A 71585-nucleotide genomic window follows, 5' to 3' on the forward strand; every position below is an offset into this window, starting at 1 on the left:
TTTGGCAGCCATAGTGCCTGGAATACCCAGAATGTGGCCAAAACCATCCGAGCTTTGGGGAAAGAAGGCAATAGCCGTAATGCATGCTGCATGCTGGGGCATGGGGCGGGGCCTCTAGCGTACGGTGGGGCACATAGTAGCTGGTAACCTGCACGATCGAGACCTGAGTCAGAGGCTTAACTGACAGAATCGCAGGAAATTAGGGACATAAGGTAGAAGTGGCCGTCCATGTACTTTAAAAATAAACTGACTCTAGGTCATCTCAGAGGTGAGGTCGATTTTTTTTTTTTTTTTTTTTTTTTTTTTTTTAGAAAACATGCAAGAAAGCAAAGGCTGACCCAAGTGGGCAGTCAGATATGCCTGACATTGACCGGGGAGGGGGGGGGAAGGGGGGGGAAGGACAGTGGTTGGCCTCTCCAGCTCAGGTCCTGTTGGGGGGCGGAGAGTGACAGGGGTCCACCTGTCTGCAGTCCCCCACAGACACACACTCCCTTCCCAACCCATCCCGCAAAGATGGACCCCTCTTGCTTGGACCCCACTAACGTGAGTCACTGGGTGGGACCGGGGTTAATAGCAGGGGCGCACAGAGGAATGAGCCCCTCCCAGAGAAGAGTCAGTAGGACCGAACAAAACCTGAAGTGATCAATTGTTGCGTAGGAGGGGGAGGGAACTCTCATGGGGATGTTCTCCTGACCCCCGGGGGAATCGTTCCGTTTAATCCTCGAAAGCATTTGAAGGAGATCCTTGTAATCTCCACGTAAGAAAGAAAACGAGCGGAAGTTTTAGGTGGAATTTCCCAAGCCCGCACAAATCAATACGTAATCAGAAAACAATAATAATCAATACTAGAGAACGGTGATAATCCGATATCAAGAACTCATCTCCTGGGGGCGCCCGGGTGGCTCAGTCGGTTAAGCGTCCGACTTCGGCTCAGGTCATGACCTCACGGTTCCTGAGTTCGAGCCCCGCGTCGGGCTCCGTGCTGACAGCTCGAAGCCTGGAGCCTGCTTTGAGTTCTGTGTCTCCTTCTCTCTGCCCCTCCCCAACTCATGCTCTCTCTCTCTCTCTCTCTCTCTCTCAGAAATAAATAGACATTAAAAAAAAAAAAGAACTCATCTTTTTGGAGCCCTTATATGTCTCAGGAAGTATTTCTCACAAGGGTGATCGCGTGGCTATCACTGCCTGCGCTGTGCAGATATGAAAAGTGAGGCCGTTTCCAAGGGTGTAAATGAGACAAGCAGGGGGTGCGGTACCTGGGGGGGAGGGAGGGGCGGGGTGCGGATGGCACTAATGGGTATAGTGCAGCGAGCGTGTCCCCAAGGAGACACGAGCCGAAGCAGCGACTCTGTGGATGGCGGGGCCCGGGGATTCACAGCGTAATGAACTAGATCATGAAATATCATTTGCCTGTTCCATAGCTTCCCCGATGCGTTCAGGTTCACTCAGGACAACAAGAAAAGGGGGGCGGAGAAGGGCTCATTTTTTGCACTTCCGAAGGGTGGGAAGATGGATGGGGAGAGGGGTCCCAAGGGGCCCTGGGGAGGCAGGGGTGGCCGGACATTCGGCGCCAGCAGCCCTATGGATGTCCTGCGCAAGCTGTCCCCGACGCCGGGCGGGGCTCTGTGCCATAATGCGTGATCTCCTTTCCTGGGAAAGCTGCCATCTACATCTTCCTCCCACCGTCCAGCGGTGTTTCTCAAACCCTCTGTGGTGACGGACCAGTTCTCTTTCACTTAATTATTTGTTTTCCCAGTCCGTCCCAGACAGGTCTTTGGTGAAAGACAGTGAAAACGAATCACTGAGGGGAAACGTGAAATTTTCAAAGTCCCAGAGTTACAGCATTTGGATTTGACCGACGTGAAATTACTGTGATGTGAAGTTTCTGAGGGCTTCCTCCGTTTCCGGACGTAACCTGTCGCTGAGGGGCGACAGATTCTTCCCGAGTCTTGGACGGTCTGTGGAGCACTGTTTGGGTAGCACTGGTGCAGAGGTGTCTGGGATGGTTGGCGGTAAGACTTTCTCGAAGAAGAGATCTACGGGCAGTGGGTGTGGCAGGACAGAAACACATGATAGACTTCAGTTGAGTGTAAACTTCGACAGACATCGAAGCTTATCACGCTTTTACTCGGGACACATCCCCGAGGGAAGGAACTGAGACAGGCATTACGTTTTGTTTTCCCCAAAGGGCGAAACCAAAGCTCGGCCCATCTGAAAGGTATTCGAGGGGTTTGTGAAGCCCAGGTCTTCCTCCTCATCTCCAGTAACGTCTTAGACCAACTTCCTCATTCCCATGAGGGGACACCGTTGTCTAACGGGGACACCCTCCCGGAAAAAAACAACAACAACAACAACCAAAAACCCTTCTCTGCGGGGGCCCCTCGTGTCTGTGGTTGTTGATGGCTTCAGTGGGAGTCTCTCAGATTCTTCCTAACCCTCTTACCCGTTTTCCTCACCGCCTCTCCCATAAAGAATGGGAATCCCAGCCTCTCCCAAAATAAGACAGCAAAACGGGGCACCCCAACCAGAAAACCTCATCTCCTGGAAAACGGGCCCCAGGAGACCCACCTCAGAAGTTTGCCCTCACTCGTTGGCAAACTGCACCTCCTGGAACTGAGAGGGTAGCGGCGGGAACCACCCGGAGTCTGGTTTCCCCAGCTGGGCAATCCCATGTTCCCAAGCACGCCGTCCGCAAGTCCTGACCATAGACGGACCACCGTCTCCGGGCCCGGCAGCTGCCAGCAACAGAAAAACCTGCCTTGGCAGAGCGAACTGCTTCTCCTCCCCGCTTCGAACCTCAGTTATTTCCTCAAACAGAGGATAAAGTCGGAGCACCCAGGGGTGACTGATGTACCTTGTATTTGCCTTAACGGGTATCCCGGAACCCCCTCCACCTTCCTCCCGTTTCCATAGTAACGGAAGGGTCCAAAAAAAAAAAAAAAAAAAAAAAAAAACTCTGACAAAATAAGACACCTAAGAGGCATAAACAAAATATGTGATGGTGTGGGAGGCTGTAAAGTTTTTATTGCCACCTGTTTGGGAAGACCTGCATAATTCAATCGTGCTCCTGGCATTTGCGAGAGAAGCAATCACCCCAAAGTTGTGGCAATAAAGCCTTTATAGCGCCCCCCCCCCCATGCTGGCACGCCCGCTTTCTAGGTACAAAGCCCCAGTTTGATAAACTTCCGTTTCTCACATTTGCATAATGGAAACGGACGAGATTTTAAACCCAGGCTGTTGGGAGGCATAACTCGAAGCTCGGCTGGAAGTGAATCATGAGCCTGTCTGGGTGGAGGTGGCGGGGAGGGGCAGCAAACCCGGAGGACGGGACCGCAGGGCCCGGGGAAGGGGTGCCGGGCAAAAGCCTCCCCGCTCCCTCAGACCCGGCCCCGGGCCGGGTTCTGGTTGAAGGTCACATCTCCCCGCGTCAGAGAACCGTACAATCAAAGTGCCTTCGTGGCGAGCCCACTGGCCGAGAGTCTGCCCGGTGCCACGTTGGGGCAGAAAGGACGGTTGCGACCCAAGCACGCCTCTGATGTTCCTTCCCATCGGCCCCCCGCCCTGCTCTCTCAGAAGCCCTCACATCCTCTGGCACCCTCCTCCCTCAACCCATCCATCACCCACCACTCCTACAATTTTGCCGAGTGTCCCCGTTGGGGGCGGGGGAGGGGTGAGTGCCTCCCCCTCTCGGGAGATTACCGCAGCCCTGCCGGCGCTCAGTGGTAAAAGTTTGAACGTGTCTGCAGAGCTTAATCAAATGCTAATTCCGTGTGGTGAAAGAATTTGCTGGAATCTGCAAGGGAGCTCCTGGCAGCAAGAAAATGCGTTGATTCACTCCCAAATCTGCTTTGCCCAAGCCGGGTGCGATTTAGACTGTAAAGCTGCATTAAATCACAAAGTGCTGTGTGGATCACACAGCCATCCTTTGTGTCGTTAATGAAGGGAAAAACAGGGCTTTATTCTGAAGCTTTGTGTATAATCAGATGCCATGTTGTAAAGCTCTGGAAAACACACCAGAAATCATAATTGGGAGGAAATAAAAGGGTTAGTCCCAAACAGCATATGATTTAAATAAGAAGGAAAAAGAAACTGCCCCCAAGATTTGTGCGTTTCAAGAATCAACTTTTAATTCATTCGCAGGGAGATTACAGAAGGGGAGGAGCAGCCTTTAAAATAGTATGAAAAGCTAGTTTAGATGTAAATGAGAGATAATGGGCTTTCACCGGGAAATAAGCAAGGGGGCCAAGTTTGTGCCCGGGGCGGGGGGAGGTGGGGGGGGGGGGCGCGACATCTTGGCGAGCCCGGCTCCAAAGGCCCCTGCACCCAGATCCGGCAGAAAACACAGGGTGAGCAGCCTGGTGGGAGAGGGGAGCTTTTGTGGCACCGGGTCCGGTAACTGGCGTTCGGGCGGTGGAAAAAGGTGCTCTAACACAGAAAATCTCCTCGGTGTGAGCGTTTCGAGGTCGCTAAGGAAGGGGGTTGGGGCTTTTATGCTTGTCTTACAGCTGGAGTTAAGGAGCGCTGTGTCGAGCCCTCCCCAGCCCTAATTCACTAATGATTTGCTTATTAGTTCGGATCAGGGAGCCAGCTTCTGGAGAGATGTGAATTGGCATTGATTTAATCCTCTTCCCAGCACGCGCTCCCAGCCCAGGGTGAGGCTGGGGAGGGGAGAGGGGGGCTGCCAGCCCCGTTCAAGAGCAAGTTGCCGCTTCTCCGGCTTCGCTTTGTCTGCTCTCCTTACCATCTGCTCTCAGGCAGAGAGGAGCGGGGGAGGGGGGCGAAGCCCGGGGGTCCAGCCGGGGCTCGCTCGGTGGAGGCTGCAGCTCCGACGCCTCCTAGGGAAACACGGGGTGCGGGTGGGATGCCGTGCAAGAGATGGGCCGGGGCCTCTGCAAAGTTTGGGGGAGAGTAATCGTGCCCAGCATTTCGGCACTATTCCGGGACCTTGCAATACCCCCGGGGCTTAATTTAATCTACCTGGTCCCACTCTGACCTCTCCTGTGAAGAGTGTCCTTTCCCGCACTCTCAGGGGACACGCTACCTGCTTGCTTCTCTTGTCTCCCCTGTCGGACTAAGCTTTTGAGAGGTGGACGGGAGTCCCGTGCTCCTCTACGTTTCAAATTCTAGGGTCGCGAGCATAGTAGGCCCTCAGAAAATAGTTGCCAGGTGACTGACTAAAAGAACGTGGGACTGGACTTGCGGTTCCTTTGAAAATCTTTGCTGGACGTCTTCACTCCCCGTACGACCTGCTAACTCGTCCAAAGAGATTCACGTCAGATTTCACCCGCCGAAGACTCGGTCTGAGAATGCTGTTGAGGATCGAAATAAAGTAAGAGCCTCCAAGGAATCCCTGAACTTGGCCGCTCCTCAAATCAGTTCCAAAAGTGTGCCCAGACACGGGACAGACCTCGAAGATAGCGAACTGAACAAGATGGAGGGTCTGCCTTTCCATCTGCAGGATTACAACCTGAACGAGACCGCCCTTGTGCGGGCGCCCCCCCCCCCACCCCCCCACTAAAATGGTAAGCTTTGTAAGTATCGGGAACGCAAGGCTAGTTCTGTGCACTGTTAGATCTCCAGCATGCAGTGCAGCGGAAGGCGGGCTGACTATGTGAAATAAACGAACATGCGAGGCGCTTGGCCTTGTTACCTTGTTGAATCTTAAACCCCCACGCGGTGAAATTTCGTACAATGATTTGTCGTTCTAATGATGGGAAAACAGGCTTGGCGACTTTATATAAGTTTCTGGACATCCTCTTTGCCAGGGGGAGGGGGGAGTCGGACCCGTGTCTGCCTGACTCCAAAGTCACCGAGCACGCCCTTCCCCAGGGACTCCCAGGATGCCCCCCTGAGTTGGTAGAAAATGGGGCAGAGGGGCGCCTGGGTGGCACAGTCGGTTAAGCGTCCGACTTCAGCCAGGTCACGATCTCGCGGTCCGTGAGTTCAAGCCCCGCGTCAGGCTCTGGGCTGATGGCTCGGAGCCTGGAGCCTGTTTCTGATTCTGTGTCTCCCTCTCTCTCTGCCCCTCCCCCGTTCATGCTCTGTCTCTCTCTGTCCCCCCAAAAAATAAATAAACGTTGAAAAAAAATTAAAAAAAAAAAAAAAAGAAAATGGGGCAGAACGCTGGGGGCCAATTCTGATGGACTGTTGGGCTGCCACCGTCTCTTCAACAGCCAAGTTCACACCCCAGCTTAAAAGGATTCGCTCAGAATGAGCCCACCTAGCTCTTGGTTTCTAAATACCATTTCCCATCAAAAGGAACCAGCCTCCTTGGAGAAGCAGATTAAAAGAGGCTAAAAAGGCATGACAACTAAATGCAATATTGATCCTAGATTGGATTCTGGATCAGGAAAAGAACATGCTACAAAGTACAGTAGAGGCACTATTGACAGAATTTGAATATGGACATATATTGAATAATATTTTTGTGTCTCTATAAATTCCTCGGATGTGAAAATGGTCTTGTGCTCTTGTAGGGGAATGTCCTTGTTTCCAGGAAATACACGCTGAAATAGTTAGAGGTGAAGCGTCCCGTTGCATGCAAATTACTTTTGAAGGGTTGGGGGATAAGACAGAAAAGCAAACGTGACAAAACATAATAGTGACTCACGAGGTAGGGTGTGTGGGTGTTCATCGTACTATTCTTTCTATTTTCCTGAAGATTTGAAAAATTTCAAAATAAAAATTGGAAGGGGAGAGGATTCCGCAGAAATGGCCCTGAAATTTTTGCCCGCACCCACCAGGAAGGTCTGGGCCGGAGGCGGGGGGGCCATAAATGCAGACACGTTGGTCACGGTAAGTAGACAGCAGCCATGGGAATAGCTGCGTGAGCCGAAGTCCACGCTCAAGAAGCTTCTGTAAAAACCGATCGTTTTTACAGGCGTTTGCAAACGCGAAGCCAAATTAACTACTGCGTGCCATTAAATACAGAGCCATACACATGAAAACCCTTGAGTGGTAACCCAGGATGAGGTGGAAAGCAGGTTGGAGGTATCCCGTCTCTACTTCAGAGACTAAAATCTGGGCCACTTATTACCTCGGGTAACACCTAAATGTCAAAAGGCTAGGTTGGGGCCAGAGAGCAAAGCTCGCCTGTGAATACAAATGGGAGCAGGCTTTAAAAATAAAGCCGGGGTTCAGGTTCCAATACTCCAAATGCCAATCAAAAGACTCATTTAGTTTTTAAATATGTGGGTGAGGGTTGAGAATTATGTCTGAAAGGCTGCTCTCCGGGAGGAAGTACAGAAATCATCCTGTAGATTTCTGAAGTTCTGTTTGTCTGCCTCGGCTTCACTTCCTTCCTTCCTTTCTTTCTCTTTCTTTCTTTCTTTCTTTCTTTCTTTCTTTCTTTCTTTCCTTCTTTCGAATAAAGGTGCATGGGTGGGGAGGGGGTACTCTATTTGAAGTTTTTAAAACGAGCATGTGTATTTTTTCCCAAATAAACATTTGGGTGAAAGAAAAAGGACTGCTCAGCCCTGGCCCTGAAAATTTCCAGCCAAGTAGGTCTGGGCCGTGGGGATGGAGAGAATCTTGTAATTAAAGAAAGTGGGGGCACCACAGGGCCTGTGATTAGCAATACTGTGCTGTATACTTAAAAACGTGCTGAGAGAGGGGTGCCTGGGTGGCTCGGTTGGTTAAGCATCCGACTTGGGCTCAGGTCATGATCTCACGGCTCATGAGTTCGAGCCCCGCGTCCGGCTCTGTGCTGACGGCTCAGAGCCTGGAGCCCGCTTCGGATTCTGTATCTCCCTCTCTCTCTGTCCCTCCCCTGTACTCTCTCTCTCTCTCTCTCTCAAAAATAAACATTAAAAAAACATTTTTTTTAAAATGTGCTGAGAGAGTAGATCTTCCGTTAAGGGCTCTTACCACAAAGGAAAAGAACACAAAAGGAGTGGAAGGAAACTTTCAGAAGTGATGGATACATTTATGGCATCGGCGGTGGTGACGGTTTCACGGGTGTGCACTTATCTCCCAAACACGTCCAGCTGCGTACATGAAATATCTACAGCTTTTGGTGTGTCTGGCACGCCTCAATAAAGCAATTTTTCCAAGAAGAATGAAAGAAAGGGGGGATAGATTTTAGGTCTACAATCTTGCCCTAAGTGGGAAAATACTTGATGACTTTGATGTCAACACTTTGAGGCAGGCACTGAACCCAAGAGGGCTTTCCGAAGACAGCCTCCCTGCCAATGAAAGTTGAGAGGCCTTGGCTCGGTGGCTTTGAATTTCTGCTGGTGAAGTTCTGGTGACACCTTTAGTAGCTGATGGTAGAATTGCCTCCTAAAGCCTGGCAGTTGAGAGGTGGTCTCTGATGGGGGCGGGGGGGGGGGTGCGGTTCGCAAATTCCACGACCTTGTTCTCGAGTGGGAGGGTCTAGCTTGGCGTGAAGGAAAATCCTCACCGCCACCAAGACCGCTCCTGCCACCACCCCAGGCATCCACTCTGAAGGCCAGTAGGGGTGGAAGTTCCGCTCGGGGTTCAGGAGAACAAGCTCTCGCTTTCCTGGCCTGGCACCATTTTGTTTCTCTCGAGAGGAAACCCAAAACGAGAGCAAGAACAGAGCTGAAGAACAGAGGGACGGTCCATGCCAACCGAAGTTACTCCCATTTGGAAAAATGGAGTCCAGTTCATTGCTGCAGGACACGGTTATTGCTGTTTTGGTTTTAGTCTGTTCGGGGAAGGCAGAGTATTGCAGGGAATAGAGCCAAAAAGTCGTTCAGACTCCTGCTTTGCCTTCCAAAAGTTCTCACCGAGAAGTCTTTGGGCTGAAAGGAAAAGGGAGCGAGCCCTGTCTGATGCTGAGGTTTTGGAATTCACGTAGGTTGCCTTTTCAGTAGGTTACATTCTCTCTTTTCGTAAATGTGCCATGTGCGTTCCAAAAGGGTGGGTAGGCCGTTTGTTGAGTCCCCAACTCTGTTGACATCCACCAGTTGGAGTTCATTAATTGTGCGGTTCAAATCTTTGATAGCTTGTTTTTCGTCTTGATTCCTCTGTTTTCGGAGTCAGAAATCTTAAAATCTCCAGCTACACTTCCTGGCTTAGCTATTTCATTTTCTAGTCCTGTTGTTCTAAACACTTGAGGTTATGTTAATAATTGCAAGGAATGTATCATTCAAACCTAAATTAAGGCCTAGAATATTGTAGGCATTTCATACATTCTGCTGTGTGAATAAATGTGTGTGGTCATCATTGTCAAATACCCTGGAACTATTATTCCTTTTCCCAGTATTTCTTTTCAACTTTAGTGCCTGTCACCTTGAATTCTGTATTGTCTGATGGCAAAATTGCTACCCCGGCTTTAATTGATTTCTTTTTCCTGGCGCATCTTTTTTCCACTCATTTGCTTACAAATATTCTGCATTCTTTAACTGTAGGAATACAAAATAGCTGAGAGCAAACACTAGCAGGCGGGGTCCTGATCTGTGAGTTTGGCCCACTTATATTTATTGTAATTACCTTTAGGGATTCGTTTTACCACCTCATTTCCCATTTCCGATCAACCATAATTTCTTTTTGCGTCTGTCTTCTTTTGCGCCCTGACTTTCATTGAGTATTCCACATGTTTCTCTGCTTGTTTACAAGCAACACATTTTAGGTTTATTCCTCTGGTGATATCACCAGCTGATTTATCCTCATTTCTTTCATCAATTTGTTAAATTAATCAACACCTATACTGTGGCAAATTGTGTTTTCCAAAGATGGTCGCAACAACGTCTCCCATTCCGTAACCCTATTCTACATCCCACGATCGTAGCGCATAATGGGACCTTAACACTCCTCCCATCATGAAGGAGTCATGTCGCCTCCCCTTGGATCTGGGTGCACTTGTAACTTGAATGTGGTGAAGGTGACACTGTGACTTCCAAGGCTAGGTCAAAAATGTGATGCTACATCTACTGTGTATTAGATCACTTGTGCCACCATTTAAATGGTCCAGCTCCTCCCAAGGCTGCCATGCTATAAGCCCAAATAGCCCCCATGGACAGACATGGAGAGGCCCTGAGACCATGAGAAGAGGGAAAGAAGCCTGACCAGCCCCCAGTTGCCTCGGCCCCCTGCCGCTCCATCACCAGCCACAGGCTGGCTGTAACCACACGAGAGTCTCCAAGCCAGAACCACTCAGCCAAGCCCTTCCAGAACTCCCCACCCACAGAAATCATGAGCGATAATAAAAGGATTACAGTTATTTTAAGTCACTGAGCTTTGGAGCATTTTTTTATGTGCGTGTACAACTGGAATAGATACATTTCCCCTGAAACAAGAGAAGCACTGTAGCATTCTCTTAGATCCTTTTCGTTTCCCCACCCACCCCATCATGATGCTGGTGTCACTGGCGTTTTGCTCCGGATTGATGTGAATGTGCTTGGTAGAAGAAGGGGGTGTCTCATCTTTTTACAGAGCAATATACTTCCTAAGTTATGAAATCATTTTCACTTTCCATATGTCTCATAACCGGAGTATTCAGTCCATTTATCTTGACCAGTCATTTGGTACACATGTCTATGCTATCTGGCTCCGTTCTATCTATTTACTATGTTGCTTGCTTTCTTTTAATCCTCCACTTCCTGTATGGGACTCCTTGAGGTTTTTTTATTTTCCTTTTTCCCCTCTCTACTGGTCTAGAAATTATTTACTATGTTTCTGTGCTGTTGATGTTGCCCTTAAAGTTTCAACATACATACTTGACATAAAGTGCTCACTCAGTAGTTCTGCTCTCCTGCCCAACAGCAGGAGAACCTTAGGGTACGCTTATTCCAATCACCTTCCTGAATCTTCTACGGCATTATTGTCCTATTTTGCTTGGTGCTTCAAATGAGACTGCGCTGCTATTATTTCACAAATCTACGCCCCCCGCCCCAATTTATTTATTTCACATTGCCACTTGCGTCACATGCTTACTTCCTGGGGTCATTTTCCTTTTTTCTGGAGTGCATCCTTCAGGAGCCTTTTCAAGGACAATTTGATAGCAGTGAGAGTTTTTGTTTGTCCGAAAATGTCTTTGTTTCCCCTTCATTCTTGACTGATAATTTCTTAATATATTTTTAGTTTACTTCTTTACTTCGAGAGAGAGAGCATGAGACGGGGAGGAACAGAGAGAGGGAGAGAGAAAATCCCAGGCACGGTCCACGCTGTCAACACAGAGCCCAACCTGGGGCTCAATCCCACGAACTGTGAGATCATGACCCGAGCTGAAATCAACAGTCAGACGCTCAACCAACTGAGCCACCCAGGCGCCCTCTGATTAATAATTTGACAAGGTGTAGAATTCTAACTAAACTGTTTTCCCTCAGCATGTCAAAGATATTATTCCATTATCTTCTGGTTTTTATTGTTGCAAGTGAGAAATCTGCTGCTGTCTCTCCTCTCTGCTTTTAAGATACTCTCTTTCTCTGGAATGTTACCATGATGTGGCTGGGTCTACTCTCGTTTAGCCTGCTGAAGACTTATTGTGCACTCTGAATCCATTTTTCATCAATTTTGGAAAATTCCTAGCTATTATGTCATTGACTATTTCTTCTCCCGCATTCTCCTCCCTGTTCTTTCCTTCTGGAACTCTTATTGGTTATAAATGGAACTTTTTTTTTATTCTGTTCTTCGTGTCTTTTTACCTACCTTTCTAATTTTTATCCCTCTGTGCTGCATCCTGGGTAATTCTCTGACATCATTCTCAGGTTCAAGAATTCCTGTTTAACTCATATACTGAGATTTTTATTTCAATGACCATATATATATATATTTTTATTTCTAGGAGTTCTGTTTAGTTATTTTTTAAATGTCCTTGTTCTTTTTCATAGTGTCTGGGTTTTTTTTCTGTTTCTAATAATTTTAAACATGCTAATTTTATGGTCTGTGTGTTACTGTTTTCTAGAGAAACCAAACCAATAGGATATATAGAGATATGTATAAAAGAGTATTTATTATAGGAATTAATTTGCATAATTATGGAACAAAGAAATACCATGACCTGTTATCTGTAGGCTGGAGAACCAGGAAATGTGGTGGTATAATTCAGTCTAAGTCCAAAATCCTGACACCCAGGAGGGCCAGTGCCTAAGGGGAAAAGAAGATAGATGTCCCAGCTCAAACAGAGAGCAAATTTTCCCTTCCTCCACCTTTTCATTCTATTTAGGCCTCAACGGATTGGGTGATGCCCACCACATTGGTAAGAGCAATCTTCTTCACCCAGTCTATCGATTCAAATGCTAATCTCTTCCAGAAACACTCTCAGAGACACGCCCAGGAATAATTTACCAGCTATCTGTGCATCCCTTAGCCCAGTCAAACTGACATATAAAACTAGTCATGACCGTCTTTAATAGATTGTTATATGATCAGAAATTCTTGGGGGTCTAATTCTGCTCTGTCTTGTTCATGGAGGATTATTTCTTCAACTGCTCTGTATTTTTGAGTTGTGAGCTCATCTTAAGCACAATCTTATCTGTGGGAATTCTGTAAGACATGATTGATGCAGTGTCCTGTCACATTTTGCTTTTTGTTTCTACAAGGCTTTCCAGGGGGTTCACTATCATTTTGCCAACAATTTCTTCACCAGGGGCGTCCTGGACCACAGAAGTAATATATATTCAACTCCCAACCTTCATGAGATACAAGCTGAAATTTCTTAGGAGGTTCTTTCTCCCACTGAGAGCCTAGATCAAGACAGATGGTCTTCCCTGGGACAGTGAGCAGATTTTTTTTCTAATCTACTCACACTGAAGGTTCCAGCTTTATGGGTGTATCTCAGGTCCAGCTCTTGCCTCACGGGACCCGAGGCACTAGCTCCTGCCCCTGCCAAATGGGCGTTAAATTGTCCTAAAACTCTCGAGTCCTGAGACAATGTCTCTCCCCACCACAAGGCAGTCATGTGATCATTCACAAGCTTTGCTGCCCTCGTTTTCAGGACCCTTTTCATTTACAGCCCCTGTCAATCTCCCACACGCACATCTATTCATTCAAATAAATATTTATTTACTTGTAGATAACTGTGGAAAATGGGTTTTTGGGTTATCTTGATCATAGTATTGCCAGAACTAGAAGCTGAAATTTATTTATATAAGCAAATATGAAATTCGCCATTTACTGAGATTCCTGGCTGTGATATTGATATTCTTTCCTTAAGTATCACTGACAGATTAATATAGTGGTTTGTATTTTTTGCACCTCTCTCTGCAGCTCGGTTTCTACCATCCGTAAAACGGGGAAGCGAATACCCACTTTGCAGGGATGAGGTTAAAATTAGACCTAATGTTTACAAAGCATCCGGCACAAAATAGGTTTTTGAATTATTATTTAATCCACCTTTGAGGTGTTTTCTCTTAACTCCGTAAGTATGCCCCCTTGGCATCCTCCACAGTGGCTCAGAGCGTGTTCCTTCAGTGACGAGTGCCTTTATCTCACTAGTCACCAACTATTTCCTTTTCTTCACGTTAACAAAACTCCCTTTTTTATATGCTTCTGGTCATTTAGAGAGCAGTCACCTTAACTTTAATTGCCTTAACTAAACCTCAATACCCTATAAATGTGCCTTGTTTCGGCCATAAAATTAATCATGGCTTTATCTGCGTGATCTTAGCCGGGATGATGTAAGTAGGAAAGGTGAGGTCATTTGTAAGTTTTCAGTTGGAATAGATCTGATCCAAAGGATGTCACGGCTGAAAAGAGCCATAGAAACCCCCAAGATGAGGAGTCTAAGGGCTGGCCAGGAAAGCTGACCTGCCCAAGTTCACCCAACCAGTGAGTGACAGAACTGAGATCAAAAGCCAGTCTTCTTGATGTCGGGAGCAAGGCTTTAACTAGAGTCATTCTCACTGACCACGCTACAAAGTTGCAGCTAACCTCTGAAATGATCAGTTGGTAATCTGGAAGCAAGCCAAATTGTCACTGTTAATAATTTCCCTTCCACTCTGTTTCTGTGGCCTATAAACCTATCAATTGTAGCTTTCCAGGGACCCTTATGACTCAGCGTATATAGTAGATGTTGAATAACTGTGTGTTCAATGAAATAATGAAGGACTGCCTTGCCATTATCTGACATTATGTGCCGTGAATTCTAAGCATGAATTGAGCTCTTTTGCATTCTGGATTCATGTAAGAGGTGGCCCTTATTGTTCTCCTGGCATTACTATTTTTATGTGTTTTTAATATTTTCCTTGCATGGGAACTGAAAACATGCCTTCCTTTCATTCCTGGGTGGTTAATCCCTTTCAGGCACAGGAAGTTGACAACCTTTCCATAAAGAGTGGTCGTGTCTAGGCTGCGCTCTGTGCTCTGTGCAGTGACCACCCGGCTGAGCGAAGGGTGCCATTTGGCCACAAGGAGCCATGCTGGGGCAGGAGATGGAAGGGGAGGATGGCTGAAGATCCATTACCTCCGTGAGAAAATTCAAACGTGGTGTATTACCAACACTGGGGTGGATATTTGGTGGATCTGGACAGAGGTGCACTGTCCTCCCGAGCTCCGCCAAGTGCTGGAAGTGTCTCGAGAAGCAGTGGAGGCAGAGAGAGTGAAACCGTGTGTCCCAGACTGTGAAAATGACATCACTGTTACCAGGCATGGCAGCCGGAAATGGGGAAGCCCAGAAGCCCTCACGATCTGGGGGTAGGCACCATCACTGATGCACCTTTGAGGTCCGTCTGGTCCATTTGGTCTGGTCATTGGTTTGGGTTCGTGTCCTGAAATCAGATGGATCTTCCTCTGAAGGAAGGAAAACCATGACCTTCAAAACAGCGCGTGGGAGAGTGTGGGATCTCACGGGATTGGGCTGAGTCCGGTGGCTCATTGTCAGATCACATCCCATAGAAATAGCTGGGGCATGGAGGTCCCTGGTACAAAACAGATTATTTCGTCTTTGAGCCTTGACACTATCTACTTGAGTCTTTTGGACCGTAAGACTCCATCAGTTCAAAACCGTCCTACCTTGGGAGGGATAGCTAGGTGTTTCACTCAGATCCGTGTCCCTACCCCCTTTGCGTAGTATAGAATTGTCATTGACACACAGTTGTGCAGGCCATGACTACATTTCTCAACTACCCTCGTGTTCTGGACTGGCCATGTGACTAATTCTCTCATCTACCAAATGAGAGGGGAAATTGCGTTTATCACCCTGGACTAAGGCATTTAAGAGGTACGCACCCCTGCCTCCTCCGCGTTCTCTCCTTTCCCTTCCTTCCGACTAGAACCTGAGGACACCTGAGTCCCCAGATCAGTGGTTCTCGAGACCAGCAGCATCCGCATCGTTTGGGAAGTCACGCGAAAGCACATTCTCAGGCCCTACCCCTGACTTACTAAATCAGACACGCTGGGTGTGGGGCCCAGCAGTCCGGAGCCTTCCAAAAGATTCTGATGCCCACTAAAGTTTGAGAAGCACTGTCCCCAGGAGAGGGCAGAGCCACAAGACAGGAGAAGCCTGGGTTCCAGAATCATCGCATCACATCACATCACACCCACCCAGCAGAAACACCCACATCAGACTATTCTGCGAAATAGAAAACAAACTTTGGTTGCGATAGCCACCGGGATCTGAAAGTCTTATTTGTTACAGCGGCTGGTGTTACGCTAAGACAGGTCAGAGGCCCAATTCCATCCCGAGCCCAATCGCAGTGGGGGTGGGGCTGGGGAGAAGGGTAGTAAGTATCACCCGACTCCTAACACCAGAAAGGGAGTACAGAGGGGCACGACAAGGCTACGGTCGGTGGCGGCAGCAGGGGGAGTAGAAGATGAAGGTCTGCAGGCCTCAAATAATGGTGGATCATGGTGCTCAAACCAGCAGCCCTCAAGAACCGCCAGGAAGAGCAGGAGACGGGGAGCATGGAATGACCATGTCTCCCAGAGACCTTCAGCCAATCTCACACGGATGGTTTTCTCAGGAAACGACGGCGGTACAAAGCCTCTCTAGGCAGAATTCTAAAATGGACCTCTTGAACCTCCCTGCCTCCAGTGGCTCCCACCCTTGTATAATCCCCTCTCCTTTGAGTATGGGAAGAACCCGTGACGATGATGAACTATCACTCCAATAAGTATGTTACAGGACAGGACAGCAATGGGCTCATTCTGGGTGGGCCTGATCTAATCAGGTGACCCCTTTAGAAGCAGAGAGTTTTCTCTGGCTGGTCGCAGAAGAGGAAGGCCGAGTGCCATGCTCCCGATGGCCCAGAAGAAAGCAAACATCCATGTGAACCGCCTATGGGGACCACCTGGCAAGAGGCCCCTGGAAACTGAGAGTGACCCCCAACCAACAACTTACAAGAAGATGGAGCCCCGGTCCTACGGCCCCAAAGAACTGAATTCTGTCCACTTCCACTGAGCCCGGAAGAAGACTTCAAGCCTCAGAGGAGAACCCCAGCCCCGGCCGACACCCGACGTGGGCCCAGCGAGACCCCAAGCAAAAAGTCCCATCTCACGGTAGCAGGGTTTCAGACCTACAGAAGTGCGAGATGATAAATTTGAGTTGTTTTGAGTTTCCGAGTTTGTGACGATCTGTTACACGGCGAAGGAAAACAAATCCATGGGGGGGGGGGAGGGACCGCGGGTCCACACCGGCCGTGCTCGGCCGAGATGCCCTCAGATGCCTTTGGTGGGGTCTGTGCGCCCTCCCCAACTTCCGCGCGTGCTCAGTTCCAACGGTTCACACCTGCGATTCTTCTCAGCTGGCGGACCCGGGGTTTCTGGAGTTGCTTTATGCAGAGTATGGAGAGCTGAAAGTGCCAGAAGTTTCTGTGCCCCCAGGGAGACACTTGGTCAAAGACGGAGTGGTCTGGAAGCATAAACTCCAGCTCCCTTGCCTCAAGTTGGGCCAAACCCCAAGGATAACTCCCACCCCAGAGCTTCCCCGCACGATCCAGCTGAGGTAGGACGTGGCCTCCCACCCCGCCTTGCCCAGCATCCTCCCCCTGCCGATCTGCCCCCACCCCTCACCCCTGGGAACCCATCCTTAAGAACAATTTCGTGTCCTCCTTCCGGGTAATTCCACCTCAAACAGTCCGTTACCCCTTTTCCTCCGTCCCCTGCTCCTCCTCATCGGGTGAGAGGGTGTGTGTGACAGCACGTCACAATTGCCAACTGGCGCCACGTGACTAGCCTTGTGTGCTGCTTTTCTTCTGCCCTCCCCCTTCAGTGTTGGTGTGTCAGATATCAGATGACTATCCCAGGCCCCCGGCATAGCCTGGAACCTCAGGGAAGTCAGTCAACTTGGGAGGGTGGTTTTCAGGAAACCAGAGCAGACCTGAGACAAGGACTTGGATGATCCCCAGTGAGGGGGTGGGAGTGAGACAAAGAGCCAGGAAAGGATGTGGGCAACCGGGGCTCCATCGTGCAGAATTTTTCGGTCAAAGGATGGAAGAGCTAAGGGTTTTTTTTTTTTCCAACAGCCCTCATTGGTTGAGAGTTGCTCTGGGTGTGTTAAGTTCCTGGAACTTCTGGGCTGAAAAGCTCTCACGGGGCCAGAGAAAGGCCCGGAATGGAGCGCCAGGGAGGTGCGGGTACCGGAGGCGGGAAGCTGTGAGCGTGCTCGGGGACGGCCCACCACAGCTGCGGGGGAACTCAGAGCTGGGCCGGAGGGGCGTGCGGCGGGGCACGGACAGCCCCTCCCTCGTCCTCACCCCTGTCAGCCCACCGCCGCACCCTCTGCTGTGACTGCTCCTTCCTGCCCGTTCCCAGCCACTACTCAGGCCCACATGACCTCTCTCCCGGAAACAAGAACGGACTTTCTGACTGAATCTGGCCTCCCCCCAAAGTAGGGTTGACACCCCCCCCCAAGTGGGAATGTATCCAGGCTTAGGGCCTATGGGGGGGGGGGGGAGGGCGGGTTCATTCCGGTTAAGTGAGGTTATGGGGTGGGGCCCTAATCCCACAGGACCGGTGTCCTTAGAAGAAGAGACACCAGAGAGCTACTTCTCTCTCTCCGTTTCTCTCTCTCTCTCTCTCTCTCTCTCTACCTGTCTCTCTCTCCGTGCACGGAGGAAAGGCCATGTGAGGACACAGTGAGAAGAGAGCCATCTATAAACCAGAAGAGAGGCCTCGGGAGAAATCAACCCTGCTGACGCCTCGCTCTGGGACTTCCAGAAAGGCAAATCTGACCCCTTCACTCCCCAGCGCAAACAGCTCTGAGAGCTCCCCGGGGCCTCCAGGGTCTAACACGGAGCCTTGACCTTGGCCCTGCAGCCCCGCACACTCCACGGATGTGTCCAGGGTAGCTCCCTGACACTTCCTGGCTTGCTTTAGGTATCCCAGCCACCCCAAACTATTTTTAGCTCCTGCCTTCTGCCATGTCTTAAAGTGCCGTTCTCCCCTTTGCCCCCTGACAAATCCTTGTTCCTCCTCCAAGGGTCCTTGCCTCTCCCCTGGCTCTTCCAGCCAGAATCTTCTATGCCAGGACCCTCCCCCGGCTTCACACATCCACTAGGTATTGGGCCTGTCCCCCCACCTGTCTGCCTGCCCTCCTCCAGCATCAGGACCAGCCTTTGAGTAGATGCTCGCATATATCCTCCGTTAGGAAGGAAGGAATAAAGAACTGTTCTTTCATAGGTGGTTGAGTGTTACAATGGAAAGGAACTTTATTTCTTTTTTTTCTTATTTTTTGAGACAGAGAGAGAGAGAGAGAGAGAGAGGCAGAGAGAGAGGCTCCAAAGTAGGCTCCAGGCTCCGAACTGTTAGCACAAAGCCCGACGCGGGGCTCGAACTCATGGACCCTGAGATCGTGCTGTGAGCCGAAGTTGGACGTCCAACCTACTGAGCCACCCAGGTGCCCCTGAAAGAAACTTTAAAGATGCCATGGTTCAAGTTCCATATTCTGCAGAAAGGATAGTGTGGTGGTGGTCAATCCCCCATCCCCCACACTCTTAGGCTTTTCTGTCCCCATGCAGTCCAGCCTGTGTGGCCGCTGTCAGGACCTTGGCTTAGGCTGGGGGGGGGGGGGGGGGCGGGATTCTCTGGCTTCTGGCACGTGTTCTTTGCAGCAAGCCAGAAATTCGAGGAACGAATGCCTACCGCCTCTCCGGGTGCAGCCGTCAACCAATGACTGACAGGACTTGGTGGATAAATACCCCGGCTCCGTCTCCGCCTCGTCTGGCTGTCGCTGTGGCATGTTCCGGAAGGGCCGAGCTCAGGCTGCCGGCAGTAGTGATAATTCCCCTTTATTGATTTCCTTCTCTTCCCAGCCCTACTTCTCCACCTCCCTGCCAGTGTTTCCTGAGATCACCTCCCAAATAAACCCTTTGCACTTGAATCTTTGTTTCCGGGTCTCTTCTGGGGGAACCCAAGCTAAGACAGAGACCGAGGCTCAGAGAGAACAAGGAACATGGCCAAGGTCACACGGCTGTTCAATGCCAAAGCCGGGTCCACGTGTATGTCTCCCGGCTCCTCCTGCCCACAGTTCATCCTGCTGCTCCGTACGTGGAACCCTTCCAGAAACCCCGGGCTCCAGGCCCAGGGTATGCAAACCTTTCCTCGTGTGAACCAAGGAAAGAGGCTCTCACCCTTAGTGAGGGGGGGGGGGGGGCCTGGCCTGTGATTCGGGTGCCGGGACTAGGGCCCCATTCTTTCCCTTCACCACCCAGCCCCGTGCTGTCACTTTTAAACCACTTCTTCGGTCCCCCGGGGCCCCAAACTTTCACCTCCCGATGCAGACAACTCCGGCTGGAAGAGGCTTTCTTTGGAGAACCTTGAAATGTTTAAGCTTCACACCCCGACCTCAGCCCTCACCCCCACCCCTTTCGGTTTCAGGCTGAGCTGGAAGGGAACACCCCACTGGTTTCCAGCTGAAGATGTCCACTTCTAAGCCAAAGACGGTGAATCTTTTATTTAAAGGCCCATTTCAATGCCCTTGAGCTTTAAGGAATTGACACAAAAATAATCTCTCATACACACACTCGCGCGCGCACCCTCACACCCCACAAGAGACACATAACACACAATACACACGACACCAGCACAACACGTGATACAGGCTACACACGCGGGCTACACAATGCACACCAACAGGACACACACAGGACGCACACAACCCACATAGCAAACAGCACACACATACACACAACAGCACATACATGGCACAGGCACGCAGTCACGCGGGCCACCTTATTTCTTTCAGTCCTTTCCCCACCTGGGCAGGAGGTGACATCTGGAACAGGCATGGCACCAGCTTATGATCCTGTCAGCACGTCTGGGCCCCACGGAGCACGCTGCTGAAGAGCAGGTTATTCAAGTTCATTTCCGCCAGTCATTTTAACCGACTTTTCTCCTTTCTTTCTCATGCCTCGGTATTAATTAGCCCCGGGATTTAAATCTGATGCATCAGGCAAAAACAATTCTAAATGCTCTTGGAGAAACAAATTCCAAATTAGCTGTAGCTGAACGTGCATCTATTTGAAAGGCAGGCAGCATGAACACTGACATTCTGAGAAACAGAAGCGAAAGGCCAAGATCAGAGGTGTTTGTTGACTGCCTGGTTCACAGCCGGGCCCCGGCGGAGGCTGCGGGGTGGACGTTCCTGGGCCACAGGAGGGTAGGAAGGAAAAAATTAGTTCTACGTCTAGGTTACAGGTAAGAGGGGGGAGGGGTGACAGCCGCTCCGTCTCCTTTCGGCTTTCCGGTCCCCGGCTGGTTCCCGTCTTTGGAACAGCCCTGCCTGGTAGTCTAGGGAGATCAATTCTCCTAAGGCTGCCGGAGGCAAAATGCATCTCCAATTCCTCCCTGCTTCTAGCAGTAATCTTCATGCCCCTGCGTCCCGCTCTTCGGAGTGGCCCGCGGGGTAATAGGGCGGGGGGGGGGGGGCCACCTGGGGGACCGGTTCCCGTAGCATCGCAGTGCCTGACTCTGCCTGCCGCCGGTCTCCGACGGACTCTTGACGCTCTCTTCTTCCCCCCCCCCACCCCCCCCAGTAAGACTTCAGGAAGTCCCTGCCTTCGGTGCAGGGATGCGGCGCTCTCGTGTTCTCTGCGTACAGTTGCCTAAGTGGTTGTATCAGCGGGAGCCGATCCGGGGAAGCAGAACCACCGTGAGGGATCCCGAGAAGGGGGAGATGCTATGGTCCGTGGCGATCAGCCCTGGCGCAGCGGAGGGGGCTGGCTCAGCTGTCTGTGCAAGGCTGCTGTGTGGGTGCCCGGGGGGGGGGCGGTGCTCCGAGGTCAGCACGGACAGAGGTCGGGAAGGAAAGAGGGTTGGGAAGCAGGGGAGGCTAGGGACAAACCGAACCTGGGAGGACGAACTGCGACCCGCGTGTATCTGTCACCCCCTCCAACCTCAAAGACACGGGGTGCCCTCCAGCGCGCGGCGGCACCCCCACAGCCCCGGAGCTCTGAGAAGCTGAGCGGGGAGCTGTGGGGGTGCTGGAGGGGCTGCGGGCCCGGCTGCCACCCTCACCAACGTGGCGAGAGAGCGGACGGTGACACGCGTGAGCTGCGACGGCCCCTGCCCGACTCCGATGGTCGGACCATGAACACGGCGGCTCCTTCGCTTCCGCCTTCCAAACCCCCGCACGAACGTCTCCTGTGGCCAACCCCGACCGAGAAACATACAGGACAGTGATTTCTGGAACACGTAACTCAGTCCAGTTGACACGGTGGTCAACTGGATAATTCCTTCCCCGTTACCCAACGCTCTTCAGGCACTCACATTTGTGCCAGCTAGTAAGTAAGCTGGGTTACTGGTGTATTGGTCAACTACTGCGGTGGAACAATCTTAAAATCATGGCAGCCTCCAACAATGAACTTCTTACTCACAAGTTCATGAGTTGGCTGGGGGACACGGCTCCACAAGTCTCTCAGCCGCTTCCCAGGACCAGTACAAGCTCGGACATGTTCTGCTCACGGCGATGGCAGAGACACAAGAGAACAAGTAGAAACTCATGAGGCCTCTTGGGGCCTAAGCTCAGACCAGGACACTGTCCCTTTCGCTCCACCCCATTGGCCAACCAAGTCATATGGCCAGGCCCAAAGTCAAGGACAGGTAACATACACTCCACCCGTGACAAAGTCATGGCAAGCATATGGATGCAGGCAGGGGTGAAGAACTGGGGCCAATGATTCCATCCACCACAGGGGACAATTCCCTCCATCTGGACATATCTCTCCCACCATTTCCGGTACTAAGCCGAGAACAGTCCCTGTGTCTTGCAACCTCTCTTTCTTCAATTTGCTCGGTTAATGAACCTCAGGCCGCTTCCGTCTCACGCTTGGGTCCACCCTCCCGCCTTCCTCTCTCTCGAATCTTGTCTGGCAATCACGGCAGGGGAGAAAATCTCTTTTCCTTTTTCTTCATTCTGTATCTGAGCTCAAAAGACACGTGATGAGCAGGTGAGACTCGGCAACAGATACAACTGAACGCAGGAAAAGAAAGGCTGTGCGTTTTGAAGCAAAATTAGACAAAATAAAGAGTCCGTGTCCTCAGTCGCTAACAGCCCTTGGAATTGTCTGGAAGTGCCATCCATAATCACTGCAAAGTCTCCATGTGCCTCCTCAGACCCGGCTAATTAATATCTGTTTTTCTTCAAGTCCCAGCAGTGAGGTATAAGAAACTTTCTCCGTTGAAAGCCACTGTTTGCGGCCTTGGCGTTTAATACGAAGATTACTTGCTACTCGTTTACAGTAGAGGAACCGATGAGTTAATGCACCGAATGTGTTTGGCACACAGTAAGCGCTCAACAACTGTTAGCCAGTTAAGAGTGGCCAGAATCTTCATTAGAAAGGCACAGTGCTTTGGACAGCTACTGCTGTGTAACAAACTGCCCCCAAAATATAGTGGCGAAAAGAAAAAAACAAAACGAAAAAACAACGGCCCTTCTATTAAGCTCACAGACGTCGTACATCAGGAATTCAGACGTGATGTAGCAGGGTTGGCTTATCTCTGCTCCACGATGACTGGGGCCTCAGCCGGGAGGACCCGAAAGGTTAGCAGTCCTTGAATGACCGTGGGCTTCTCAGCCATCTCTCATCTCTACCTCTCTCCAGCATGGCGGCCTCAGGCATCTTACATGGCAGCACAGGCCTCCAAGAAAGAATGTTCTAGCGAACGAGGCAGAAGCTGCAATGGCCTTTTAAGACCCAGCTTCCGAAGCCACGTTAACGTCACTTCTGCCATACCGTATCGACTGAAGCAGTCGCAACCCCGCAGGACTCAAGGAGAGGGGACACAGACCCCACCTCTCAATGGGAAGAGCATGAAAGAATTTTCTGCCATGTTTCAAAGCCACCACTCAGCTATTTCTGGTACATTGACAGTTGAATCGGTTTTTGTGGGTTGACTGGGAACCTCAAGATTCTCCCTAGCGGTGTTTCTATGGGAACTGTGTTTTTACGTCCAAAAACCAGACTTGCAAGTTAACTTTGAGACACAACTCATTCATAAAGTAGAACTTTCTGAATTGTCATTCCCCCATAGCTACTGATACTATAAATTGTCATGGCTTATGGAGCACCTCCTGGACACTAGACTCTGCTCCACACTCCACATGGATCGTGTCATTTGGTCCTCCCGACAATGCTATAGATGCTATCGTTATTTCTATTTCACAGATGGAGAAACTGAGGCTGAACGGGTAAGTGACAAGGCAAAGGTCACGTAGCTGGGACTAGGACACAGATTTTGAAAGCAGGTCCGTCTGATTCCCAAGTCCATGCTTAACTACCACAGTGTACCGACCCCGTGAATACTATTTGAGTAAAGGAAAGTTCTGGAGATGTGTAAAGGCCAGGGGGCTCTCTCCAGGGGAGTGAGCCTGATGGGGAAACCGTCAGGTGTGGCCACAGTCCCCACCATGTGTGACCTGTTCTTATGCTAGCAGGTCGAGGGGCACCAAAGGGACTGCCCTTCCTTCCCATATGGATCCGGGTCACACAGACCTTCCACGTGGTCCCCACCCATCTGTGCCCTTTAGTCATCCCTGCCTGCCCCTCGGCTCCCAGGCTTCTCGGTCCCCACCAGAGCCATCTTTCCTAAACCAGAGCAAACAGGGCCACACTCAGCTTTTTGTCCCAGGCATGGATGGGGAATGAACGGCCGTTTTTGTCCCTGGCTGTACAAAGCCATTTGTGCCTGGGGAAGCTCTGGGAGGGGGGTTGGGCAGGAGGCGAGGCAAACACAACCCCATTCTCTGGGGCTGCTTACCAGACAGCAACTACACGCAGGCGGGAGGCAGAGCCCAGGCTGGAACCCAGAGCCCGGGGGCTGCTCGAGAGGAAAAGAGGTTGTCGCCCTGGTGGGCGTCCCCAGGGATTTAACAGTCAAGTGTCTGTGTCACCAACTCCAGCCCCCACCCCGCTCCCTGTTTCCCCGGCACCCCTCCTCCGCCCCCATCCTGCCATTTGGGATGAGAAAACCCCCTTGTTTGGGGTCTTTGCAATAACGTTGAAAGCCTTTTTTTTTTTTTCCTTTTTAAGAATTCATCTTCGCATTCCAGAGGGGGCATTTATCACCCCGTGCCCAGGCTGCAGACATGTCCCTCCTTCAGATCCTCCTGCCCAGAAAGGCGGCCTTGTCAGACACATGAAACCAGCCCCTCTGGACATCTGGACAAGGCGCAGCCCTTTGGCTGAGCACGAGGCCGTCCTGAATGCCACAGACAGTAAAAGGAGAGCCCTTGTTCCTGGTCCAAATGGCCCAGCTAAATGGATGCAGCTGAGCGTGGTGGGGGCAGCAGGGGGGCGGGGGGGGGGAAGGAGGGAGGTGAGGGGGGAGGGGGGAGCCGGGCCCTCTTGGCGCCACCCCGGGCACCTCCAAGGGGGCGATGTGAAAGGCAAGTCTGCTTCCAGAAGAAGCTCTTGGAGCCGCCTTAGTGACAACCTCTCAGCAATAGTTAAGAAGGCTCAATGGGTATGGGGACACCTGGGCGGCACAGTGGGTTGAGTGTCCGACTTCGGCTCACGTCTTGATCTCATGGTTGAGGGTTCGAGCCCCGCCTCGGGCTCTGTGCTGGCAGCTCAGAGCCTGTAGGCTGCTTCACGCTCTGTCTCCGGCTCCCTCTGCCCCTCCCCCGCTGTGCTCTGTCTCTCTGTCTCTAAAATAAATAAACATTAAAAAAAAAAATTTAAGAAAAAGAAGAAAGCTCAATGGGTAACCAGAAGCAGGTAACTAGGGCTCTTCTCTGCCCAGAACCCCCATCTTCTAGAGACAGAACCTGTCTTTCCTGCGGTCTGAGCCTGCCACTGCTCCCTCCCACCCCGCCCCCACCCGCCAGACTCTGACCCAGCCCTGGGCGGCCAGTGGGTGCACCCCAGTACCCTGGGCACGGCCCCCGTGCATTTCACACTAGCTTATTCAGTCAAGACCCCTCCTTGGGACTTTTCTCCTAGAGACGAGGACTCTGTGTCCATTAGGGTTGCTGCCCTCTTGCCCACCGTGCGGCTTGAAGCCGGCTAAGCAATGCAGTGATGGAGACCTAAAATTATTGCTTGATCCCCCCCATGTCTGAAGCTATTTGCTGGACGTCTCCATTCCCTACACACCAACAACGCCTGCTTTTTGCTCCAGCTGGTTTGCTTTGGGTTTCTGTCATTTGCACCCCAAAGAGTCCGAGTCCTCGCTCCTCCTTGAACAAACATCAAGTCCTCATCCGGGCATTCAAGGCCCTCTGTGACACAGCCACGGTGTAGCCATCTGGGGTCCCCGCAGGGCAGCTAGGCCAGCCTCCCCCCCCCCCCCCCCGCTCCAGGAGAGTCCATCCCAGCCCCGCCCCCTGGGAATAGGCGTGTCCCAGACCAAGTGGCTCTGAGGGGAAAATGTGATGACCTGGAACTCCAGGATTTCTGACCATGCGGTCCACAGAAGCTTGGGGAGGGACCCATCGCTCTCACACTGTGCCCTGTGGTCTGGGCAGGCCAGCCACCGATGCCGCATACGTAGCTCCCACCTGCAGGTTCATGGCCCCAGTGCCCCTGACAAACAGGCAGAAAACGGCGAGGAGGTTCTGAGATGCCCCAGGGCCCAGGCGCTCCCAAGAGGACCCCAGGGGCGACCATCTTCCGGGCTGGACTACCAGTCCTCCAGCAGGAAGGAAAGTCCTCGCTGCCCAACAGCAGGCCGGAGGAGGGGCCCAGGACGGCTGGACTCCGATGACCCAGGCACGTGGGCCCGAGCCCTGAAGTTGTACTCCGCCATCGGGGGCCGCGATCTGCTTCCCCAAGAGATTACAGTGGCGACTCCCTCGGCACCAACCCCCACCCTTCCGTGCCGCGCACACAGTAGACATTCTGGCAATGCCACTGACATTGAAGGTAGGCTTTAGGCTGAAAATTGAGGTTCAGCGCACCGGTAAAGTCAAGCCAAGAGTTAAAATATTGAGATACTGTGTGTGTAAAGGTTAATCACCATGGACCCTTGAGGGTGCCCCCTGCCACCCGGCCTTCTGACCTTCCTCTCCATCCACCACCTGCAGGGGTAACTCCAGAACCCTGCCTCAGACCCCATCCAGCGCTAAGGACCCCTCCCTGGTGGTTAAAATATTCTCACCCTCAGTCAAGCAGAAAGCTTAACCCAAGTATGAACCCAAGCCAGAGCCCTGACGTGTGGAGCACGGGGTCTCTGGCAAGGACTGAGGTGTGTGGTGTGTGTGTGTGTGTGTGTGCACACAGCCAGGTGCAAAGTCAACCTCGATGGATACGTCCCACTTGCCCTCTTCCCCCTCTGTGTTCTCCCCCAAATCATTTTCTGCCTCAAACCCCCCCATCTCTCAGGCTCTTCCCCTAACGACCACACTCGCTGAGAACATTCCAGAGAGCCTCCTTTACGTCACTCTTTCTGGTACTTCTCAATAGGTATTACCATGGCCATTTCACAGAAGAGGCGAGTGAGGCTCAGAGGGTTAATGAAGCCGCCCCAAACCACACCCCGGAGCTGAGATTTGAACCTGGGTCTGAGGAGACCCCCCGCACCCGCCATCTTGTGCTGTACTCGAATCGCTTCCGAGACAGTCCTGGCCAGAAAAGGCTGCCTTGAGTGTGGCGAGCTCTTCAGAAGGGTTCTGAAAGGGGTCTGGCTCTCCTCCCCTCCCCGGGCATTACGGCCCTCAATCGATATCGATTAAATTGGATACCATCAGATGTACAGCACGAAGCCATGCGGCCAGGAGGGCAGCAAATCGCTTTAAAATGGCTAGCTTTGGGACATGTTACTTATCATCTTTGGTCTATAAAAGGGGAATAACAAATAGTACCTACTTCACAGGCTTGTTGTCAGGTTCGGATGGAGAGGGGGAACGGCATAGTGGGGGCCCACAGGAAGTGCTCAGTAAATATTCGACAATGTCATTGTTGTTACTATTCCCACCCAACGGTCCAAACTTGAAGCAAGTTTTTTTTTTTATTCCTTTGGCTCGGTGAAAGCTCTGCCAACTGCTTCGTTCCATGAGGGAAACACCCAAGGAGACAGAGCCCAGTGACCGTCCCTCGGAGCTGCTTTTCAGGTCTCCCATAAAGGCGCCGTTCTCCCGTGACTCACAGAAGAGAGAGGGAGGGCCAGCCGAGTGAGCCCTTTTGTGTCTCGCACGCCGGTGGAAAGGTCACTGTGATGCAACCACGTGACTGAGCCTGGGCCCAACAAAAGCCCGGCCCGGGATCGGCGGCCGAGCCACCGGGCGCAGCCCCGCTTCGCGCCCGAACGCCAGAACCATTTAATGATTTAAAAAGATCGAGATCAATGGCTTCAGCAATTTCTGGGAAGCAGTAACTCAGCGAGCTGTGGAAGGTTCTCAATTTGCTGTCTCCAGCCCGGCCCCGTGGCGGGATTTATGCTGAATGGGCTCCGTGAGGCAAATCTATCCTGGGACGGGGCCCCGTGCGCTCGCCCCGCCCAGGAAGCGCTGGCATAGTGACATCACCCTCACAGCTGCCAAGTCTCCCTTGCTCTGAGGGGCACTCTCTCATTTCACATTAATTAGAAGGCCATTTTCCAAGCATTTCCATCCCATAATGAAGGGCTTTCTGCAGTGGCTCGGTGAAATATTAAAACATCTGACTTGGAATCTTAAAAAAAAACAAAAAAACAAAAAAAACCATCCTGCCTGTTCGGTCTGTATATCGTATAACCCTTCATGCGCGGGGTGGGGGCGGGGGCGGGGGGGGGGGGGCGGAGAGGATGGCTCGTCCCTGGGCCGGGGAGTGGGCTGGGGGATGACCACCCAGCCCCCATCACCACTGACCACCGTGCGGTCTTCTGCCCCCCTCACGCCTCTGAAAGGGACATGGGGGGCGGGGAGCAGGAGGGAGGAAGGGACAGGAAGCTAAGGGAGTAGAGAACGAGACCCTCTGATGGGACAGAAAACAGTAGGCCCTTATGATAGTGGGGGGAAGCCGCGGATCCCCGCGAGCTATGCCTCTGAGTATTCGCCCCCTGGCCTAGTCCCCTCCCACTCTGACTCCGTGCCTGGCCACGTGACTTGCTCTGGCCAATGGGGCCTTAGTAAGAGTGACAGGGCTGGAGGCTGGGTTGGCACATGGGCGTCGTTCTTTTGGAGCAACTTGGGGTTCAGCCGCCAGGCAAAGAAGCCCAAATTAGCCACCCGGAGAGAGACCCCAGCCCTCTGGCCGTGCGGCTCGAAGAGCCAGACGTGTGGATGAAGCCGTCACACACATCCCAACCCGTCCGCCAGGGGACGTCAGCCACCAGAGCTACCCCAGGCAAGACCAGCAGAAGATCCACCCAGCTGAGCCCTAGACAACCCACGGAATCACGAAGAAGAACAAAATCAGGCTTGTTTCCAGCCACCAAGTCTGGGGGTAGCGTGTTCCGCACCAGCGGAGAACCAGAAACGTTCCGTGATTCTCTGGCGGCCCCAAGGTCAGGCCCACCCTTGTGGGTCATCCCTACTGAAAGTTTCCCGGAGGGCTGGCTGTCCTTAGCAGCCACCCTTCTCCTGCCCCCTAGCGCTGTCACCTCTCCTGCGCAGCAAAAGCAGGGTTCCTGTTAGACCACGGTAACTACAGTTGTCGCACAGTAAATCTTGATTATCAGATGCTTTGCTCAGTCATGGCCCTTTACTGTTATAACAAACCAGAGCTCTGGGGTTCTAAGAATGTAGCAGAAAAATCTCCAAAGTTCCACCCTGGGGGGCAGAGGGTCCATTTGTGTAAGGCAGGGTGTGATGCCGAGAAATGATATTTGAATTACTAAAGACTATCAATTCTATGTATTTAGATGCGTATGTGTGTGTGTGTGCGCGCGCGTGTGTGTGTGTGAGATTGTATATAGTGGCTATATATATATATATATAATTTCCTGGTTCATGCTATATCACAAACTAAGCTAAGTATTGAAAGGTTGTTTTGCTATGTGGAAATCCTTGCTGTAATGAATTAATAAGAACACTGTGCAATCAACATATTAATTGTATGTAAATGGTGTTTTTTAAATGCTTTAAAACAATTTATTCCCCTGAGCATTTTAAATAGGCCCCCTGGAAAGTTGTTTATGTAGTCCTTCGCTCGGCAAACTTCTCGCTCCTTCCTCGGTCCTTCTCGCGGGTTCATCAACCCACAAAGGAACGCTTGAGGAAGCCTTGTTGTCTCCCTCACTCTTCCTCGTGAGGTCCCAGGAGCTAATGTCCTGAGGGCTGGGGCTTGGGCCGTGCCAAAGCGATTCTGAAATTTGGTCGCTCGTTCTTCCTGTCAAATGTCTCTGTCCTTTCAGTTAATGCCTATCCTGCACAAGGTGCGGGCAAGGTGAAAACTTCCGTGGCTTTCAGGGACCGAGGAGAATCTATCAACCCACTAACAGCTGCCCCTGCCGTGTTCCCACCTTGGCATAGGAGAAAGTTGATGGAGCCAGACATCCGGCGTGTTCCCAAGACAGCCATCAACATTAAAATGCCACAAGTCGGGGCACCTGGGTGGCTCAGTCAGTGGATTGTCTGACTCTTGATTTTGGCTCAGGTCATGATCTCAGGGTTTTGTAGGTTCGAGCCCCAGGTCAGGCTCCGCGAGCTAACCTCAGGGAGCCTGCTTGGGATTCTCCCTCTCTCTCTTCCCCTCCCCTAGTGGCATTCTGTCTCGCTCTCAAAAAAATACATAAATAAACTTAAAAGATAAAATGCCACAAGTCACAAAGGACATTCCTCCAGGAACTTCAGGACCTTCCCATCAAGCTCAAGCAATGAACCAGGGAACACACAGCACAAAAAGATGTTCAATAAAGAAAATGCATGAGCCTCAGACATGGAAACAGCCACTGTTTTGTTTTGTTTTGTTTGGGTCTCTAAACAAATTAACCCAATTTCCAAATTTCCAATTTCCAGATTAACCCAACTTCCCAAGGACCTTGCTGATAAGTAAGGTTTCCAGTAAGTGAGGCCTGATCTGAGGCAGGCCTGTTGTCCATCTAGAATTTTCCCGCAAGCCCCATGGAAGGATAATTCTATTTATTTTCTTAAGATACATAAGACGCCAGTATAGAAGAACCAGGCAGAGCCATTCTGGGCAAGTGTGCTTCGAATCAGCCTTTCTCACCTGGAACATTCCAAGGGAGGTCCTCAGAACGTTGTCTTACGTCCTTCTTCTTCCTCCTCCCTTCCCCCTTGGGATGACTCCATTTACTTTCTCCAGGCTCTCAAGAAGGAGGAACACGAGGCTTAAGGGGACAGTTAATGAAGCCACCGCACATTGTGACCTGGGGCCAGGACTGCAGCTACCTTGGTGGCCAAGGTGGCATTCGTAGGGGGGTGAAGTAGGGGAGTGGACGTGGAAACCCAGCACTCCTACAGGCTGGAGGCCATCCTTGTGGCATCTGAGCTAAACAGAAACCTGTCATCTGTTGCTGGGGCTGAACTCAGCTTGATGAGGTTTGAAAAGCCCTTTGTCACCTGGTCTCACAATGGCAGCAGGGCTGTAGCCGGGCCAGTCCCTGCACTGGTCAAATGCCGGTTTGCTTGTTTTTCCTGGCCTGCCCATAGTGTAGGGAATCATAACCCTGGGGCTCCATTGCCCTTGGGCAAGAAAGGACAGCAAGGAGGGAAGGAAGAGGGAGGGAGGGAGGGAAAGAGGAACAACTGACATTAAATGAGCAATTACTTTGTTAAATGTATATGCGTTAACTCACTCAATCCCCATAACATTATGAAGTTGATGCTTTTATTTTATTTATCCTCATGATACAGATGAGACAACCAAGGCTCTGAAAGTTCAGCAATTGGCCCAAGGGCACACGGCTAGGGAGCGAGGGTTCTGGAGTTCAAGCCTATGAAGGATCTGGATCACCTCTAGGAGCCGAGCCCCCTAACCCACCAGATGGCCCATCTCCTCTAAGAACCAAGGCACGCAGTGGGGCGTGGGGGGGGGGTGCGGCATTCTGAGCTGGCATTCTAGGCCAGAAGTGACCTTGGGACTCTGCCTGGCTCCAAAGGGAAATTCTTCAAATGCGGGCAGGGCCAGCTTTGCACTCTCCAATTCAGGAAACCTCAAGCAGTGATGAGCTGAAGGTCTCTCTGCTTTCCTTCTGGACTCTGTATATTTGGGAAGGAGACAGGAGCCAGCTGCCCTTCTCCACAGTCCCCCACGGCTGGCCATGACCCAACCCTGGAAAGGGGTGTGGAAGCTGCTCTGGATTTCCAGAAGCACCCGAGCCAGGGTGCTGAGGGCCAGGTGGGCCCATTCTGCCAGGCTGTGAGACTCCAACCTCAGGCCCCGGGGGGGGGGGGGGTCCCCAGAGGCCCTCCGAGATAGCAGCATCCGGGTCTTCCAGCTGGGCAGGCGGGTGAGGGCAGGTGGTTAGGCCAAGCCCTGCGTCTTGGCTCCCATCCCCCCACCCCCCCACCCCCGCCCCCACACCACACCACATGCTCAGGGCACAAGGTTTGCAAAGACAAAGATGTAAAGAACATTTGCAAACAGGACCAGAGGGGAGGCCAAAGCTGAATACAAAACAATGAAATCATGAGCGAGATATTTGGAACCTCTACAGAAGGGCATATTTGAGGGCGAAGTCTCTCAAGTTCACCAATAGGTCACCAACTGGTCACCTAGTAAATACTTTTGGTAAAAGCCAGTCTGGGGCTGTCTTCCCCACCGACCAATCAGAAGAGAAGCAGCCTGGGGCAGGGTCCGGAAACCGCCTCCCCCCTCCCTGCACCTGCTGTTAAATTTTCATTGCTGGACTGGGGGCATGTGTCCCGAGAGCAGTGAACTTGGGTCATCAGGGCCGTTTACCAAGGGGTTCAGAGGGATTTCCGCATGTTAACGACGGGTGAGGGCTCGCTGGCGCAGGACAGTGGAGCGGACCCCTCCTACAGGGAAGACAGAATTCTGCTTTGTGACGCAGGTTCTCCCAGACCCCCAGGAATGGGCCCACAAGAAAGAGTCCCTTCCTGAGACTCAGACACCGTCTGCCCCCAGCACTGCAGAAACACAATGGCCCGTAGCACTGGCGCTCGTCCCCCACCCCCACCCCCACCCCTGCAGGGACACAGTGATTTTGCTTCCCAGGCTCAAGCTTGCTCTCGCTCTCTCTCAGGCCCGGCGCCTGGTCTGCGAGGCAGGCGTTTGTGAGCCGAAGGAGGAGGTCAAGGCCCCCACTGGCTATTTTCTGTGAAAAGCTAAGTGGCCTGGGGGGCTGGGAGGTAGACCTTGACCTCAGGAGCCCTAAGCCACCAGGCTGACAGCAGACAGCAAGGAAGGCCCTTGGGAACGGTGCTTTATTGAGGGACATGTGTCTTCATTTGAGGCAGCCTACATCTCATCCCAAAGGCGTGCTCTGAGGCTCGAGCGCCCTGACCCCTACCCAGACTCCCTCGGCGGTCGGTCGTGGCGCTGACTGCAGACAAGGGGGCTTCTCAAAGACCCTCAGACAGATGTCAGGAAAGAGTAACAGGAAACTCCCTGCCTCGCCCCAGAAGGGCTCCGCCTAGGGCAGGGTAGGGACGTCCTAGGCTTAGCCCCCCAAACCTGGCTCCTCTTGGGCCAGAGATTCTGGAAGTTTGAAACTCCTACTCAGCATAGCAATCATGGGTTTGGATTAATAAAATTTCTTTTTCACCTATGGTTTTGCGGATGCACGCTAAAGAAATTGACCCTCCGAATCGTGTGGCTGGTCAGGAGGTAGGTCAGGAGTAGCCTTTTGAATCTGGAAACATCAGAGTGCAAGATTTTGGTGGGTTTTTTTTAAGTGATGATATTTAAAATGTTGAAAGACCGTGAACTGCGCCCTAGACGCTGCCACTAATCTGCGGCGTTGGGAATAAATCATTTCGTCTCCGAGAGCCTCGTGTTTCCAAATATTAGGAAAACGAATCGCCCCCTCATCAGAGGAGATGACCGGAAGCACGGCCACCAAGACGCGACGCTGACTCGAACAGGCCCGCTGACCCAGGTTCCCGGGTTCCCAGCTCGGCTTAGCCGGGCTCGGTTCGGGGGTGCCCTCTGGGCCTGGGGGGTGGGGGTGGCGGCGACGGTGGGGAAGGCCGCGGTCGGCCGCTCGGCGCTAGGCACAACCCGACAGCCAGGTTTAGGGAACCGCGGAGAGGGAGGCATGTGGCACCCTCGCTGGGCACTTTGCAAACGCGCGGCGAGGCGCGGCGGGGCCGGGGCGGCTGGCGCAGCGGGCTACCGGGGACCCGATGCCCCCGCACGGCCGCGGGGGGTGAGCGGCGCGCGACCTGGGCGCCCGGCCCGGCTCGCAGGGTGCATTTACAGCCGGAGCGCGGCGCGTCCCAGCGCCCTTATCTCGCCGCCGCCGCCGCTCTGCAGGCGCGGGCGCCCGGGGCTCCCTCCCCTCTCCTCCCCACCCCCCCGCCTCTCCCTCCCCCTTCGCCTCTCCCTCCCCCTCCTCCCCCGCCCGCCCGCCGCCCGCGCCTTTGTCTGGCCCGGCGGCGCGCTCCGAGCCAGCAGGGCGGGTAATTGGCGGCCCGAGGAGGCGAACCGGCCGGCCCGGCCTCCGCTAATGAGCGGGCGGAGCCGCGGGCAGGGCGCGGCGCGGGGGAGGGGGCTTCCGTGACCCGGCCGTGGCGGGGATCGGCGCCCCGAGGGACGTCCCCTCCCCAGCCCCCACGCGGTCCCCGGCGCGCGCCAATTACCCTGCGGCCGTGCCCAGGCCTCCGGCTGCCCCCGGGCCGCCCCCGCGTCCCCGAAGTGCCGGGGACGGAAGGCGCGGGCGGGAGGGTGGCGGCGGCGGGTGGCTTCCCGAGGGGGGGGGGTGTCTCGCCGTGCTGCGGGGGACCCCGGTGGCCCGGGAGGCCCTCAGTGGAGGGGGGGGTGGAGCACGGGCTGGGGGGAGGGGGCTGCCCCCGGGGTCCGATGCCAGAGGGCACCCCTAGCGAAACCCGCAGGCAGCGAGGAAACCTGCTCCGTCAGAGCTGTTGATAAAATCCGCCCTCCTTTCTAAATTAATTATACTGAAGCCGCCGCACCCGGTCGCACGGGCTTGGATGGCCTATACCGAGGGGCGCCTTGGTCCCTGGCCCGGGGAGGCGGAATCACGTGTAGCTGGCTCGGAGAAACCTCCCTCTCTCCAAGCCCCAGTGTGCTGGGAATGACAGAGGCCAGCTGGGCTTCGGGCAGGGGAGAGAGGCGGTCAGGACTGGGAGACTTGGGGGGAAGCCTTTTTCCGGCCAGCCCTCTCCCTCCAGGAAGCCGGCCATGCTGCCAACACCTGATGCAGACTTCAAGGAGCCGGCCGCTTCCCTGTGGTTCAGTCCCCGACTCTCAGGAATGGGATTTCCAGCAAACTGGCCCTGTGGCCCGCCCTCAACCAACGTTGGCCTCCACTGGTCCACCCTGCGTCTCCACTCCCCCCGTGGCCTCCATCTGTGTTCTTGAAGTCACTGATGCTTCCCGTTAACAGGAGGCTTCACGGAAGCCTTTCAGATGTGGCTTCTCAGACTTGGAGGCTGAGACACTGCCTGTGAAAGGAAGGGCCCAGGTCTTGGGAACTTGGGAATTCGCGGGGAACCCCACACAGCTTCAAGGAACCACAAACAGCTCAGGACGGCCCTGGGCGGGGGGGAGTTCCCCCCCGACCTCCAAAGTCTCCCCACCTAGAAACCCCACCCTTTTCCCCCTTTCCTACCAAACCTCCTGACAGGGGTCACCCGTGAACAGCCCACCCAGAATGAGCTTTTCCTCCTTTGTATTTATGTTTTTATCGAGCTGTAACTTACATCCAGTAAAGAACACATATCTGAAGGGCACACACCTTGATTTCTTTACATATGTATATGCCTGCATGATCACCACCCAGGTCAATATAGAGAACATTTCCAGCAGAGACAGAAAGACCACACTCATGGGTGAGCAGGGGAGAGGGGCAGAGGGAGAGAGAGAGAGAGAGAGAGAGAGAGAGAGAGAATCTTAAGCGAGCTCCACACTCAGCGGGGAGCCCGATGTGGGACTCAATCCCACGACCCTGGGATCATGACCTGAGCCGAAATCGAGTCAGACGCTCAACCGACTGAGCCACCCAGGTGCCCCTGTGTATGGCTTCTTTCATTCATTGTCTGCCAGATTCATCCAGGCTGTTTGCGTGAAACGGTGGCTCGCCCTTTTTAACTACTGAGTGGTATTCCATCCGTTGAATGTCCCACAATTTATTTATCTGTCTGGTGATAGACACTTGGATTGTCTCCAACGTGGGGCCGTTGCCGCAAACATCCTCCTGTGTGACTTTGGGTGGATATGAGGACCCGTTTCTGTTGGGCGTACACCCACCCGTGGAACTGTTGGGCCATAGGTAGGCATGTGTTTCATTTTGTTGCCAGACAGTTTTCCAAAGTAGTTGTACCCAGTTAGCTTTTTGAAGCTGCAATCGGGGCACAGATGCTATTCAGAGAATTAAATGGCAGGCAGAGCATAATAATGACAGCAGACATAAATCGGAGCTTAGAATGTGCTAGGTACTACTCTAAGGGATTTGCATGTAATTAACATGTACTTACAAGCATTTATATGCAAACGTCGTCACAGTGCCTGATTTGATCTTTGAATGAGCACAAGATCTCCAGGGCTGCGGGCACGTTGATCTTTACCTCGCCGCCTACCCCAGTTGGGATCCATTCTGTGTTTGTGGAATGAATCATCTCCATCTTATGGATGAGGAAACCGAGGTCCAGGAAGCGGTCACTTGTCTCCAGGCTCCTGGCCTTGCCGGCATTGTTATGAATCTAAGTTGTACTCCGCTTGAAGACTCCTTTCATTTTCTCCTTCTTACACCCCAGGTTGACACACTGGCAGCACTCCAGTCCTCCGATCCTTTGGGACTCCTGTCTTTTTCTGTTGCTCTTGTGGAACGAACAGCCCTAAGACCCAGCGACTCGATGCAGCAGTTATCATTGTCTCGCCGGTCCTGGGAGCTGACTAGACTCAGCTAAATGGTTCCGACTTGGGTCTCTCAAGCGGCTGCAAGTGCAGTCATCTGCAGCATGGACCGAGCTGGATGCCCAAGATGGCACGTCCGCGTGGCTGGTGGTTGACGCGGGCTGTCAGCCCACAGCTCAGCCGGCGCTGTCAACGGGAGCGTCTCCACGTGGCTTGGGCTTCCCATAACATGGCAGCTGGGTTCTGAGAGGAGTGTCCCAAGAGCAGGTGTCTCAAGAGGAAGCCACCAGGCCAATTAGGGGCTACACCCAGAATGGATATCGATTCACTTCCGGCATAGTGTAACGATCAAAGAAAGGTATCAGAGGGTCTCTCCAGAGTCAAAGGAATGGCGACAGACTTGATGGGGGAGTCGCAGGTCACGTTGCAGAAGACGTCGTGGAAATGACAGCTGTAGCTGTTAACCATCTTTGTAAAGCACACACCTTCCTCGTCTTCTTACCTTGCTTCCCAGCTGTAGGTTCCAGGAAGGCCAGAAACATCCCTCCAACCCTTTGGTGCTTGAAGCTTCAAGGTTCCCAGGACCCCTCCCATTTCCGGTCAAAACCACCGGGCCCTTGGCATGCCCCAGTGGTGTCCCCACTGCTCCACGCCCTGAGGCAGTTCACCGTTCCCTAGAGTGCACGGCTACTCTGGGTCCCTGCTCACAAACATCAGTTCCCGTCCAAGTTCTGAGAACTGTCACCGCTCTGGAATGTCCCAGCCCGAGCCTTGCCATCTCAGCAACCCCGCCCCAGCCGCCACCTGTCCAGGCCTTCCCCTCCTGACAATCATCCCTTCTCAGACGAACACAGAGGCCACTGGGACACCTGACCAAACTGGGATCCTCCTAAGGCCATCTGTGGTGCTGGCGGCAGAGAGGGGGGCCCTCTACCCCTGTGCATTACCCGTTTGAAAGAGCCAACAACGGTCTGTCCAGCTGGAAGACTGGGGTTGGAATCCCTACTCCGCTGCTAACCGGCTGTGTGATCCGGGGCAAGCGGGGAAGCCATTCCGTGCCTTGGTGTCCCTAACTACGGAATGGACGTCATTACGGGATGCAGAGGGTTGGGGTGGGGATCGACGATACGCAAGCGTGTGGTACCGTGCAAGGTACCAAGAGTAGAGGCTCGCAGAACCGAGACCCCTTTCCCCAGACTTCGAAGCTAAGCTTTCAAAGTAAACTTTTTCCGCGTGATTCGTTCTTCTGTTTGGTGAATTTACACCAAGCACACCCACCCACTTAATCGGCCCCCAGATCAAGAAGTAGACGTTATCAGCACCCAGGAGTCCCCGTCCCCTGAGAGTTCCTCTCGACCGTCCAGGGCCATCCAGACTTCTAACACCCTACACTAATATCCGGCCTCGTCCATGGCAGCCAAGTCATCTGCCCGATTGGCAAACAAGACAGTCATCTATCTGGTGTGATTTGAAAAGAGCCAGCAAATCCAGCTCCCGCTGTGCCGAAATTTCCCCTATTATGGAGTCATCCTTTTGTGTGAAGCCTTGCCCCCACCCACGGTTGCCTTTTAAAATGCAAATCCATCTGTGTTGGGGTAACAGCAATTGCCCAGTCCCACAGGAAAAAACGTATCTGGTCAACCTTTTCACATTGGCTCTCAAAACCGTAGAACCTCCTTAACCAGACAAGAAATGCAGAAAAGGAGGGACGCGCGGGTAGAGGAAGACAGACTACCTTCTTCATCATCTTGCCCGAGGCCGGTTCGCCCTTTTGGCGTGGGTGGGTTTTTTTAATGCCTATGTTAAAATCTGGTGTTTGAGGGAGTTAAGAACCCAACCCCACCACCACCCCCCAGTCGCCATCAACCTCGGCAATGCCATCAAGCCACTCAACGCATAGAAAAGGAGCAGGTGGTGACGGAAAACGAATCCTGTGGGTCGGCAGGGGTGTGACCTCACCCTGCTCTCCCGATATACCTTGTCTAAGCCAGGCCCGGGAGAGCTTCTGGTGCTATGACGTCATCAGATGTCAGGCCTTTGACAAATGAGTCCGGCCCGCAGCTGGAGCCTTTGATAAGCCATTTGCAGGCGTCTGGGAGACATCCACGCTGGTCTTGGGAATGCATCCTAGCCCCATCTCAAATTCACATCTTTGCAGGGTTGCTTTTTTTTTTTTTTTTTTTTTTTTTTTTTTTTATAAAAGCACGCCATGCATCTGATGCACGGCCTAAAATATTTTTTTCTTTTTTCCTGACATCTCACCTTTTGTCTTTATTTTATTTTTTTAAGGAAAAGAAAATATTCACTCCAAGGTTCATTTAGTTTCTGGGTAATAACTGTCAGATATTAACGGATAGCCCCATACATCCAGCATAAAATAATAGAATTTGTTGAGTGCATTAGACATCCAATAATGGGCACGGCGGATGGTGTTGCAGAGCCGAAGAAGGGCTGCTCTTAGTAAAAGAGAATGCATGCTATGACAAACAAAATATAAAGGACATTTGTCCAAATGCCCTCTTGTGCCTTCATCCATTTGCACACGCAAGTCCCCCTAACCTGGAAAGCGTGTCTCTTGACTTTCTCTCCTATACACCTTCTCCTCATTCAGCAAGACTCAAATCCGCCTCACCCCTTCCAGGAAGCATTGCCCTCGCCCCTCCTCTGTAGCCCCCCACCCCCACCCCCGTCCCCGTAGCATCCCGGGCTCGCTCCTGCCACGGCACTTGTCATACGGCATCGTGACCGTAAACCGCACTTTTGTCCTCTGCCAGCCCCGAGCTCCTTGATGGCGGGGCCGCGTCCTCTCCCTGTGCATTCCCAGCACCTAACGCTGAGACTCAGGCGAGCAGACGGCACCCGTGCCCACCCGTGCCCCCGGCCCTGACCGCGTCAGGGCAGGTGTCTCCAATTCCAGCGAGCAGCATTCGCATCACGGCCCGAGTGTTTTCTCCGGCTCCCGCAGCCCACGTCTCTGCTCCGGCAGCAGCCTGGAAGAGGTAGGGAATTGACGCCCTGCCCAACAGCCCTCCAATCCTGCCCGAAGGGAGCTGGCATACTCTTGCCCCTCCCTGCGTGGGAAAACTGGGGCTTGTGCTCAACATTGGTCTCAGAAGATCCCCAGTGATATTAAATCCTGATTGCCCACGGTGGTCACAAGCTGGATAGCAGGCTCTGCCCTGCCTGCCTTCTCTTCCCTGCCTCACTTGCCTGCTCCGCACCCTCCCCCCCGACGCTTCCTGGAATCACCTCCCGAATAAATTACTTGAGTTCAAACACTTGTCCCAGGGTCGGCCTCTGAACCACATGTTACATGCACAATAAGTCATCTTTGAACGAACGAAGAAATGAATGATGGAATTTTTTTAAATGTTTATTTTTGACAGAGGAAGAGACAGAGCGCTGGGGGGGGGGGCAGAGGGGGGGGGGGGACACAGAATCCGAAGCAGGCTCCAGGCTCTGAGCGGTCAGCACAGAGCCCGACACGGGGCTCAAACTCACGAACCTTGCCATCATGACCTGGGCCGAAGTTGGACGCTCAACCCACTGAGCCACCCAGACGCCCTGAATAATGGAATTTTTTTTTAAAAAATTTAATGTTTATTTACTTTTGAGAGAGAGAGAGCCAGAGCCAGAGACAGAACATGAGCAAGGGAGGGGCAGAGCCACAGGGAGACACAGAATCCGAAACAGGCTCCAGGCTCCAAGCTGTCAGCCCAGAGCCTGACCCGGGGCTCAAACCCAAGAACCGTGACGTCGCGACCTGAGCTGAAGTCAGACGCTTGACCAACTGAGCCACCCAGGTGCCCCTAGAATGACGGAATTTTTATAGCACAAATACCCAAAGGAGCTCACGGGCTGGATTTTCAGTAGGGTCTGTATTATCCATTTTAGGTGACTGCATTGACTCAAAGTCTCCTTGGAAAGTTCTTCACCTTGGAGCAAGCAGATACAGCCAGGGAACCAGGAAAATTCATACTGTGCAGTGGAAACCATGCATATGTGGTTTTGATTTGGGTCTGCTGGCCGCCGTGCTTCCCCGTTTTCCTTCTTCTCTGATCTATCACATGGCAGCTTCAGGTGGGTTGTGGGTTCTATTTAAGTAAGAAGATGCCAGGCTGTGTGTGCTCTGCCTTTCCCCAGGGTAGACGTCAGCAGCTGAAAGTCCGGCGTCACTGTTGTCCATCAGTCCGTGTGGCTACCAGAAGGGGCCAGGAAACCAGGGAACAAGTGAAGGTGGTGCTGAGAGCCCACGGTTTGAGTTCACCGATGGCCCTTTTCCTCAATGATTATCGGTCCATTAGACTCGAGCCTGGTTCTAAAAGACGATTTCCTGCCCAGCCCGATGTTTCTGCCACTTACATGGTTCAAAGGGCTTTTTCTGGAGGTGCTCAAACTTATCAGAGACAAGGCTGACCACACTGCCATTCTTCCTACTTCAAAAATCCTTTGAAAATTTTAGAACATCCGGACTTGTAATAAACTAAAATTTATCTGCCATTTTCCTGTCCCCGTGTTTCCCAACAGGATTGCAGAATTGTGATTTTCTTTTCTTAGGCCTTCTTGGAGGCAAAAGATGCTGGATGTCCAGTTGGCCTACAGGTGGGAAAGGAACCCAACAAAAAGAGCTAATGTGTATTCAGAATTAGAACGTTTATATTACCTCCTTGACCTTCACCCAACCCACGGGACACTGGGCCCTAGGGTTAGGTTGTTGGGGGACTTGCTGGGTCCCCCTGGGATGCCCCAAGGAAGACAGAGGCAGTAGGCAACTGTAACATATGTTTTCACATCATTCCGGCTACTCGAAAGCAACAACAGCAGCAAATGCCCCGTGCTTCAAGAGCTGTCTCCAGGGTTGAGAAGGAAAAAAGCATTTAATAAATGACCTGCATCAGGGAATCCCCTGCTCTCACACCATATGCTCGGGTGCCTTTGTCCAGCCACAGGACAGGGGAATTGCCTTGAAACCCTCTCTGGAACTGGTCTGACTCCCAAAGCAATGGCGCTCTCAGCCGAACGATTCAGGAAAACTCCTGTTTCCCAAGGGGGAAAGGCCAATTTGGGTAAGAGAATGGCTCTTGAACTATAGAAGTTCAAGTCATTTCCTCTACGACTATTCACAGTGCTGTATTGCCAAGTGTGGGAGGCAGAATAATGGCTCCCAAAGATGTCTGCATCCTGGTCCCCAGAACCTGTGAATATGTTACTTTATACAACCGATGGAATTAAGGTAACCGCCTTGAGATGGGGCCATGATCCTGGATATAATCACAAGGGTCCTTCCAAGTAGAAGAGGGAAGTGGGCGGGGAGGCCGGGAGCCTGCTACTGCTGGCTTGAAGATGGACAAAAGGGGCCATGAGCCAAGGGATGTGGGAAGCTGCTAGAAAGTGGAAAAGGCAAGGAAATGGATTCTTCCCTAGGCCTCCAGAAGGGAACACAGCCCTGCCGACATCTTGCTGTCAGCCTAGCGAGACCCACTTCAGGTTGCTAACCTTCAGAATTGTAAGATAACGAACTCGTGTTTTTAAAAGTCACTACATTTGGGGCGCCCGGGGGGGGGGGGGGCTCAGTCGGTGAAGGGTCCGACTCTTGGTTTCGGTGCTGGTCACGATCTCACGGTTTGTGAGTTCGAGCCCCCCCACCGAGCCCCGCATCGGGCTCTGTGCTGACCGCGCGGAGCCTGCTGGGGGATTCTCTCCCCTCCCTCTCTGTCCTTCCCCTACTCAGGCTCTTCGTCTCTCAAAAAATAAATAAGGAAGCATTAAAAAAAAAAAAAGTCCCTACTTTTGTGGTAGCTTGTTACTGTAGCAATACAATGCCAACACGGCACGGCCCCCGGGAGGCTCCCACACTGATAGGCTGCTCAGGTGCCCCGTGAGTGCTGTGGGTATGGGGTAACCTCATAATTACCCCTTCGAAAGGTTCCAGGAAAAACTGCAGAGGGCCCCACTTCTTGGGAGACAGACAAAAACGGGTCCCCACCAAACGTCAGGGTATAAGAGGATACCCAGCCTCTGCACTCACCCAAGAGACAAGTGCCACAGGAACCAACAAACGTTGTCCTTGCAGGGACTCTCTGAGCTGAAAGCTCTAGCCCAGCTGTTCCTTAGCACTGCAGGTGGCTTTAATTGCATCTAGAACCGTAAACCAGTGGTTCCCAAACCTGGTTGGGCCTCAGAATTACTTGCAAGCACTTGCTGAAGAAACCCGGGGCTACCCCAGCACTGCCCTTAGCGGCTTCATCCCGGGAACCCTTCCCTCAGAATCTCTGAGGGTGAGGACTTATAATCTGTGTTTTGTGTTTGTTTGTTTGTTTGCTTGCTTGCTTTTAAGTAGGCTCCACACCCAACCTGGGGCTCAAAGTCACAACTCCGAGATCAAACGTCGCATGCTCTACCGACGGAGACAGTCGGACTCCCCTGGGAATCTGAGTTTTTAACGAGCATCTCCAGGAGATTCTGACACCTCTCTGTGGACCTGGAAAGAGGAAAGCTGTCCTGAATTGCTCGGCTTTCAGAGCCTCAAGAGATGTCTCAACTGGCCAAGATACGTGGGTTCCAAAACCCTCACCGAGAGCTGCGTTAGTGAAGGAGTTTTGTCGTGGGAACGTAAACTCGTAACCTACGTGGTTTTCACCTCGACGGTCTCCAGTTGAAGGCTGGTCCCAGAGTTGAAAGCCCACCACATCAGCAAAGGTTCCAGCGCCACCACATTTCCTGGAGCCATGGCCTCCGCCTTGGGGCCCCGCTGCTCCAAGACCTCCGGTAACAGAATACCCAACACGGCAGACACCGTCGGTTGACCACTCAATAGCTTCTCCTTCCTTATTCCCTGCTAACAGAAGCTGGTATTTGCTGGCAGGCAGCGAGTGAACAGGAAAGGTGGGTCCCCTGCCCCAGCCTCAGAGGGACGGTTTTTCTAATCCATAGGTGGGGAGTCCCAATCCTCTTTGCTAGTGATTGAGGAAGAAATGATCCCACGACCCGATTCTGAATAAGAGGTCCTAACTGGAACTCTGCTAGACACTTCCTGATATAAGAGAAAACATCCCGGGAAGGTTCTTTCCTACTCATGCTGTTCCTTCCAGCTCAGGACGCTATTATGTGGGGACGTAAAGCTTGGCGCTGTGCCTGCCATTTTGCGACCATGCGGTGACAGATTTAAGGACTGAAAGAGACACGCGAAAGATCGCAGAGCTGAACGGGCTCTGGGCCGACAGCTCGGAGCCTGGAGCCCGCTTCGGATTCTGTGTCTCCTTCTCTCTCTGCCCCTCCCCCGCTCGCACTCGGTCTCTCTCTGTCTCAGAAATAAATAAACATCAAAAAAAAATTTAAAGATCGCAGAGCTGAAAAATGAAGAAGAGTGGCCCCCGGTAAAATTATTGGGTAGCTTGACCAACCTTGTAAACATCTAGCTCCAGACTTCTGAGCATGGGGGAGGGGAGCTAAAAGTCGGTGTTGTTTAGGCCGCCGTTAACCATTCTCTATGGCAGATTTTAAACCTGACCCCCCAGAGGCGCCTGGGTGGCGCAGTCGGTTAGGCGTCCGACTTCAGCCAGGTCACGATCTCGCGGTCCGGGAGTTCGAGCCCCGCGTCAGGCTCTGGGCTGATGGCTCGGAGCCTGGAGCCGGTTTCCGATTCTGTGTCTCCCTCTCTCTCTGCCCCTCCCCCGCTCATGCTCTGTCTCTCTCTGTCCCAAAAATAAATAAAAAACGTTGAAAAAAAAAATTAAACCTGACCCCCCACCCCCAATTTTCTGACATCCCCTCCATCGAGAGGTGAGTCTGTGTCTCCTCCTCTTGAATCTGGGCTCTGTGACCCCTTGGTCAGTAAGATATGATGGAAGGGTGCCTGTTTCCAGGCCCAGGTTTTAAGAAACAGGCCATATTCTCCTTCCGGTCTCCTGGGATGTCTGCTTTTAGAAGCCAGACTGGAAGCTGTGAGGAACTTCTGAGCAGCCTGTGGTGGACCGGAAATGAGGGCCCTGGTCCCCAGCCCGGCTGCGCTCCCCAGTGGCCGCCAGCACCAACTTGCCAGCCGTTTGAGGGAGCCATCTCAAAAGCGGCCCATCCCTTCCCCAGCCGAACAGTGCCAGCTGATGCCACATGGAGCGGAGATGAGCCTTCCCCACCAAGCTCTGCTCAAATTACAGATTCGTGAGATCAGGAAGTGATCCTTCCTCTTTTAGGCCGCCAAGTTGTGGGGTATTTTTTTTTTTTAAGTTTATTCATTTTGAGAGAGACAGGGTGCGTGGGGGAGTGGGGGAGGAGCAGAGAGAGACGGGGAGAGAGAATCCCAAGCAGGCTCCCCGCTGACAGCACAGAGCCCGACGCGGGGCTCCAACTCACAGACCGTGAGATCGTGACCTGAGCCGAAGTCGAAGTCGATGCTTAACCGACTGAGCCACCCAGGCACCCCTGGCTTTGGTTCTAACCGCTTAACTCCCCCTCTTAGCATGAAGGCAGCCCTAGACAATACATAAGGAATGGGTGTGGCCGGGTTCCAATAAAACATACTTGATAAAAACAGGCGGTGAGGGGTGCCTGGGTGGCTCAGTCGGTGAAGCGGCCGACTTCGGCTCAGGTCATGATCTCTCGGTCCGTGGGTTGGAGCCCCGCGTCGGGCTCTGTGCTGACAGCTCGGAGCCTGAAGCCTGTTTCAGATTCTGTGTCTCCCTCTCTCTGCCCCTCCCCTGTTCATGCTCTGTCTCTCCCTGTCTCAAAAATAAATAAAATATTTAAAAAAAAATTTTTTTTAATAAAAAATAAATAAAAACAGGCGGTGAACAGGATTTGACCATCAGAAGTTTATGGACTTCTACTGTAGATCAAGGCTACACATTCTGCCTCACCCCCCCCCCCCCAAGCCTGACTCCTTCTGTCAGTCATTGTCCTGGTCCTCATGTCGCCCAGGAAGAGATCACTGGACCTATTGTCATCATCCGCCATGATGTTTTCACCAGCCAGCGGGGAAGTTGAAAAACTCAACTCTCTACTATGCATTGAACCTGGGGCTTGACCAAAAAGCCTTCCAAAAAGCCTGTGGTTTCTCCCTGGGAGCCCAGACATCAAAACCATGAAGAGTCTTCCCCAGGCAAATCGTTACCCCCACTTGACACTCTCTTTAATGGAAAGCCTTTCCCAGAAATAAGTATATTAAAATAAGCTTTGCATTTTTTACATTAACTGAAATTTGATGCAAATTGATAATAAATTACCTTCCCCCTACTCATTCATTTGGGAATCACATAAACTAGTTTACAGTTATGTATTATTACATTTCACATTAATATAGCCATAGGAAGCTAGGCTTTGGAGAAATTTGCTTCCCAGCAAACCATCAGAAATCGAGGAGGTAAAAGTGGGATTTGGTAAGATAGCTGACTGTCCTAATGTGCCAGCCACTCAGAGTTGTGAAAAGTAAGGCATCAGTGCACTGCTCAAGGCTCAACTAATTCATCAAGTGACCACCATTGGTCTTATGTAACTGGCATCATTTCTTCTCACTTTGGGATTTTATAGACTTCCTTCCTTCCTTGCCTCCTTCCTTCCTTCCTTCCTTCCTTCCTTCCTTCCTCCCTCCCTCCCTGCCTCCCTCCTTTCCTTTCCTTTCTTCCTTCTGTCTTTCCTTCCTTCCTTCCTTTCTTCCTTCTTCCCTTCCACTGACATCTACGTGAGTACTTTTGGGATCGTGAACAATGTACTACTTTTGGATGGCAAGAACTATATTAGAGAACGAAAAACGTTTCCTATCTAATGGAGACATGACAGCTTACGCAAAGGAGCAAACTGACTAAAGGCATTCACAGTAGAATTTCTTATATACCTTTACATCTAAAATATAAGTGCAGGGGCGCCTGGCTGGCTTGGTTGGTAGAGCTCCCAACTCTCGATCTCAGGGTTGGAGGCTCAAGCCCCACGTTGGGTGTAGACATTACTTAAAAATAAAATCTTTATAAAAATAAATAAAATAATACAAAAAATATATGTTCCGCGGAGACTTCTATTTAAAGATGGTGGACTGAACACACACACACACACACACACACACACACACTTGCCTTCCTCCTTTAACACATCATTAAACAAAGGAAAGGACTTTTTAAAAGTCAAACTCACAAAGGCAGAGAGAATGGGAGAGGTATCAAGACCACACCTTTGAGAAACAAGTGAATGAGTAGTAACTGACTTGGCGGAATCGGGAACGTAAAGACTAAGCAGGCAGTGGCATGAGGGAAGGGAGAGCCCAGAACCTCTAGTGCACCATAGAAACGCCCAAATACAGGTGACAGAAATGGGTGACACTACTCAACTTTCCACAGACAGGATCCCCATGTTCCCTGCATGGTCCCTGGTGAAGATCTCTAGACAAGGGATTACCAGGTCGAGTTGAGTGGAAGATACGAATACCATCCGGAAAAGGGGTTAAGTGAAGTCCGTGTTCTGACTATTGGGGAAAGCCGTTCTCTTCCTCACCAGCTTTCAGAATGACGGCAGGCAGACTTATCCTCCTCTTAGGCAAGAAACTGGACCCTCTTACTCTGGGGATTGCGGCCAGCCCAAGAAGAGAGGTCTGATACTGACTCTTAAACAGGAACCGATAACCAAGGGTCAGCAGATACTTGCAGGAAGTCTCTAACTTGAAAGAGAAATGCCAAAGCCAATCAACAAAAACCTTGGGAGGAACAAAGACAATGCGGGGCCGCGGGGGAAAGCTTGAAGAAAAACTGCTAATATTGTCAGAGAAACACTGTGGTGACAATACCTAGTGTTTACTATATACAGATACTCTTCTAATCTCTTCCCATTAATAAATTCATTTAATCCTTGCAATCGCCCTGTAAGGTAGGTATAATCGTTATGCCCATTTTAAAGATGAGAAAAATGAGGCCCAAAGAGGTTAAGGAAGCTACCTAAGTTTATATGATGAGTAGGTCGGATCTAAACCCAAGTGATTTGGTTCAGTCTGCACCCTAATGATGGTACAATTTTGCATCCCTGAAGCAAAAGCAGGATGGTGTTGAACAGGAAAATTTGGAAAACCCAAGAACAACACAAAATAGCTCTTGAGAATTAAAAATCCTATAGAAGAAATTAAAAAATCAATAGAACTGTTGGAAGATGAATGAGAAAAGTTTCCCAAAGGCAGAGCAAAAAAGACAGAGATGGAAATCAGGACAGAAGCAATAAGAACACTGAAGGATCTGCCTAGGACTTCCAACATCTGAATAATAGCCATTCTAGAAAAAGGAGAGAAAATGAAGGGGGTGATATCTTCAAAGAAAATAATTCGGGAAACTTTCTTAGAACCAATAAATACATATTTCCAGATTGAAAGGGTCTCCTAAGTATCCAACCCAATGGAAATGGACCTAGGCGAAGGCACACAGCATTGCTCAACTTTAGAACTTGGAACAAAGAGAAGACCCTAAAGGCTTCCAAAGAGAAAAAAACATGGATTGCATTAAAAATTGAGGAATCAGAATGGTATAGGAGTTCTCGGCAGCAACTGGAAGCCAAAAGGTGACGGAGGAATGCCTTCAAAATGCTAAGAGGAAATGATTTCCAACTCAGCATGCTATACTCAGAAATACAAATATGACAACTAAACACGAGGAAACACAAAGACATTTGCAGCCATGAAGATCCTTAAAAATGTATGTTCTGTGCACCCTTTCTCAGGAAGCTAATGGAGAAGGCATTCCTACCAAACAAGGGAGTAAACCAAGAAAAAGACATGGGATCTAGGAAATAGGAAATCTACTATAGCGGAGTTAAAGAAAGGGTCCCAGGAAGACGGTAAAAAGAGATTCAGGAAGACAGTTGTAAAACAGGAGGAGAGGGGAAAAACAGTCCAGGCTAAAGGTTGGATTCCAGAAGCGACGTCTCTAAGAAGGTCGAATTGATCAAATAATTTCTGTGCTTGATTATGCCAAGAGGAAATTTAGACAACAACTGGAGATTTGGGGGCTGAGTTCGCAATGGGTTCACAGAAAAATGTCATAGGTATCTACTGCTGTTCAACAAACCATTCAAAAAATGTCGTGGCTTACTCTGGAAAACAGTGTGGAGATTCCTCAAAAAATTAAAAATACAACTACCCTACGACCCAGCAATAGCACTACTAGGAATTTATCCAAAGGATACAGGAGTGCTGATTCATAGGGGCACTTGTACCCCAATGTTTATAGCAGCACTTTCAACAATAGCCAAATCGTGGAAAGAGCCCAAATGTCCATCAACTGATGAATGGATGAAGAAGATGTGGTTTATATATACAACGGAATACTACTTGGCAATGAGAAAGAATGAAATCTGGCCATTTGCAGCAACGTGGATGGAACTGGAGGGTATTATGCTGAGTGAAATAAGTCAGTCACGCAAAGACAGATATATATTTTCACCCATATGTGGATCTTAAGAAACCTAACAGAAGACCATGGGGGAAGGAAGGGGGAAAAAATAGGTACAAACAGAGAGGGAGGGAGGCAAACCATAAGGGACTCTTAAATACAGAGAACAAACTGAAGATGGATGGTGGGGGAGAGGGGAAAATGGGTGATGGGCATTGAGGAGGGCACTTACTGGGATGAGCACTGGGTATTGTGTGTAAGCGATGAACCACGGGAATCTACCCCAAAAACCAAGGGCACCCTTTACACACTGTATGTTAGCCAATTTGACAATAAATTATATTTAAAAAATAAGAAAAAATAAAAACAAACAAATAAATAAACATTCTTTTACCATGTCGTGGCTGAAAACAACCACCACTTAATTTGGTCACAACTTCGTGGAGCAACAACTTGGGCTGGGCTCATCTGGGTGGTTCTATTGGCCTCGCCTGCGGTCACTTACACAGTTGCAGTCACCTGGCCGAGGCTGGATGGTCCAAGATGGCCCCACTCGCAAGGTTGGTGTTGACCAGGCTTCCCTTGGCTGGGAAGTCTCAGTTTCCCTCCATGTGGCCTCACCAGCGAGATAGCTCGCCCTCAGTCACATCTTGGTCTCGGGTTTCAAACTGCCTCACATTTGCTAACAGTGTCCGTGGGAGGCGGAATAACAGCCCCCGCCCCACAAATGCCCACGATGTAATCCGCAAACCTGTGAGATGTAATCCGCAAACCCGTGAATGTTACCTCTACTGGCAAAAAGGGCTTTGCAGATACGATTAGATTAAGGATCTTGAGATGCAGGGGCCTTGTATGGGCCTTTCACTGTTTCAAATATATGCACGGCAGAGTATGACAAAAATAGAAACGAGGATTTTGAAACGAAGGCACACCACTTCTCCCATATGACAGGACAATCTCTCACTGGCGATCCAAAGCCAATGTTGAAGCTGTGCTTTCCCCTCACTAATAAACAAGTACAAATCAACTTAAAAGGCAATGTCTTATACAAATACATGCAGATAAAACCAAAGGGCCTCAAATAGAAGTGAAGGCTCCAAGCCACATAGCCTGCAGGCTGATGAAAGGCCACCGTAATGTTAACAGGCATTTGCCGCCTGATAGTTATAAAGGTAATTTATACCCAGAACATTCCCACCCATGTGAGAGAATGACCCTCCATTTTACTACATGTTGTATTAATGTCAATCAATATATGTTTGAGGGCTTTATACATTATGGATAATAATGTTGGAGCTTTGCAAACCATTCCTCTTGGGGGAGCTACACAAAATTCTACAGGAGAGAATAAAGCAAAGCGACCCCGGCCTGAATGGCCAGGCTCTCTTTGGGTTGGTTAGATGTTAATCAGCTCCAGTGCGCACATGAGACCAGAAACCGGTCCACCCCCAGGCTGAACATAGGTAATGCCCGTGGGGGTGAGGCCATTTGAAATGGGAAAAAGAGGTCTGGATCTGTGCAGGAGGGAGGCCCCCCGGCCAAGAGTCTTACCCCTGGACCATGAGGCTGTGCCGAGGAAAGACAGCCCTGCGGATGGGCTGGGGGACCTTGGCCAAGTCAGTTACTCTACACCTGAGGGGTTGCCTTTAAAGTTGGGCTTGCTAGTTAATTAACTCGAGGGGGAGAACCCTTTCACAAGGTTTCCGCCTTATCACATCGCCACATTGTGCTCTTGAAGTATCTTAACAATCGTGATTTGTCGATTACACCTCAACAGAGACGAAAAGCTAAAAAACGATAACAATAAAATAAAACACGGACACCCTAATCACCCACACTTGAGGGTGTTGTGAGGATGACAAAAAAAAAATCTAAACTATAAATTCATTTTTGAAAACTCCTATTTCCCCTTGCGGTCCCTTCTACTTCCCCTGACTTGACTCTGGGCTTGGTCGCATGACTACACTCCTTGAGATGCCTCACGTGTTTCTGTTTGCCTTCCCCGCCCCGCCCCCACCTCTGCTATTGTCATTGGAAGAACTTGCCCCCGGACGTTTCGAGGTCCAAGAAACATGTAGAGTAAATCTGGACCCAGCTTGTAGCTCGGAGTTCAGCCCAGCTGATCCAGTCTAGATGAACAGAGCCCCCGCAGCCCACTCACGCAGGGAAGAGAAATAAATGCTTATGACAGTGCCACTGAGACTTGCGTGGCTGCTTGTTACACAGCAAGAGCTGACTCATTCATGCGATTAAGCCAAGAGACTATAAGGACAAGAGGACCAGGAGCTGGAAGGGAAGGAAGGCAGGCAGCTCACCTGTAGGCAGCGGCCATCCAGAAAGCACCCAGAGTGCTGTGACCTTAGAATAAAGATATGCTGTGCGCCGAGGAGCTCAGATGATCTTACTAGAATTCTTGAGATACGAAATTCTTACTTCATGAGCAGATGGTTTTATGCCTTTAAAACATTTACCTTTTAGAATATCTTCCTTTTCCTTAGCTTTGGTGGTGGTCTGCCCACTTTGCCAATGGGGAAAGAGAAAGATCTGTGTCCACGGTAGGGCTGGAGAAAAAGGAACAGCGACCTCTTGGAGTCCAGGCATAATCGTGGAAGTGCGTATAAGCATCGCTGCGGAAAAGGCAGAGATTCAGGGCGAGGAAATCAGGCAACCCGAGTGGTGCTTCTTGCCTGGAGTTGTTTCTCCTCTGAGGTCTCCTTTCATGCCCTGGAGCACTCAGCACTGTGTTAAGTTTAAGCACATAATTCCTGTATGCAACCACAATTTACTTGGGTTTGAATTGCAGGCATAATTCAAAGCTGTTCCACTAGATCCTGAACCCTTTGAGTACAAGAATGTCTTACTCTTCTGAGCCTCTCCTGTGGTTTTGCACGGAGCCTAGCCCATGTTACATGGATGGATGGATGGATGGATGGATGGTTGGTTAAATACATGGATGGATGGATGGATGGATGGATAAATACTCACTTGTTGGAATTTGTGCAAGTGTAAACCTATACAGAATAGAGACATTTTTGCTTGGAGATAATCCTATTTAATAAAGACTTCATGTAAAGTTCTCTAAATCACTTTCTATATTGTAAGTGCTCAAATATCTTTAACGTTATTGCTATCATTTAATAATATTTGCAAGCTTCCTCCACTATCTGGCAACTAAGAGAGGTCATTTAAAACAAGTTCTCTGACATCTAGAAACTTACTGTGTTTTGCTTGTTTTTAAAGTTTATTTTGAGAGAGAGAGAGAGAGAGAGAGAGAGAGAGAACAAGCAGGGGAGGGGCAGAGAGAAGGAGAGACACGGGGAGAATACAGGATCTCAAGCAGGCTCCATGCGGTCAGCGTGGAGCCTGACTTGGGGCTCGAACCCACGAACCTGGGGTCATGGCCTGAGCCGAAGTCAAGAGTTGGACACATAACCGACTGAGCCACCCAGGCACCCCAGGAACTTACTGTGTTAACGCAGTCTTTAAATTTCAATAGTAGTCATGCCTTTGGTTATGTATGGTTTCTCAGTCTCGTTAATTTCCTATTTCTTGTAGCCTAAATGCTAAGATATCCATTGGCACAGGCGTGTTACAGCGGAGGGCCAGATGAACCAGGTGATCTTAGAAAATAGCTGCTCTGCCCCATGATGACAGAGTACGCTGGAGCCCCAGCCAGCTCACCCTCATAGTGAGAGTCACATCGAGGACGTGGCTGCCAGAAAACTCACGCACCGAGCACATCCGGGTGAAGGTGACTGCCCGCAGATCGGGGGCAGAGTACGTTTTCCCAAACACCAGTTGCCTCTGAATATTGCCTCTTCCTGGCCCACTCCTTACCTCTCTGATGCCCATGACTTGCCTCACCACCCAGATCCCGCTTCCAGGTTCCGGACACCGTCAACTTGCCCGTTGAGCCTCCCGTCTGCCACCTGCCGTCCTCCACACTCCTCTCCAACCTCAATCCTTAACCTCAGCACCTGGCCCATCCCGAGCCGGTGTCCTCCTCCCTGGCCCAGGACTCCACCTGCAAACGTCGAGGCATTTATTTCCGTTCATTGATTTCAATTTGCTGTGCAGTCGTTTCCTGGGCTCCCATTGGCCCACGCGCTCCGAGCCCTCTTCCAGGCTCAACCCAGAGCTACACGGAAGCCGCTTCCGTATGTGAGCCCGCGCCGAGCAAATGGGAAAAGATTTTCAAGCCGCAGGCTTCTCCCGAATTAAATATTTACTCATTTCGTGCCTCTCCCTCTGTCCACGGAGAATCCAGCTCAAACTAAATAACAAAGGAGGTCAGGCTTGTGATCCGCACAAAAATACTTACCCTGCAATTATAGGAATATCGGGCCTTACAATTAATGCCAGGTCTGTGGAACTTGGAGAAAGCCCAAGGAAAAGCAAGAGAAATGATGAAGGGGCAGACAGATAAAGCTGGTGGGGAAAGCTGGAGAGGTGGCTCTTGTTTGGAACAGAGAAGTCCCTGAGGGTGCCTTAATGACAGTCTTCATTCTATTCTCTGTGCTGGGAGATGGCAGCGTGGGGGTCTCCGGGGCCACCAGGGCGGCCACCTCTGGCGTTCAAACTGTTTCTCAGTTCCCCGTTAATAAAAATATACTGAGCACTCACTCCATCATTGGGTTAAAATTGTCCTCACATTATCTTCAGGATGAAACATGCACAAAAATAGAAAATGCTAAAGAGGGAGACGAGCACTTTAACCAGGCATACTGGGGGCGCCCGGGTGGCTCAGGCGGTTGAGCGCCCGACTTCAGCTCAGGTCATGATCTCACGGTCTGTGAGTTCGAGCCCCGCGTCGGGCTCTGCGCCAACAGCGCGGAGGCTGCTTCGGATCCTCTGTCTCCCTCTTTCTTCCCCTCCTCCTCTTCTCAAAAATAACATAAACACTAAAAAAATAAATAAACAGGCGTACTAAATGGTCCTTCTCCCACACCAGTGGGCCACCTTGCGTCACGCCCACTTTGGAGTCCACTGTCCGGGCCCAAAATCTGCCCCGCCTCAAGGCCGTGATGAAGGCCGGCACCTTGCCACCTCTTTCTTTTCCAGAAGGGAGACCGTTCGAGACCAAGATCCCCAGAAGCACTTTCCGAGAGGAGGGTTCGTGCGCGCAAGTGACGGATGAAGGACCCACTCCCGGCTGAGGTCAGAGAGGGAGCGGGAAAGCAAGGCGGGGGGGGGGGGGGGGCTGCCCAGTAAGACGTGACTCGCCGCAAGGTCCCCGGCAGAGGGTAGGTCAGGCGCCTCTGCAGCGTGGGGCACCCCCCAGAGCCGCCACAGGGCAAGGGAGCCGGACTCCCGCACTCCCTCGCCGCCAGCCACCGGTGAACGTAGGCCTCGGGTCTGCGGGATCAGGAGCGATGGGCAGGCGGGGTGGCTCCGGAAAAAGAGAGCCCAGTCAGTGCCGGCCGGAGAAAGCCCACTGTAGGGGTGAGGGCCTGCGGGTTAAAACGGACGTAAGGGGATCTGAGGCACACCGACACTGCGCATTATGGTAACTAATTCATGGCACATGCTCAATTAACGTTCGCCGACCGACAGACTGAACGGGTACACCGTGTGCGCCCAGGTCAGTGTCAAGCTGTCGTGCGGGGCACCGGAAGCTCTCCAGACGTGGCTGAGAAGGGCCAGGCGGCCAGATCCCCTGCCCCACCTGGACTGCAGGGGGGCGGGAGGGAGGCACCGTGAGGAGGCGGCTCTTTATGACCCGTGTGTGGCGTAGCCCCGGGGGGGAGGTGGAGACCGAGCCGTGTCCTTTGTAAAACACGACAAAGCAGAGTGAGTCGTGATATGTTTGCGGCTGCGTTCCGAGGGCCCGGAGCTCATCGTGTGGCCGAGTTCACAGAAACGAACACCCGGGGCTCTCCGCGACGATGTTATTGCCCTCTGTTCCCTGGCCGTCCCCATCCCAGATATATGACCGTTAACATTTCGCCGGTCTTGTAAGCATTCTTTAATGAAGAACTCTGTTTCATCATCTGCAAGGCTGTGGAGTTAAAAGTGTGTGGATTCTAAGGCCACTGGATTTTTTGACTCACCAGACAATGATCAAATTTATATTTTCCTGCACCATGCGCCTTTGAGATGGTGTTTATGTTTCATGTTAAATATAATTCTCTTTGGCTTCCCCGGCTGCCTGGGGCCTAGTTTGCTCTGTCCTAGAGCGGCTCACCCGGGAGCTACCTCTCCATGTGGCCTCTGGGGTCGATTCATTTTTCTCCCAATGCCTTAATGAGTGATGATTTCTAGAGACAATCAGATCGGCTGTGCGGGAGATTCAGCTCCATCATTACGACAGCCGGATATATCACACGCACCATTTTTCAAACCCGTGTTTTTCATCACACAGATATGACTTGATTAAACCTTTGTGATATTACATCGGGATATTTGAAAATCGCCTTTAGTGGCTAGCGTGCCGGGCTTGTTTCTGAGAAATGAATTACTGCCGCGTAAGGTACTTTTGCATTTGGGGTTCGAGAACAAAGACTGAAGCCTGACTTCCCGGGTCCAAGCCTCAACTCTCCTCTACTGACTGCTGGGCAACTTCGGTCGAGTCACTCAGCCTCTCTGGGCCTCCGTCCCTTCTTTGGTAAACTAGAAATGATATTAATAACAAGATTCTTACCTCGTAGGATGGTCGCCTGAGTTAAAAGAGATAACGCGTGGGACGTGCTTGGCACACAGAGCTACAGATGGTTGTTATCACTAGTATTATTTGCTGTTGTTAATTGTGAGTTGCTCCTCTCTCTACTCCTGTAGAGGAGAACTGATATTCAAGAAGGGGTAAGTAACTTGCCCAAGCGGTTAAAACACGGCACCAAATTTTATGTGCGGAATTGGGTATCTGTGCTCACGGCTGTTTTACTTCTCCCTTCAAGGTGAGCCTTTACGTGGAGGTAAATAAAGATGCGGCAGGGGAGGGGGACCCCCACCCCGAGCCTCAGCAACAAGCAAAAGCAGCGATCGAGACATGCATTCAGTTCGTCAGTCAGTCGTTGATCAAGCCCACATAAGCACCCACGATGTCCCAGGCCTTCTGCCAGAGCCTTGAGGATCTCTCGGGCTTTCTGGGGAGCCAGACAGAGACACAACTAACCCCATACACCATGATGAGTACCAGAAGAGACACCTGTGCTGAGTCTTCCGGGAAAACAGAGGTCCAAGGAAAAGAGGGAAGCGAGGAACCTAGTTAATATTGTTGGCTTGTATCAGTCAGGTTTCCCCCGGGACTGCTGCGTAACAGACAATCCCCAAGTCTGGCTAGCTTCCGGTAACAATCATTCATTTTTCTTCAGCTGACCTTGGCTCCAGGAGGCAGGTTGGTTTCATCACCGCTCCACCTAACTCTGCCTCTTGAGGCCGGCACCTATCACCCCATGTTCTTCTCACGGCAACTAGCAGGAGGGCAAGAAGCCAAGGCAAACCACACGAGCGTATTTAAAGCCGCTGTTCACGTCACTTCTGCTGATTCCCCATTGGCCAAAACGAGTCACATCGCAGAGCAACATTCATGGCTCAGGGCAGTTTGCTCAGCGTCCTCTAACGGGAGGGCCTGCCAAGTCACACTGGTGTGGCTGTAAAATCCTATTAGCGGGACAGGGTGAACAGTTGGGAGCCAGAGGAGCGCCTGGGTGGTTCAGTCGGTTAAGCGTCCAACTTCGGCTCAGGTCATGATCTCACAGTTCGTGAGATCGGGCCCCATGCTCGGGCTCCGAGCCGAGAGCACGCAGCCCGCTTGAGATCCTCTCCCTCTCCTTCTGCCCCTCCCCCGCTCAGGCACACACACGCGCACACGCACACATGCACGCTCTCGTTCTCTCCCAAAATAAATAAATAAACCGAAAAAATAAATAAACAAATCTCAGGGAAGCTGCCAATAGGCCAGGTTTGCCCCATCTGCGCATCCCTGAACCAATTCCTATGACTCTAGAACAGCACGCTGTGCGTGACTGGTTAGGAGGCCGGCAGCCTGGAGACACAATGACCGCCAGCCCCGCCGAGACCACTTAGAGCGGAGGAGGGACAGTTCTCCCAACGAAATCAGCGTGTTATTTCAAGACAAAGAGGGAACGGACGCCAGACACTCCTAAAGACTCTGATTCAGTAAGCGTTGCTGTTAGATCTGCTGTGTAACAAACCATCCCAGGACTTAGTGGCTTAAAACAAAGATGTAGTATCTCTCTTGGTTCATCTGCTAGTCTCGCCAGGGCTCATTCATGACGCTGCTGCCACATGTTGGGGCCACTGAGACTGAGGGGTCCCGAGTGACTTCGTTCACATGTCCAGAACTTGGCGCTGCCCACTGGCTGGAGTGCCCAGGTGCCCTCCACGTGGCCTCTCACCATCCCGTTGGCTAGACCGGCGGTCTCAGCGGTCCAAGAGAGGGGGAAAGCTCAAGCTGCAAGGTCGCTTAAAGCCTAGTATCAGAAGTCACCCAGTATCGCTCCACCGTGAGTGCTACTGGTCAAAGCAGATCACGAGGGGGAAATAAACTCCACGTCTTGATGGAAGGAGAGGCAAAGTCACTTTGCACAGGGGCCCGGGAGGTGGAAGGATTTGTTGCGGCCCTCTTTGCAAACAATCCACCGCCAGAGGTGTGGAGGGGCCCGAGGCTTTTGGTAGTCAAGCCCCCCCTCCCACAGGTGATATTGACACGGGGGGGGGGGTAAGACACGCTTTGCAAATGCATTAGGCTTCTCCCTACTGCGATGCCTCTCTGGCAGACGACGACGATGCTCTCCCCGACCCGTTTCTACCCCTCAAAGAAAATCCCTCCTGCACACCACCCACTTCCTGTGGGAGATCTTCCTTATGCCCCTGCCCCAAGTCAACTCCCACAGTCATGGTCCTAAAGGTTCTGAGACAGATACTGTAGCGTCCCGCCTTGCCTTCTTTTCCACCACGGCTCTCCAAGGCGAAGGCCTCCCCTCCTAGACTACCAGATCTTGGAACGCAGAAGACACGTCTCAGATGACACCGACCCATGCCCCGTGGCAGCAGGGGCAAGACAAGACCCTATCAACACTCGGCAACTGGCGGGTGGATGGAGGTGCCGCTCCTGTGGGACCTCCCCTTCCTCCGGGCCCCTCCCAAGATAAAAATTCTGTCCTTGTAGTTGGGTGTCATTTTCACTTTCAGCTGGAAAGAAAAAAAAGAATCCAGAATGGGGGTGGGGAAGCAAGCGGAGAATTGAATTCCTAAACTCTCCTGGATCCAAAATGAGGGAGTAGATCCTAGCACGGTTTAATTAAGAGGAAAAGAGTACGGCCCCATCGCTACAAACCACAGGCTCACTGAGCTCTGGCTATCTTACCACCATCCCTTTGCTCCACGGGGCAACGAGACTCAAACCCCAGCTGCTCTCCTACCTTTCCCGTCCATTCAGTTCTCTTTTCTTAATTTTTTTTTTAATGCTTATTTATTTTTGAGAGAGAGAAACAGACAGAGTGCCAGCGGGGGAGGGGCAGAGAGAGAGGGGGACACGGGATCCGAAGCCGCCTCCGGGCTCCGAGCCGTCAGCACAGAGCCCGACGCGGGGCTCGAACCCACGCACTGGGAGATCATGACCTGAGCCGAAGTCGGACGCTTCACCGACTGAGCCACCCTGGCACCCCTCGTCCGTTGAGTTCTCAAGCAGCAGGAAAAAGCATCATATTAGGGCTTGCCAGGAGTGGTGTTGCCTACCGTTAAGTGTCTCAGATACCAGGTAATGCTCCCTAACGAGGCCAACCTCATATGTGCAACAACACACTGTTGGACTTGTGTAAGAAAGGAACTTGATTTAGGAAGTGGCAGGGGCCGCCACCGCGAGCTCTACGGAGATCGCCCGCTCCCCCTGCCCCCGCCCCAGTTTCTAGAATGTGCAGTTGTGAAGTGTGATCCCACAGCTCGGGAGAAACACAGCGCTCCCCTGCCCCATGTCATTCATGGGGAATGTGTCCTGTGCTTTGCCAGGGCTTACATCTTTGGCCGAGGCTCCACAAGGCTCCGAGACCCTCCCGATCGGCATCCTGTGCACATCTTATCAAAAGCATACAACTGCCTTCTTTCCCTTGGCAGAGGTACCTGTGACATAACTCCAGAACAAATGCACTGCTGGAATGTGGACTGCCTTCCAAAACGCATGCCACGCTTGCTCGCAGGGACCGCACTGTCCCTCGCTCGGATCGTTTGTGAGGTTTGAAACGCATCCATGTTAAACACGGACTGCACCGTCTGCCTTCCCATCAGCATTCTGCAGACTTGATATGGATACGGGGAGACGACTGGGCCCTTCGTACTTAGCTGAAAGGCTGGCGCTCTGACAAGCCTTTGCATGAGAAACATCCGGAGAAGTTGAGAGGTTGGCTGCCAGCGGGTCAGCATGGTATGGTGCGTGCGGAGAAGGTCCGTGTGGCGGGACGCCTGGGTTCGTCGGCTCTGCAAGGGTTTACGTACGGCGGGCTGGGGCGCAAGCCCCAGGGGGAGCCCGGCCAAGGGGTGGACGCTGCCCGCAGGAAGTTCGCGGTCTGGCTGGGGAGCAAATTCCTTCCCAACGCCCGCTGGAGAATAACGCACAGGCCCCAAGTCATAAAGCACTAGACAGGAGACAGGAGACAGAAGAAACAGGGGCGCCAGAGCCCTGAACGTCGTGTCGACGAAGTCAGATCCAGCACGCACCAGCTACTGGGCAAAGATTGGGCCCCTCTGGGTTCATCACGCCAGAGGAAATTGGAGAGAAGATTTAAAAGGAGCCCATGGGGCGCCTGGGTGGCTCAGTCGGTTGAGCGTCCGACTTCGGCTCAGGTCACGATCTCGCGGTTCGTGGGTTCGAGCCCCGCGTTGGGCTCTGTGCTGATGGCTCACAGCCTAGAGCCTGTTTCGGATTCTGTGTCTCCCTCTCTCTCTGCCCCTCCCCTGCTCATGCCCTGTCTCTCTCTCTCTCTCTCTCTCTCAAAAATAAACATAAAAAAAAACTTAAAAAAAAATAAAATAAAAAATAAAAGGAGCCCAAGGCCAAGGAGAGAGTGAGATAAGTTGGCAGGGCAGAGGGGTTCAGAACAGGCTCAAAGCCCATTCAACGTTTTCTCTCTCTGGGTGTCTGTCTTTGCCTTTGTGCCTTTATTTTATTTTGTCTTCTTCTACAGTTTCTCTCTCCCCTCCCCCTCTTCCTTCTCCTCCTCTTCTTTTCTACTCCCCCCTCTCACTGACTCTGTCTGGCTCCTTCCCGACTCATTGTCTCTTTCCCTTTCTGAATCCCTCTTTTAGAGTTTTCTGGTTTTTTCTTTCCAGCCTTTTAACCTATCTTCCCATCCTTCAGCTTTTCTTTCCGCGCCTCCCGTCCCTGACAAAAGGAGACAAGGAACTAAAAGTACGTTGTTGTTGTTGTTGTTGTTGTTGTTGTTTCGGCTCATCTGCTTAAAAACCATTCCACTTGATTTTTTTTTTTTTATTGTAAAAAGTAAGAAGTGAACCAGCCTTTCGAGGGGGAAAACATAAACACTATTCACGTTACCGATTGTCATAAGTTGCCTTCGTGTGCGGTCTTCTTTAAGGTATTTGTGTCTGCTGTTACCAAAGCATATAAAAAACTCTTAGAAGATATTTTAAAAAAATAAAATATGGGGGCGCCTGGGTGGCTCAGTCGGTTAAGCGTCCGACTTCGGCTCAGGTCATGATCTTGCGGTCCGTGAGTTCGAGCCCCGCGTCGGGCTCTGTGCTGACAGCTCAGAGCCTGGAGCCTGTTTCGGATTCTGTGTCTCCCTCTCTCTCTGACCCTCCCCCGTTCATGCTTTGTCTCTCCCTGTCTCAAAAATAAATAAACATTAAAAAAATTTAAATAAATAAATAAAATAAAATAGGAAGAAGCAGTGGGGGGGGGGGAGGAGGGGGAAGGCCAAGGCCAAATAATACAGGTAAGCAAGTCATAGAAGGGACACTCCTAAGGAAGATGCAGAGAGAATTGAGCCCCATGAGTTATTAAGAGAGACACAGACCCCAACAGCATCACTTCACACCTGAGACATTGACAAAACTTACAAAGTTGAATAAAACCCAATGCCGTAGAAGATGTGGGGAAATGGGGAGTCTCACGCACCTGCTGCAAACCTTAGGAGCCAGGAACGCCCCGCGTCTTCCCCCCCCCCCCCCAGGGAAACTCGTGCATGGCTCACGACGGGGCATGACTGAGGCTGTCCATCATAGCTGTCTTTGCACTGCCAGAGTGGAGGGGACAACCCGGGCATCCCTCACGAGGGCAAAGGAGAGGTAAGCTGCCCACACTTGCCTTCTTCCTCTGGCCCTGCTTGGCAAACTCCCAGCAGGACCGCCTGAATCAGAAGCCTGCAGATGGCCGATCGAGGGAAACGGCGGGGATGCTCGGGCCACGCCTGATGTCCGTCCACCTGTTGATGCTGGAACCCAGGCCGGGTCCCCACACGGAGGGGGCCGGGTCCTCCTCTTCCTCCCCCTGACCTCGGTGGGAGCTGCGCTCCTCTAATGGCCGATGGCGTGGAGAGGCGCGGAGCGGCACGGAGTAGCGTGGCTCACAGCCACTGTGTTGTCGTAATTCTGTCCCCTGGAGAGAACTCCATCTCCCTCCGTCTGTGTGGGAGGGATGTAATCCAGTTCTCCTTGGAACTCAGAGCACATAGTGATTCCTTTCTCCTTTTGTGGTCAGGAAATGAGTTTTGCTGTTTTTCACTTGGGGGCTTATTATGCAAGTGCTTAAAATATGCAATGGGATGCAGATATTTATATGAGGATGTTGAAATTATGACTTTTTAATGGAAGCAATCTAATTATGCCATATCTGCGCCCTTTTCATTTTTTTTTTTTTTTAATTATTTTTACGGTGTTTGAAAGAAGCAGCGATTTTGGTGTGTGCGTCTGGGTTGTGTTTTTGTTTTTGTTTGGGGTCTGCGGTTCTATTTAATCTCCCAGACTGTTTAAACGGATTGCAAAGGGAAAAAAAAAAAAAAATCCAAAAAGTATATGGCTGTGATTTAACAAGATAATTAGCAGCTGCACTTTATAACAAAATCTAAGGCAATTATCACTTCAGGAGGACCCAGAGGAATCCCAGCTGCCAACATCCTGCTTCTCTGCCAGAGCGAATGACATCACAACTGCTCCAGACAAAGGGGAGGTGGTTTCTGGTCACCGTGATGTCACTTGCTCCAGCAGACAGTCCCAGACAGCTGGAAGACAGGTGGCTGCTTCTCAGGACGTGAAGGAGGGGGATGGGCACCAGAAAGACATCAGTTATTTACGGGCCCAAACCCTGCCCCTCGCCCCCCCCCAACTCCCCCTGGGCCACCAAGACAGAAACACATTCACTTAGGCTTCTCCCCCTCCCTAAGACCTTGTAGTCCTCTCCAGAAGTCGAATCGGTCCTCTCCTCCTCTCCAAAGTCTCATTGCTAAATCTTTATCCCCACTGGTCAAACTTTCGTGGCGTGTTGGCTCTCGCTCCCGGTCAAGTTTACCACTCAGCCAACACGTGTCCCTTCAAAGATGCGAACTGCTAAGTTACGACGGACAGCGAGTCAAAGGAAGCTTAAGACGAAGATCTGTGTTTTCACCTCGGGGTTGTGATCTTTCGCTCCGTGGCAGACGATTCGTCCTTCCGGCCTCCCGAGCGCTTTCTGGATCAGAAACAGAGCACGCGTCTGTCAGGGACCAGGTAGCAAACGGGAAATTTGCCATGGACTGAGTTTTATACATGACATTGAGCCAGACCATCTCATTCCATGATGATAAAATCCAGCAAACGTTTAAGTGCATCGCGGGATAGCCCACGATGCGCTTAAATGCTGAATACACGCTCGGTCTTGGGAGGGTTGCAAAGGATTAAAAAAAAAAAAGCAGGCTGATTCTGGTTACAGGCAGCCAAGTGCCCCCGCCCCCACCCCTTCGTGAAACTCTGCAGTGCCAGATGACATTCCTGGTGCCCGGGTGGGAACTTGTCCTCTTGTCCTTTGACAGATAAATCACAAAAAGATGTGTGTTTGTTCTCACTCTCGGTTCCCCTTCTGCCTGAGAGCCATCCCCCTCGGGCCCAAGTTACAAACCCGGAGAAAATAAGAGCGTCAGGGACATCTTTCCTTCTTTCTCCCAACATCAGCTAGAAAGCGTCTGGGCCACACAGGGAATGGAGTGAGACTTGAACCGCCCCAAGAACGTCACCGACTGCCGGCTCTCACTGAAACTCTGAGGTTTACCTGGAGGTATAGCCACGCCAGGCCCGCGTCTGGAACGGGGCATAATCCCGCAGCGGGGGGCTAAGTGTGCAGCCACACAGCAGATCCTTTGGCCCAGTGCCCTTCTCAGGCTTCTAGAAAACTTCCTGCTTCCTTTATGGAAAACAGGTGTCCGTGTCTTCATGCATTAGTCTGGACATCAGGCAGGACCCTGGGCTGAGGGCTGTTTCTGTTATCTCTTTTTGTTCAACAAAGCTCCCAACCTTAGTGCTTTAAGCAACAAGCCTTTCAGTATGCTCCTGGATTCAGTGGGCCAGAAATCCAGACAGGGTTTTCTAGGGTCTCACTTGAGGACACTCGAGTGGCCAAGGGGTGACTCGCTGGCTGGAGGCCAGAATCATCCCGAAGCTCTTTTCCTCGCAAGCCTGGTGCTTGGGCCCAAAGGGTGTGAAGGCTGGGCTCAGCCAGGACTGTGGATGGCCCCGTCCACACGTTGCCCCTCTGCGTGGACCGAGTTTCCTCACGACATGGCGGACAGACTTTTCACATAGCAGCTCGGAGCGCCAAGCGTGAGTGCTCCGGCCAAGAAGGCAGAATCCGCGCCGCATGGCCTTTCTGGAGTCACCCTTGGAACGGTGCTGTTGGTTGAAGCAGTCACGAGCCCACCCAGATTCAAGGAGAGAGGCCACAGAACCCCCCTTTTGGTTGGAAAGGTAACAAAGAATTTGCTGCCCTGTTTCAAAACCACCACGGGCCTGACGTCCCTACGGCCCTCACTTCCACCTTGAACACGAGGGCAATATTTTTTCCATCAGGATCAGAGGCGTTAGAGCAACGCCTGGGATGGGGAGGAGGGTGCGGAGGGGAGGGAGAGGCACACAACTGTGGCTTGCCTTTTTTCAGTGTCTACCTCTCTTCTCTCATTTCCGAGAGTCCATAAAGATCTCTGGGACCCTCCCCCTGACGTCTTCTTCCAAAGCAGAGGGAAAAGGACGAGCCACGTGACAGCCACATTCTGGGCACAGATAACATGGCTGCCGTCGTACAGAGAGCGGAGAGAGGGAGACGCAGGAGGCCCGCCTTGAGAAAGCGGGTCTCTCCGTGGGCCCTGGGCAGGTGGAGGCACGGTGTCACTTCCCTCCTTTCTTCTCTTCCCACCCTCAAAGCCTGAACGCGGGTTGGGTTAGCCAGCGGCTCCGTTCTCGGGCTTCTGTCCTGAGAACGGAAATTTTCAGACGGAAAGCCACGGCATATCTGAGATTACGGCCAGAGTTCTTGGCAAGACACGGTCCTGAGGTGTTTGTTTTCCATTCCACCCCCTAGGATGTACCTGGTAGCTGGCCCGGGCCTCCGAAAAAGCGCCCGGCGTGGACATGGCCCCCTTCCAGGGTGTTGAAATAGGTAAGGGAAGAGGGGGTCCCCGAGTCCGGGCTGGCGGGGAGCTTCTGGCCCAGGGAAGCCACCCCCCCACGCACACCCCCCCAGCCCACCCTGTCCTTTCTGCGGCTGAGGGAACCAACGCTCAGAGCGGCTGTGACTTGCCCAGGGTCACCGGCGTGTCGGTGGCTGAGCTGGTAGCTTGCGTCCCCTTACCCTCCACCGGGGGGCTTTTCTCACCGCCTGCTGACCGCCGGGGGTACGCTCAGGGGAAAGCCACCGGGTCACCAACAGTGAGCCGGCCCCGCCAGCCGCCCTGGGCCTTCGGGCCGCTCCGCGCGTTAGACCTGGCATGGCTGCCTCCGGAGAGGTCGCTGGGAGGAGGCCGAGGCGGGGGCCGGGGGACAGGAGACAGACTCGCCTCTGTCTCACTCCACCCTCTTCCTCCACCCCCACCCCCGGTTCCCAGCCGGGGCCGCGATGACAATGCCAGGATTCACGAGCCCCTCGCACAAGCCACACGGGCCGCCAGTGTTGTGCGTGTCGGCGGAGATAACAGATGTCTTTCACGGGGAAGGAATTGCCTGAAACCCAACTGGACAGCCCCCCCAGGAGGTGGCATCGGAGGGAGGGGGCCTTGCTCTGGGGGATGGGAGGTGACCCGGTAGGCAGCCCCCTCCCCGATTCCCATGATCCTCTGACACCCGAATGAGCTGCGCCGGCCCGTGTGGAAGATGGCCATTATGTCCCCGATGCCCGCCTGCGCCCCCCGCAAGCCTGGGTGGGGGCGACGAGGACGCTGGGGCGGGGTCCCCCAGGGGGGACTTTGTTGCCGGAGGAATTTCCCAGAGGCCAGGGGATGCTGGGAGACAGCAACGGAGGGCAGGACAAGGCCCCGGGCTGTTACCCGCCTTCCACAGCCTGAGAAATGGGTCCAAAGCGGAAAGGCTGCTCTGGGCCGAAGCTGGCACCAGTAGGTGTCACTGTAAGGAAAGGAGGGGCCCCGGGGGCTGTCTGCGGACTGTGCTGGTAAAAATAGAGCTCGCCCGTGTTCCCACTGCCAAGTCGCCGAGCCTGGTGATTTATAAGGCTGGGAGCAGACGTGTGTATAAATGTTTTTGCGTGCGAGATGCGTAGCCAACCGCAGGCTGGCTTTTTCAAACTTACAAGGAGAGAGGGAGGGAGGGAGGGGAGGGGGGGAGAGCGAAGGCAGCCAGGGTGGGAAGCACATGGGCCACTTTTATGTAACACTCCTCTGATACACGCCGCAGTGGGGATTTATGCTCTCTTTGAAGTAAATTGCATCCCGGTGCACCATAGCATGAAAGTTAAGATTTACCATGGCTGGGACCTCCGAGACCCTGCTGGAAGCTAGAATAATTAGCACAGCATTTGGCTGCCTCTCCTCCCGCTCTGCGGGCGGTGACAGGAGTGCCACTAATAGATCTTCCAGGCCTGGGCCCCGTGTGTTTGTTATGGGGTCCATGGCGGCTGCGAGCAAAGAGGACTCTGGTCAAGCAGAGACATGGAGACAGGGAAGGGGCTGGGACCAAGCCCTTTGGCGAGGACAGTGGGACCTGCTCCTGCCGGAGATGCTCCTCTATCAAAGGGAGGGGCTTGGTCCCAATGAGCACTTTAGGAACCCAGGGAGGTTCCCTTATAAACAGATTCCAGGGCCAGACTCCTGACTTGCTACAGGTTGGCATCCGGGGGCGCTTGGCCTGTTTGGGGGAGGGGGGGGCGGCACAGATCACATCAGCTCCAGTATGCAATGGCTTTCAGAGGACAGTGCCTGGACCCACCCACCCCCCAAGCCCTCCTGACTTTGCCGCCTCCCCTTCCCCTCCTGCAAGCACCTTCCCAGGGTCCCAGCTCCTGTGCCAGGGCCTTGTGCTGCCACGCCAGAGGAGCTGAGAAATGAACTTGACCGACACATCTTGAGTCCCGTGGGGGAGAGTCCTAACAGCTGCCTGGACGCCCCTGCTCCGTCACTAACCAACTGTGTGATCTTGGGCAAGTTCCTGAACCTCTCTGGGCCCCAGCTTTCACCTGTGTGTCATGATGGGGGGTAGATTTCCACTGGATCGTCTTGAAGGGCTTCCTCGAACGTTCCGTGATCTGACTCTCCTCCTCTCCGAGACACCCTCGTGGAGTTCTAAGGATTCAACGCATAGAAGGAATGGCCAGTCGTGGGGCCCCAGGCTCATGGTAGGATACTGGAGGGCAGAGGGGCCCGGCCAGCACTGCTCACCGCAAAGATCACAAGTGCCCACTCCAGGAAGGGCTTTCCTGAGGTTACGATAAGATCATATGGTCAGTTATCATTCCACGGAGCAGAGCCATTTCCTGGGGCCCCTGGAGACCCCACTCCAGAATCGTAATCATCAAAATGCAACACCGAGTAGCATTTTCCGAGGCCCTCACCCGATTCTCACGATAGTTATTTTAAGATTGCTAATACAACTGTTCCCGTTCCGCCCCTGGGGAAACTGAGGCCCTGAGACATTGGCTCGCGCAAGCGAGTCAATGGAACGTTGTAGAAGTACAGATGTTGAAATCAAATCCACGTGAGGGGCGCCTGGGTGGCGCAGTCGGTTAAGCGTCCGACTTTAGCCAGGTCACGATCTCGCGGTCCGTGAGTTCGAGCCCCGCGTCGGGCTCTGGGCTGATGGCTCAGAGCCTGGAGCCTGTTTCCGATTCTGTGTCTCCTTCTCTCTCTGCCCCTCGCCCGTTCATGCTCTGTCTCTCTCTGTCCCAAAAATAAATAAACATTGAAAAAAAATAAAATAAAAAAAAAAAAAAGAAAGAAATCAAATCCACGTGAGTGCAAACCTCAACTCTGCCAGGCTAGCCGGGTGAAGCAGGATAAATGGGAAACTCTCAAAGCCTCGGTTGTGTCATCTGTAAAATGGGCGTTAAATCAACCGGAAAGGTTTGGAAAGGGCTGACTGAGCTTGCACACATGAAAGGGACACACGGAGCAGCCTCCCGTAGGGGACGTCAATGAGCAGAAGTTCTGCGGCCCAGAGTTGCTCGGCCAGCCAGGAGAGAGTCGGGCCTCAGACCCGGGCGGCTGGCTGCAAACCACTTTCGCCTCCCCGGTCTCAAGTGGGGCCCGACACGGTCGGGCCCAGTAAATATTTGCTGAACCGAATTACACCGGCTGCCACCACAGAGGCCTCACTGTCGAGCAGCGTTGGAGATGTGGCACATAAAAGCCAGGGGGACTGAAGTTTCTCCAAGGGAATTGGGGGCCTGCCACATGGAGAGTTTAGGGAAGGGGGAGATCCAAATTTAAATGTTTTTCTTATTATTTTTATTTGAGGGAGAGCATGAGTGGGGAAGAGGGGCAGAGGGAGAGAGACAGAATCCTTAAGCAGGCTCCACACTCAGCATGGAGGGTCACGTGGGGTTCGATCCCACGACCCTGGGATCCTGACCCGAGCCGAAATAATAGTCAGACGCTTAACTGACCGAGACACCCAGGCGCCCCGAGTGGGGGAGATCCGAATTTAAAAAGCTCGCGCTGCGGGGTCTAGAGCGCGGTACAGGTTGGGACCAGAATCAGAAGCGGGCAGAGGTTCTTGGGCGGATTCTGCAGGATGAATCCCCAAACTGCGCGGAGCGGTCTTTCGGATCCATCATCCAAGGCTGGCGATTTGGGGAAATATGAATCCTGAGTGAACCGTCTTCCTGCTCCTCCCCCCCCCCAAACCCCCTCTGCCAGGTACACACGAATGTGGGGGGGGAAGAGATGAGGTGGGGGCTCTTTCCGGTGTAAATCTAGGCTGGAAAGGACGAGAGGGTCTCAGAATCACCCCAGCAAACCGCCAACCTCTGTCCCCAATCCAGGTTCTCTGGCCTCACGTCTCTCCCTGAGCTGAAAGTGTCCGACATCCCGGGCCCTAGAGTGTTCCGTGACCCATGGAGGAGAGGGCACAGTGAGGAGAGCCTTAGGCTCCTTCTGCAGAATTACCCCTCGTGCTCAGAGGCACCTCCGTTCCCTGAGGTCACACCCAGGACAGGCACCACAGTATAACCCCAGAGCTCTTCTCAAAGAACGGGGATGGATAAGTGGATGGATGGATGGAATGATGGACGGACGGACAGATGGACGGACGGACAGACGAACCAAATTCCCTAGCCCCTGCTGGCTCCTTGCTCTGGAGCCTGACAGCTATTATAATCAAGAGGTTATTCCAAGTGTCTTCCCTGCTTTCTCTCAACTGCGGCTTTAAAACACTCCCCTTTCTTGGGGCACCTGGGTGGCTCAGTCGGTTGAGTGTCCCACCTCGGCTCAGGTCGTGATCTTGAAGTTCACGGGTTCAAGCCCCGAGTCGGGCTCTGTGCTGACAGCTCAGAGCCCGGAGCCTGCTTCGGATTCTGTGTCTCCCTCTCTCTCTGCCCCTCCTCACTCGTGCTCGCTCTCTCTGTCTCAAAAATATATAAACATTAAAAAAAAATTTAAGGGGCTAATAATACATACCTTTCTGGGTTGCCGTGGAGGGTAGACATATTTTACGGCAAGAGCCCAGCACGTAGCCGGTGCTTAACAAATGGCAGCCAATATTATCTCCTGTGAAAGGATGTGGGGAAAGCGAGGCACAAAACGATCTGCCCAGGCAGGGAAAGAGCGATGAGGTCTCTGGGCTTCTGTGTGGCCCATGAGCCATGCCTCACCACCCGGGGTGACGTTACCTATGCCTGGTTCCCACTCAGCAAGCCTGGTGGAACCCTGCAGGCTCCCTCCCTGGTGATTAGGATTTGGCCTGACCTCTGACTGGTTTCTGCTCGCAGTGGAGGAGGGCCCAGTCTCTTGGGCTTCCAATCCTGGGCTTTCCCCACACCTTCCCGAGGGGCACAGCCGGGTGATCGAGAACACGGGAGCCACCCCACCTCAGTTTCCAGTCCTGGGGCCACCACCGTGGGCTGCGTGACCGCTGGCCACGACACGGTCCCTCCGTGCCTCAGTAATGGGGATGATGACAGTGCTTACCTCAAAGAGGTACTGCGACAGGGAAACGGTGCCCGGGACATGCAAAGTCCCCAATCAATGTTAGCTACGATTATTATTTGCTCTTTGCCACGTAGAGCTTTGATCTCTCAAAGACCCATTAATCGCTCAGCCCCTTCTTCAAGGGATTAAAAAAAAAAAAAAAAAACCCCAGCAAATGAAATTCTACGTGAAATCATCGCTGTCATATTTCTGCTGCCAGGACAAACCATTAGGAGGGGGGAGGGGACCTGGCAGTGACACCACTGGCCTGCCCCGAATGAAAAAGGGACATTAGCTTGCCGTCTAATGGCCAGGGAAGACGGAGGAGAAGCGGAGAGCGGTCAAAGGAGGGGACGCTGGAAGGAAGGGGACGCTGTCTGCCAGGAGAAGCATGGAGAGGGGGCCCCGGGGACCACTGTCCAGCATCTCCTTGGCCACGTAGGTTCCCGGCTTGCCTCTAGCTCTGACGCCCCCTCCTTCAGGACCAGGGGCCTCCTTGGGTTCCAGAAAACCAGACCTGCCTTTATTCTCTACAGAGCGCTGGGCCCAGGCGCTTACCTCTCTGCGATCTCCCCCAGCCCTATATGGGCATCGGCTTTCCAGCTGAAGAGTGAGGGGTTTGGCCGAGGCCGCGGTTTTGAAAGCCGTGTCGGGGGCGCCCAAGGGGGCCCCTGGAGGCCAAGGGTGGGTGTGGGCCTCCACCTTGCTTCTCCCAGAGCTGGCGCCCCACCAGCCAATGTGAGGACTGGGGTTACAGAGAAATACAGTTTTGTTTAGCAAAAGGTTTTGCCGCTTCAAACTCAGGAACGTACGGAGGGGTCTCTGGCCACCCCTCCCCCACCACATGCCCCCGGTCCTGGGAGGCACCAAGGGCAGGCAGGGGCAGCTGGCTGGTTCGGCCCTGGCTCAGGGTGCGGAGGCCTCGCCGGTCCTCCTTCCCCAGTGGCCACCGGGCTATGCGTGTCACTTTCACCTCCAGCAAGGGCTGGCCGGACACAACGCCTTGGCCCAAAGCCCACTTGCAGGAGCCAAACCCAGCAGTCTCCTCAGCTTCCTGGCTTGTGCCGGCACCCGCCTTGGCAGAGGTGACCAGCGGGCAGAAGGAGCGCTGGTCTGCCTGAGGCTCAGAAGCACCCAGAAGGAGTCGCATCCTGGGATCAGGCCTGGGGTGTCTCAACGGGCAATCCGTTCTGCTGGGGGTGGGTGGGCAAGGAAGGGTGGTTAAGGCGAGGCACCTGCTCGAGCCCGCCCTGGAGTTTTTTCAGGAAGTGGTGTAAGCAATCCGGCACCCACCCACGCTGCGGGCACCCGCTTCTAAATCCAATCTTGCCTTCTGGCCAGAGACCCCCTGGCTGAGTCATGGGGTACATCTCAGAGAGTTTCCCAGCAGCGCGCCCTGTCGGGGTGAGGAAGAGTGACAACACGTCAGGCCCGCCAAAGCTAGAAGTAGGGGTCGAGTCGCCCCGAAGGAGGAAGAAAGGTCCAGAAAAGACGGCCAGGGGGCTCACAGCCTTTTTTATAGTTTTGCTGGGGCATGAAACAGCCCATTGGTGTAGCACTCAAGACCCTCTGGGTCAGGTTCCCTGCCTGCTCTCCCACCCCAGCAGCCGTTCGTGTACCATCAGGCCACCTTCGTGCCTCTGTACCTTTGCACATGTCACGCCCCATAATGGAATGACCGTACCTTTCCCCCGGCCTAGTCTTAGCCTTATCTGCCTGGCAGGCTCCTACTCACCCTTCAGAACGCACTCTTCCTTCCTCTGTAAGGTCTTCTCTGGTTCCTTCCGGAGAGATTCTCACCCCCTCCTCTGTTTCCCCACAACATCGTACGCACCCACACACACGTGCCCATGACTTGCAGAAATTATTGTATTTATTGGAAGAACGTGTCTTTGGTCTGCATCACTGGACTGGGAGCTCCTGGATGTAAAGCGTAACTTTCTGTGTGCACATACGCTTACACGATTGTAAGTATTTTTGTCTCGCCCACCTAAAAAATTATCTGAGAGCACATCAGGAATAATGATAACCAACATTCATCCGCGGCCCCGTGTGAGCCCGGTTTCCAACGGGTACTCCCCACAACACCTTGTAGTGGGGGCACTGTTACCCTATTTCACAAATGAGGAAACTGAGACTCGGGATCGTAGGGTACCACACAACCAGTAAAGCTAAGCCAGGGTGTGATCGCCGTCGCTGTTCTTGTAGATTCTAGAGCCCAGTGTTTGCACTGTCTTCTCATCCCACTGTCCTGCCGCTGGAAGGTCTTTCCCCATTCCTCCATCCCCCTGTGCCTCCCGGCGGATACCCAGACAGTGTGACCATGAACGGTCTGACAGCGTCCCCTGGGAGGGGTGGCCCTTGCTACTCAAAATGTGGTCCCTGGACCAGCATCGCCTGGGAGCTTGTACCAAATCTCGGGGCCACCCTGAGCTCCTGGATCG

Source organism: Lynx canadensis, chromosome X (assembly GCF_007474595.2).
Source record: "Lynx canadensis isolate LIC74 chromosome X, mLynCan4.pri.v2, whole genome shotgun sequence".
Taxonomy (NCBI): domain Eukaryota; kingdom Metazoa; phylum Chordata; class Mammalia; order Carnivora; family Felidae; genus Lynx; species Lynx canadensis.